At 45.2% G+C, this 70,338-nt stretch overlaps 6 protein-coding genes across 6 annotated transcripts; 4 read left to right on the plus strand and 2 right to left on the minus strand.

Moving 5' to 3' along the window:
- Nucleotides 1-14,060: 14,060 nt before the first annotated feature.
- LOC123038253 (protein FAR1-RELATED SEQUENCE 5-like) lies at nt 14,061-16,209 on the plus strand. The gene is made up of 4 exons (XM_044462128.1): nt 14,061-14,192; nt 14,781-14,872; nt 14,963-16,062; nt 16,182-16,209. The coding sequence occupies exons 2-4, from the start codon at nt 14,789-14,791 to the stop codon at nt 16,207-16,209; spliced, it is 1,212 nt and encodes a 403-aa protein (XP_044318063.1). The 5' UTR covers nt 14,061-14,192; nt 14,781-14,788.
- Nucleotides 16,210-16,376: 167 nt separating this feature from the next.
- On the plus strand, nt 16,377-17,327 carry LOC123186576 (protein FAR1-RELATED SEQUENCE 5). Its single transcript, XM_044598315.1, has 2 exons — nt 16,377-16,688; nt 16,758-17,327. The coding sequence occupies exons 1-2, from the start codon at nt 16,549-16,551 to the stop codon at nt 17,185-17,187; spliced, it is 570 nt and encodes a 189-aa protein (XP_044454250.1). The 5' UTR covers nt 16,377-16,548; the 3' UTR covers nt 17,188-17,327.
- A 7,003-nt stretch (nt 17,328-24,330) lies between these two features.
- On the minus strand, nt 24,331-25,589 carry LOC123186577 (DNA topoisomerase 2). Its single transcript, XM_044598316.1, has 2 exons — nt 24,848-25,589; nt 24,331-24,767 (listed from the first exon to the last, which is right to left on the minus strand). The coding sequence occupies exons 1-2, from the start codon at nt 25,557-25,559 to the stop codon at nt 24,571-24,573; spliced, it is 909 nt and encodes a 302-aa protein (XP_044454251.1). The 5' UTR covers nt 25,560-25,589; the 3' UTR covers nt 24,331-24,570.
- A 4,388-nt stretch (nt 25,590-29,977) lies between these two features.
- On the minus strand, nt 29,978-32,819 carry LOC123191048 (beta-glucosidase BoGH3B). The gene is made up of 5 exons (XM_044603805.1): nt 32,540-32,819; nt 32,093-32,388; nt 31,598-31,990; nt 31,014-31,515; nt 29,978-30,623 (listed from the first exon to the last, which is right to left on the minus strand). Exons 1-5 carry the CDS (start codon nt 32,775-32,777, stop codon nt 30,130-30,132), a joined length of 1,923 nt encoding a protein of 640 aa, XP_044459740.1. The 5' UTR covers nt 32,778-32,819; the 3' UTR covers nt 29,978-30,129.
- Nucleotides 32,820-37,991: 5,172 nt separating this feature from the next.
- LOC123038254 (uncharacterized) lies at nt 37,992-38,418 on the plus strand. Its single transcript, XM_044462129.1, has 2 exons — nt 37,992-38,123; nt 38,194-38,418. Exons 1-2 carry the CDS (start codon nt 38,034-38,036, stop codon nt 38,416-38,418), a joined length of 315 nt encoding a protein of 104 aa, XP_044318064.1. The 5' UTR covers nt 37,992-38,033.
- A 15,467-nt stretch (nt 38,419-53,885) lies between these two features.
- On the plus strand, nt 53,886-56,354 carry LOC123191049 (uncharacterized). The gene is made up of 3 exons (XM_044603806.1): nt 53,886-54,394; nt 54,507-54,712; nt 55,837-56,354. The coding sequence occupies exons 1-3, from the start codon at nt 54,305-54,307 to the stop codon at nt 56,078-56,080; spliced, it is 540 nt and encodes a 179-aa protein (XP_044459741.1). The 5' UTR covers nt 53,886-54,304; the 3' UTR covers nt 56,081-56,354.
- Nucleotides 56,355-70,338: the final 13,984 nt, after the last annotated feature.

Raw genomic sequence — 70,338 nt, forward strand, 5'->3', positions numbered from 1 at the left:
CCCTAATCTTTAATAATAAAGTACGGATTGACTTCGTGAGTTCACCGTCACAATACATTTTTTTTTTGTAATTTACGCTTTCAGTTTAAATTTAAAACATATACGCGAGGTGGTACTAATTCGTCGTCGTCTGTTATCGGTTCACGCGGAGTTCATGTACTATTCTATCGCTAATAAAAGTCGATCCCGATCCGATACACCATCCACCGTACCCGGCTTTGTATTGGACCTTGACCCACGCTGCCTCCTCAGCATCGCATCACTTACCAATTCCAAAACTCCAATACATAGTCTCGCCTCGCTGAATTCCATGTATTTTCACCGGTTCATATGTACGTACGAGAGTTATACCGAGGATTAACAAGCCGCATTAGAAGGAAAGTGACAGAAGGAAGGAACGGATCGAAGGAAAAGGAACGGAACGAAGTGCTGCTGGAGGCGGTGGTGACCAGGGCGCTGGTGGCCGGAGGAGGAGGCACAGAGGAGAGGAGGGGGGCGCAAGGGCGAGAGAGGCCATGCAATGAAAGGAAGGGCCGGTCGGCGGGTGAGGAGGCGTGAGATCGGGCGAGGTGGGGGTGCCCTGGCGGCGGCGGGGTGCCTGAGTCGCGTGGGGATGGAGCAGGGAGAGAGCGAGTGGGGATTGAGCAGACTGTTGTGTCGCTAGGATTAGAGGGTGCTGGGCTTGTTCGGCCAGTTTGGCCTTGGAGCCCGCTGGCACTTTTTAGCCTGCTGGGAGGCTGGCTCCGCTGCGCCCATTGGGGCCAGCCCACTGCACATTCCCATTCTTCAAAAAAAAAAGACGATGAGAAAAAATCAAATATTTTCTTTTTAAGGTGATTTTTTTTGCATGTGGCTACTCTGACATATATCAAAGCTCCACAACTTGAATTGGAGTAATGGAGAATAGAGCATAGATTTAAAAATATTTAGAAACAAAAGGTATTTAAATTGGAAGTATTTTTATGTGTAATTTGCAAATAATGGAATACTTTACTTTAGCTCCCAAATAATATTAGGAGGCTATGTTCATAGGTTATAAAGAGAACCACCATGTGAAATCTCTCGATTTAATAGATCAAAGATCCATGCAATTTATTCATTCACATCTTATTTGGGTTAGAAATTTTTAATTCAAGTTTAGGGTTTGAACAACCTGATTACAAATTAAAGCATCATGACATGATGCAATGCAAAATAAAACAAAAGAAATATTGTCATAATTATTATGGAAAGAAATTAGAGAATTGGTCTTGGGTTACAACAAGCGTAAATATGTGAAGATGTTGCACGACGCTCGGAGTGGGGGTATAAGATATGTGTGTACCTTATACACGAAATGCTTGTGTTTGGACCAAGTCCAAATAATGCAAAAGAAATTGCATTATAAATGTATATAAAAAATCTCACTCCGTTTGATAAATAGCGTGAAGCTAGAGGCGTCGTCGGAGGACTTGAATGCGGTAATTGCAGATGCTAGACATTAATAGTGGCATCATAAATGAGTCACTAGAAACATGCGACGATTTTTTTTCTTTCGGTGCAACGCACAAACACATTATTGATGCATGCAAAGATTAAAGAAACCTTTTTTATAAACACTGTACAAAACATAGATGCTCACAAGTCACAAGCACATACATACACTCATTCTATGAGTGCACACACGCATATCATGCCCTTGTGACACCTCCGAGAGACTGAGTTGACGAGTCCTGAGATTGATTAAGTTACCCTATACGATGATTTCATACTAAACCGCGGATACGAGCTTTATGTAACCGGTGGCTTAACCTTGGTTTCCATATTGTTTCAAATTGTGCCTATAAATATTTTTTAAGAATATTGTTTGCTGATGTTGTCGGGTATGTTTATGAGGGATGATTTTTTTTCTCCCATTGCAACGCACGGGCAAGTTTTGCTAGTATGTATATATATATATAGGCGTCGTATCTTATGAATCCGGCATCTTCGTGCACCCCTATATCCTCTCGTTCCCAGTCATTCGATTTAAATCCTGCGTGTCTGCTCAGTCGTAGGAATTTTTGCACTAAGCCGCCCGCCTCCGGTCCTGTACGTCCAGGGGCGGATCTGGAGCTAATCTTACCCTGAAGCACCACTTAACTATGGCATAAATTTTTCAAGCGAGGATGCAATGAATAAAGAAATGTTTCAGATCTTGTAACATGAATTGCAGAACATAATATAAGTCGGTTTATAAAAAACAAAATGTAAGAGGTAAACGGCTTAATAAAACAGTAAAACAAATGACAATTTACTTCAAAAGGATGTCTTGCATTCTCAGATTCCAAAACACCTCATCACACACCAAGACTCAATAACCTACAGTATAAAAACTAGTATTGAAATTTCAAGTAGAAGTGTGGAACATAATAAAATGCACAAATGAAAGTACGTTAATTTGCTTTTTTTATGAATTACCTTCAGTAAACTCTTTTTCTTCTAGCCATGAAATACTCAACCACTTGATCATTGGTGACCTTTTTCATCTCTTCTTTCTCCACATAACAAATAACATCATCACTCAAGCTGTCATCATTGAGGCGACTGCGCAAGTCAGTTTTGACCAATTTCATTGCTAAAAAGCACCTCTCAACTGTAGCAGTAGCAATAGGCAACACAATTACTAGTTTCAACAACCGATAAAACAAAGGATACATAATATGTCTCCTTGTTTGCACCATTTTTTTTGAAAGCTCGGTGATTGTTGCTATGTTGGAAAAGCTATCATCTGTGCGCACATCAGCAATATAGAGACGTAGATCCTTATCAAGATCCCTCAAATCCCCGGAATCAAAATCCTGAGGGTATAGTTTAGCCAAACTCATGAGATTATCCAAATTGAAATCACGAAATGAGTCTCTTGGACTCAAAGCGGCTGACAAAACAAGCAAATTAGAGGATGCCTCACTGAACCTGCAGTCAAGCTCTTGAACTAGCCAATCAAAAACATCGTTGAAGCAATCAACCTGATAGTGATGTTTGTTGGTAATTCCAGTTACCTGCCTTCTCTTTTTTGGATTAACATATGCTTCTTCCATGTCCAACTCTACAATATCATGTTTCTCACAGAACACATGAACATCACCTAGCATAGATTCCCATCCATCTTCTCTAAGTTCATTCAAAACTGTTCTAGTTGACTTGACACATTTCATGGCATTTACTATGTCTTGATCCTTCCGCTGCAATGCTAATGACAATGTGTTGGTAGTACTGAGGATTGTCAACATGAGATGCAAGTAGAAGACAAAGTCAAAAGATTGAAAGTACACTAGAAGACCGATTGCTTGGTCTCTATTTGTTCTGTCAGTGTCTTCTTCTTCAATAAATTCAAGAACTTTAATAACTGACCTGAACATGGCAACCAAACTCTTAAGTGTTTTAGCATGTGAACCCCAACGAGTGTCTCCGGGTCTTTGAAGACACTGCTCTTGATTCTGACCTGTTCCTGTTGTAAGCTGCCCACACCCTAAAGCCTTGCTCACTTCTTCAAGATTTATATCTCTAATCATGTCTCTTCTCTTGGAAGAACCACCCACAACATTTAACAAGGTAGAAATCATACCGAAGAAATTACTAATTCCTTTATGCTTTCTTACAACAGCCACAACAACTAACTGGAGTTGGTGAGCAAAGCAATGAACATAATAAGTTGTGCTACTTTCTCTCATGATTAATGATTTGAGACCATTAAACTCACCTCGCATGTTGCTGGCACCATCGTACCCTTGTCCTCTAACTTGATTGTAGCTCAGCTTATATTTTGCAAAAAGAGAATCAATTGAACTCTTGAGGTACGAAGAAGTTGTTTCTTTCACATGAACAAGACCAACAAAGCTTTCTTTAGAATCTCCGGAACTATGAACATACCGCAAGGCCACAGCCATTTGTTCTTTGCAAGAGGCATCTCTAGACTCATCAACAAGCAAGCAAAACACATTATTCTGAACTTCTTTGAGAATAGATTGGACTATCACATGGGCAAAACCTTCAGCAATATCTTTCTGGACTTGAGGAGCAGCCATAACAACATTCTTTGCAGCATCTTTTCCCATAGCCTTGCCAACAACTGGATCATGCTCAGCTAAGAAATCACGAACTTCCAAGAAATTACCTTTATTGTGCGAGTTCTTTGACTCATCATGGCCCCGGAAAGGCAACCCTTGCTTCAACAATAGTCTAGCCGTGTCAATTGCGGCATTGAGTCGAGTAAAATATGCAACCTTCGAAGCTTCACCTCGAAATTGCATAGCAACATCAATGTGTTCATCTCTTTTTAGTAGAGCGGTACATTTTTTCATTGCTTGATCATGGACACTACCTGGCTCGCCAACATGATCTTTTAGCCTTGATGGAACGCTCCAGGTATCCCAACCATTCAGAACAAATGCCTCATACCCAGCTTCTTTCTTGTGGCCACGATCCCTAAATAAGAAACAACAAAAGCAATATGCTTTTCTCTTCTCTTTGCTGTATTCAAGCCAACTCATGATCATCAAACCATTCAGGATTGAACCTTCTCCTCTTAGTCCCAAAGTTTGAATATGGAAAATCGATATCTTTTGGCTGACAAGGTCCATTAAGCAAATACTTTCTTCTTACCAAGTCTTTCAAATTTGGATGATAATGTTCTATCAATTTCCTCTTGCCTGGATCATATTGAATCTCCTCCTCCCAATTCATGTCTTCTGGAGCATCTTGTGATGGTGCCTTTCTTTTGAGAAGAAACTTGTCCATTGTCTGCATTTAACAAATAAAATTACAACAGAGAACAAAAATTGATCTACCAGCTACAAGTTAAGTTAATACATACAATTGCTTGCAGCTTATAAAAGCATTTATGAAGAACGACACACAAATGGGGTACCAAGCAGAATGCGAATCAAGTATGACTAATTGACTACAATTATGTAAAATACTCAAAGTGATGTTGCTACTTCGCTAAGGCAATAATAAGGCCTAAAACAGAGGGGGTCCGAGGAGGGAAAATTTTACGGCGCGCGGCGTAGTCGGCTAGTCGCGTCTCGCGTTGGAGGAGTTCGGCGTCCGGCGTCGTGCCGTTGATCGGCGGCCTTCTGGTTGCCGGCGCCCGGCTGGCCGCTGCTGCACGAACGCCGGCCGCCCAGCCGCCAGGAACAGATCACGGGAGATGAGAAGACTATAGGATTGGGATCTGGGGTCGCTGTTTTTTTTCTCAAGTAGAAAACTGAAAAGTCACGATCACGTACTAGAAGACCGAACGCCCAGCCACGCAGCCGTACCTGAATCCGCGAGTTGGGCTGCGATAGCGTACGCGTGTGCCTCGGAGCTGGTGCGGCCTGGTTCATTGGTTTCATGGGCTACCCTGATGCATACTCGATGGGCCACCCTGTTGCCTCGGGCCATATACCTTATAATTAGCACTAAATTTTCTTTTGGACCCTGTAGCCTGTGCTACAGGGTTGGCCCATTGGGCTCCGCCCCTGTGTACGTCCGTAAGTTAATCATGCAGATTTGCAAGGGCTGAAGGAAATATGCCCTAGAGGCAATAATAAAGTTATTATTTATTTCCTTATATCATGATAAATGTTTATTATTCATGCTAGAATTGTATTAACCGGAAACATAATACATGTGTAAATACATAGACAAACAGAGTGTCACTAGTATGCCTCTACTTGACTAGCTCGTTAATCAAAGATGGTTATATTTCCTAACCATGGACAAAAGAGTTGTTATTTGATTAACGAGGTCACATCATTAGTTGAATGATCTGATTGACATGACCCATTCCATTAGCTTAGCACCCGATCGTTTAGTATGTTGCTATTGCTTTCTTCATGACTTATACATGTTCCTATGACTATGAGATTATGCAACTCCCGTTTACCGGAGGAACACTTTGGGTGCTACCAAACGTCACAACGTAACTGGGTGATTATAAAGGAGTACTACAGGTGTCTCCAAAGGTAGATGTTGGGTTGGCGTATTTCGAGATTAGGATTTGTCACTCCGATTGTCGGAGAGGTATCTCTGGGCCCTCTCGGTAATACACATCACATAAGCCTTGCAAGCATTGCAACTAATGATGTTAGTTGTGAGATGATGTATTACGGAACGAGTAAAGAGACTTGCCGGTAACGAGATTGAACTAGGTATTGGATACCGACGATCGAATCTCGGGCAAGTAACATACCGATGACAAAGGGAACAACGTATGTTGTTATGCGGTCTGACCGATAAAGATCTTCGTAGAATATGTAGGAGCCAATATGGGCATCCAGGTCCCGCTATTGGTTATTGACCGGAGACGTGTCTCGGTCATGTCTACATTGTTCTTGAACCGTAGGGTCCGCACGCTTAAGGTTTCGATGACAGTTATATTATGAGTTTATGAGTTTTGATGTACCGAAGGAGTTCGGAGTCCCGGATGAGATCGGGGACATGACGAGGAGTCTCGAAATGGTCGAGACGTAAAGATCGATATATTGGACGACTATATTCGGACATCGGAAAGGTTCCGAGTGATTCGGGTATTTTTCGGAGTACCGGGTAGTTACGGGAGAAGTAATGGGCCTTGATGGGCTTTAGTGGGAAGAGGAAAAGGCTGCTGCGCCCCCCCCCTCCCCTTTGGTCCGAATTGGACTAGGGAAAAGGGGGCCGGCCACCTCTCCTTCTCCTCCTATTCCTTCTCCCTTCCTCCCCTTTTGGTGGACTCCTACTAGGACTTGGAGTCCTAGTAGGACTCCCATCCTGGCCGCACCTTATGCCTTGGCCGGCCTCCTCCTCCTCCATCCTTTATATACAGGGCAGGGGGCACCCCATAGACACACAAGTTGATCCATGTGATCGTTCCTTAGCCGTGTGCGGTGCCCCCTGCCACCAAATTCCACCTCGGTCATACGTTGTAGGTGCTTAGGCGAAGCCCTGCGTCGGTAGTACATCAAGATCGTCACCACGCCGTCGTGCTGACGGAACCCTTCCTCGACGCTTTGCTGGATCGGAGCCCGAGGATCGTCATCGAGCTGAACGTGTGCTAAGAACTCGGAGGTGCCGGAGTAACGGTGCTTGGATCGGTCGGATCGGAAAGAAGACGTACGACTACTTCCTCTACGTTGTGTGATCGCTTCCGCAGTCGGTCTGCGTTGGTACGTAGACAACACTCTCCCCCTCGTTGCTATGCATCACCATGATCTTGCGTGTGCGTAGGAAATTTTTGAAATTACTACGTTCCCCAACAGTGGCATCCGAGCCTAGGTTTTATGGTTTGATGTTATTTGCACGAGTAGAACACAAGTGAGTTGTGGGCGATACAAGTCATACTGCCTACCAGCATGTCATACTTTGGTTCGGCGGTATTGTTGGACGAGACGATCCGGACCAACCTTACGCGTACTCTTACGCGAGACCGGTTCCCTCGACGTGCTTTGCACATAGATGGCTTGCGGAAGACTGTCTCTCCAACTTTAGTTGAACCAAGTGTGGCTACGCCCGGTCCTTGAGAAGGTTAAAACGGAGTCTATTTGACGAACTATCGTTGTGGTTTTGATGCGTAGGTGAGATGAGTTCTTACTTAAGCCCGTAGCAGCCACGTAAAACTTGCAACAACAAAGTAGAGGACGTCTAACTTGTTTTTGCAGGGCATGTTGTGATGTGATATGGTCAAGGCATGATGCTGATTTTATTGTATGAGATGATCATGTTTTGTAACCAAGTTATCGGCAACTGGCAGGAGCCATATGGTTGTCGCTTTATTGTATGCAATGCAATCGCGATGTAATGCTTTACTTTATTACTAAGCGGTAGTGATAGTCGTGGAAGCATAAGATTGGCGAGACGACAACGATGCTACGATGGAGATCAAGGTGTCGCGCCGGTGACGATGGTGATCATGACGGTGCTTCGGAGATGGAGATCACAAGCACAAGATGATGATGGCCATATCATATCACTTATATTGATTGCATGTGATGTTTATCCTTTTATGCATCTTATCTTGCTTTGATTGACGGTAGCATTATAAGATGATCTCTCACTAAATTATCAAGAAGTGTTCTCCCTGAGTATGCACCGTTGCCAAAGTTCTTCGTGCCGAGACACCACGTGATGATCGGGTGTGATAGGCTCTACGTTCAAATACAACGGGTGCAAAACAGTTGCACACGCGGAATACTCAGGTTATACTTGACGAGCCAAGCATATACAGATATGGCCTCGGAACACGGAGACCGAAAGGTCGAGCGTGAATCATATAGTAGATATGATCAACATAACGATGTTCACCATTGAAAACTACTCCATCTCACGTGATGATCGGTTATGGTTTAGTTGATTTGGATCACGTGATCACTTAGAGGATTAGAGGGATGTCTATCTAAGTGGGAGTTCTTAAGTAATATGATTAATTGAACTTAAATTTATCATGAACTTAGTCCTGGTAGTATTTTGCAAATATGTTGTAGATCAATAGCTCGCGTTGTTGCTTCCCTGTGTTTATTTTGATATGTTCCTAGAGAAAATTGTGTTGAAAGATGTTAGTAGCAATGATGCGGATTGGATCCGTGATCTGAGGTTTATCCTCATTGCTGCACAGAAGAATTATGTCCTTGATGCACCGCTAGGTGACAGACCTATTGCAGGAGCAGATGCAGACGTTATGAACGTTTGGCTAGCTCAATATGATGACTACTTGATAGTTTAGTGCACCATGCTTAATGGCTTAGAATCGGGACTTCAAAGACGTTTTGAACGTCATGGACCATATGAGATGTTCCAGGAGTTGAAGTTAATATTTCAAGCAAATACCCGAGTTGAGAGATATGAAGTCTCCAACAAGTTCTATAGCTAAAAGATGGAGGAGAATCGCTCAACTAGTGAGCATGTGCTCAGATTGTCTGGGTACTACAATCGCTTGAATCAAGTGGGAGTTAATCTTCCAGATAAGATAGTGATTGACAGAATTCTCTAGTCACCATCACCAAGTTAGTAGAACTTCGTGATGAACTATAATATGCAAGGGATAACGGAAACAACTCCCAAGCTCTTCGTGATGCTGAAATCAACGAAGGTAGAAATCAAGAAAAACATCAAGTGTTGATGGTTGACAAGACCACTAGTTTCAAGAAAAGGGCAAAGGGAAGAAGGGGAACTTCAAGAAGAACGGCAAGCAAGTTGCTGCTCAAGTGAAGAAGCCCAAGTCTGATCCTAAGCCTGAGACTAAGTGCTTCTACTGCAAAGGGACTGGTCACTGGAAGCGGAACTACCCCAAGTGATTGGCGGATAAGAAGGATGGCAAAGTGAACATAAGTATATTTGATATACATGTTATTGATGTGTACTTTACTAGTGTTTATAGCAAACCCTCAGTATTTGATACTAGTTCAGTTGCTAAGATTAGTAACTCGAAACGGGAGTTGCAGAATAAACAGAGACTAGTTAAGGGTGAAGTGACGATGTGTGTTGGAAGTAGTTCCAAGATTGATATGATCATCATCGCACACTCCCCTATACTTTCGGGATTAGTGTTGAACTAAATAAGTGTTATTTGGTGTTTGCGTTGAGCATGAATATGATTTGATCATGTTTATTGTAATACGGTTATTCATTTAAGTAAGAGAATAAATTGTTGTTCTGTTTACATGAATAAAACCTTACATGGTTACACACCCAATGAAAATAGTTCATTGGATCTCGATCTTAATAATACACATATTCATAATATTGAAACCAAAAGATGCAAAGTTAATAATGATAGTGCAACTTGTTTGTGGCACTGCTGTTTAGGTCATATTGGTATAAAGCGCATGAAGAAACTCCATGCTGATGGGCTTTCGGAATCACTTGATTATGAATCACTTGATGCTTGCGAACCATGCCTTTTGGGCAAGATGACTAAAACGCCGTTCTCCGGAACAATGGAGCGAGAAAAGATTTGTTGGAAATCATACATATTGATGTATGTGGTCCAATGAATATTGAGGCTCGCGACAGGTATCATTATTTTCTGATCTTCACAGATGATTTGAGCAGATATGAGTATATCTGCTTGATGAAACATAACTCTGAAACATTTGAAAAGTTCAAAGAATTTCAGAGTGAAGTGAAAAATCATCGTAACAAGAAAATAAAGTTTCTATGATCTGATCGTAGAGAAGAGTATTTGAGTTACGAGTTTGGCCTTCAGTTAAAAACAATGTGAAATAGTTTCACTACTCACGCCACAAGGAACACCATGGTGTAATGGTGTGTCCGAACATCATAACCGTACTTTATTAGATATAGTGTGATCTATGATGTCTCTTACCGATCTACCACTATCGTTTTGGGGTTATGCATTAGAGACAGCTGCATTCACGTTAAAAGGGGGCACCATCTAAGTCCGTTGAGACGACACAATCTGAACTGTGGTTTAGCAAGAAACCAAAGTAGTCATTTCTTAAAGTTTGGGGTTGTGATGCTTATGTGAAAAAGTTTCATCCTGATAAGCTCAAAACCAAATCGGAGAAATATGTCTTCATAGGATACCCAAAAGGAGACTGTTGGGTACACCTTCTATCACAGATCCTAAGGCAAGACATTCATTGCTTATAATGGATACTTTCTAGAGAAGGAGTTTCTCTCGAAAGAAGTGAGTGGGAGGAAAGTAGAACTTGATAAGGTAATTGTACCTTCTCCTTTATTGGAAAGTAGTTCATCACAGAAATTTGTTCTTGTGACTCCTACACTAATTAGTGAGGAAGCTAATGATAATGATCATGAAACTTCGGATCAAGATACTACCGAATCTCGTAGGTAAACCAGAGTGAGATCCGCACCAGAGTGGTACGGTAATCCTGTTCTGGAAGTCATGCTACTAGATCATGATGATCCTACGAACTATGAAGAAGCGATGGTGAGCCCAGATTCCGCAAAGTGGCTTGAAGCCATGAAATCTGAGATATGATCCATGTATGAGAACAAAGTATGGACTTTGGTTGACTTGCCCGATGATCGGCAAGCCATAGAAAATAAATGGATCTTCAAGAGGAAGACGGACGCTGATAGTAGTGTTACTATCTACAAAGCTAGAATTGTCGCAAAAGGTTTTCGACAAGTTCAAGGTGTTGACTACGATGAGATTCTCTCACTCGTATCTATGCTTAAGTCTGTCCGAATCATGTTAGTAATTGCCGCATTTTATGAAATCTGGCAAATGGATAAACAAAACTGCATTCCTTAATAGATATATTAAAGAAGAGTTGTATATGATGCAACCGGAAGGTTTTGTCGATCCAAAGGGAGCTAACAAAGTGTACAAGCTCCAGCGATCCATTTATGGACTGGTGCAAGCATCTCGGAGTTGGAATATACGCTTTGATGAGTTGATCAAAGCATATAGTTTTATACAGACTTGCGGTGAAGCCTGTATTTACAAGAAAGTGAGTGGGAGCACTACAGCATTTCTGATAAGTATATGTGAATGACATATTGTTGATCGGAAATAATGTAGAATTATTCTGTAAAGCATAAAGGAGTGTTTGAAAGGAGTTTTTCAAAGAAAGACTTCGGTGAAGCTGCTTACATATTGAGCTTCAAGATCTATAGAGATAGATCAAGACGTTTGATAAGTTTTTTCAATGAGTACATACCTTGACAAGATTTTGAAGTAGTTCAAAATGGAGCAGTCAAAGAAAGAGTTCTTGCCTGTATTACAAGGTGTGAAGTTGAGTAAGACTCAAAGCCCGACCACGGCAGAAGATAGAAAGAGAATGAAAGTCATTCCCTATGCCTTGGCCATAGGTTCTATAAAGTATGTCATGCTGTATACCAGATCTATTGTATACCCTGCATTGATTTGGCAAGGGAGTACAATAGTGATCTAGGAGTAGATCACTGGACAGCGGTCAGAATTATCCTTAGTGAAATAAGGATATGTTTCTCGATTATGGACGTGACAAAAAGGTTCGTCGTAAAGGGTTACGTCGATGCAAGTTTTTGACACTGATCCAGATGAATCTAAAGTCTCAATCTGGATACATATTGAAAGTGGGAGCAATTAGCTAGAGTAGCTCCATGTAGAGCATTGTAGACATAGAACTTGCAAAATACTTACGGATCTGAATGTGACAGATCCGTTGACTAAAATTATCTCACAAGCAAAACATGATCACACCTTAGTACTCTTTGGGTGTTAATCACATAGATATGTGAACTAGATTACTTACTCTAGTAAACCCTTTGAGTGTTGGTCACATGACGATGTGAACTATGGGTGTTAATCACATGGTGATGTGAACTATTGCTGTTAAATCACATGGCGATGTGAACTAGATTATTGACTCTAGTGCAAGTGGGAGACTGAAGGAAATATGCCCTAGAGGCAATAATAAAGTTATTATTTATTTCCTTATATCATGATAAATGTTTATTATTTATGCTAGAATTGTATTAACCGGAAACATAATACATGTGTGAATACATAGACAAACAGAGTGTCACTAGTATGCCTGTACTTGACTAGCTCGTTAATCAAAGATGGTTATGTTTCCTAACCATGGACAAAAGAGTTGTTATTTGATTAACGAGGTCACATCATTAGTTGAATGATCTGATTGACATGACCCATTCCATTAGCTTAGCACCCGATCGTTTAGTATGTTGCTATTGCTATTCTTCATGACTTATACATGTTCCTATGACTATGAGATTATGCAACTCCCGTTTACCGGAGGAACACTTTGGGTGCTACCAAACGTCACAACGTAACTGGGTGATTATAAAGGAGTACTACAGGTGTCTCCAAAGGTAGATGTTGGGTTGGAGTATTTCGAGATTAGGATTTGTCACTCCGAATGTCGGAGAGGTATCTCTGGGCCCTCTCGGTAATGCACATCACATAAGCCTTGCAAGCACTACAACTAATATGTTAGTTGTGAGATGATGTATTACGGAACGAGTAAAGAGACTTGCCGGTAACGAGATTGAACTAGGTATTGGATACCGACGATCGAATCTCGGGCAAGTAACATACCGATGACAAAGGGAACAACGTATGTTGTTATGCGGTCTGACCGATAAAGATCTTCGTAGAATATGTAGGAGCCAATATGGGCATCCAGGTCCCGCTATTGGTTATTGACCGGAGACGTGTCTCGGTCATGTCTACATTGTTCTCGAACCGTAGGGTCCGCACGCTTAAGGTTTCGATGACAGTTATATTATGAGTTTATGAGTTTTGATGTACCGAAGGAGTTCGGAGTCCCGGATGAGATCGGGGACATGACGAGGAGTCTCGAAATGGTCGAGACGTAAAGATCGATATATTGGACGACTATATTCGGACATCGGAAAGGTTCCGAGTGATTCGGGTATTTTTCGGAGTACCGGGTAGTTACGGGAGAAGTAATGGGCCTTGATGGGCTTTAGTGGAAAGAGGAAAAGGCTGCTGCGCCCCCCCTCCCCTTTGGTCCGAATTGGACTAGGGAAAAGGGGGCCGGCCACCTTTCCTACTCCTCCTATTCCTTCTCCCTTCCTCCCCTTTTGGTGGACTCCTACTAGGACTTGGAGTCCTAGTAGGACTCCCATCCTGGCCGCACCTTATGCCTTGGCCGGCCTCCTCCTCCTCCATCCTTTATATACAAGGGCAGGGGGCACCCCATAGACACACAATTGATCCACGTGATCGTTCCTTAGCCGTGTGCGGTGCCCCCTACCACCATATTCCACCTCGGTCATATTGTAGCGGTGCTTAGGCGAAGCCCTGCGACATTAGAACATCAAGATCGTCACCACGCCGTCGTGCTGACGGAACCCTTCCTCGACGCTTTGCTGGATCGGAGCCCGAGGATTGTCATCGAGCTGAACGTGTGCTAAGAACTCGGAGGTGCCGGAGTAACGGTGCTTGGATCGGTCGGATCGGAAAGAAGACGTACAACTACTTCCTCTACGTTGTGTGATCGCTTCCGCAGTCGGTCTGCGTTGGTACGTAGACAACACTCTCCCCCTCGTTGCTATGCATCACCATGATCTTGCGTGTGCGTAGGAAAATTTTCGAAATTACTACGTTCCCCAACAAGGGCACCCCTCAACAGACCAGACGTGCGAAACCCATGTTCCAGATCACCATGGCGGCAGCCTGCGGCTAGAGACGAAGAACTCTCGTACACCCTAAACTTCCAGAAGACTGGATCCTGGGTGCAGGCGTACACGCAAAGGTTAATACAACATCCCAAATCCATCTCTTCTGCCCCTTGCCTTGCGGTGCCCTGAATCTGCTGAAAGCAGATTGCTTTGCTTCAGGTCTTCAGGAGCATTATATTGGGAAAAACAATGCTCTGTATGAGGGAAAACAATGATCCAGTACTTACTATTGAGAAAAACAATGAACCAAATCACTTTTCAAAACTTAATTCTCGTTAACTTGATGCAAACATAGGTTTCTGTGGTGGATATGTTGTGATTGAACTTAATGGGATGCACGTGATGTAGCTCATATTTACTGTTCGAGATTATGCTAGTTTGGTAGTGAAAATTTATCCTGAATGAAACTCTTCTTGTTGACATCCATTCAAGTGCTGCCAAATTTTATAGTAAAGTTGGGAATCGCTATTCTAGATTTTACCTGCACATACATCTACATTGTCGAGGGTCTATAACTTTGTACACTAATTGTCATTTGAATGACAGTGCCCAGGTCTGTCAGTTAGTGTTGGGGCTAAATCCATATTGGGTTGTATTTCTCTCAAAATGTGTGTTGGTTTTCTGGTTCGTTCTAAAGGCTTATCATGTACCTGTTGGTGCAGGTGCAGCAATGGGATCTACAAATATGTGGCAGATGCACATGAACGAGGAAGGATTTAATACACCCATAGAGAAAGCAAGTGTTCCTCTCTGTGTAAGTCAATTGCTGTTGCCAAATAACAGGCGTACTCATTTTACTTATTTGTATATGAAAGTGCTTATTAATTCATCCTTTATGTTCCAGTGCTCGTCCTTTATACCTGAATGTGAAGATGATTTGAAGCCTAAAGTGGGGATGACATTTGAAGGATTGAAGGCCGTGGAGGAGTTCTACAAATCTTATGGACATCAATCTGGTTTTGGAGTTCGTATGGGGCAACAAAAGAAGTTAGAAAATGAGGTAGTTCGCACTAAACGATACATGTGTAATAGACAAGGATTCAAGTCTGAAAATGGTAACAAGATTGACGATCCATCAAAGAAGAGGCGTAAGAACACAGACACAAGGTGCGGTTGTGATGCACACATCTTTGTGAAGTTATGTGCTAATGATACCTACAAGATAGAATCATGGGTTGAGCACCACAGCCATGGTCTTGTGTCACCGGATAAGCGTCATTTGATCAGATCAAATCGCCGAGTTAGCGAGAGGGCAAAGAACACATTGTACACATGCAGCAAAGCAAGCATAGGCACCTGCCAGGCATACAGGCTCCTACACGTCAGCGAGGGTGGATTTGCGAATGCTGGATGCATGAAAAGGGACTTGCAAAACTACTACCGTGACCTTAGATTAAAAATTAGGAATGTAGATGCTCAAATGTTTGTGGCCCAGCTAGGTAGAAAGCAGGAAGTTAATTCAGCATTTTTCTATGATTTTGTTGTCAGTGCTGAAGGAAAGTTGGTGTATGTGTTCTGGGCAGATGCCACAAGCATGAAGAACTACAAACATTTCAGTAGTGTGGTGTCCTTTGATTCTACATATACTACTAATCAGTATGACATGATCTTTGCACCATTTATAGGAGTTAATCATCATTTACAAAGTGTGTTCTTTGGTGCTGCGTTCTTACTAAATGAGAAGACCGAGTCATATGTCTGGTTCTTTGAGACCTTCCTGAAGGCAATGGGAGGTGTAGCGCCGACACTCATCATAACCGATGAAGCTACTAGCATTAAGAATGGAATTGATGAAGTTTTTCCAACCTCAGTACACAGGCTGTGCATGTGGCATATAATGGAAAAACTTCCTGAGAAGCTTGGACCTGTGATTAGAGAAGAATCTGAATTTTGGAAGAGGATGAATGCATGTGTATGGGGTTCAGAAACCGTGACCGAGTTTGGGTTAGAGTGGAATTCTATAATTTCAGAGTATGGGTTGGAGGATAATGAATGGTTGACTAAAAGGTTTAGCCTCAGAGAGTCATGGATACCAGCCTATTTTATGGATATACCACTGGCAGGCATTCTTCGAACTACTTCAAGGTCTGAAAGTGCAAATTCATTCTTTAACCGATTCATTCATCGCAGGTCACTTTTGTTGAGTTCTGGCTTAGGTTTGAAACGGCTTTAGAATGTCAACGTCAAGAGGAGTTGATTGCCGACAATTCAAGCATCCATAGGATCCCCCAACTAGTGACACCGTGGGTAATGGAGAAACAAGGCAGTCAAGTATTCACACATGAAGTGTTTGGGAAATTTCAGGAACAAGTTATTGCAGCAAGAGATCATTGTTGTGTTCAAGGAATTGCACAAGATGGGGGAATAAAAGTAGTGACCTTCAAAACGGGAGCCAGTAGGGTAAGGGAGGTCCGTTGTGACACGACAACCATGATAGCTAACTGTTCATGCAAGTTATTTGAGTCACATGGAATCCCATGCCGCCATATTGTCCAAGTGATGCGAATTGAAAATCAAAAGGAGCTTCCAACCTTCTATATTATGGAAAGATGGAAGAAACGGTGTAGAAGGTATGAAAGTTATAAAAATCAATGCTCTTCTCTTTTTAAATCATATGATTGACATACAGAAAATTGCAGTGAGAGTGTTTACGATGAGCAAGCGAACCTTCTAGAAGAAAATCCCACCGATTCCTTGGATGCAGCCGCAAGGAAGAAGATTTCAACAGTACGCAACAAGTTGGAAGATCTAATTCAAAGAGCCAAGCAATCAGATGAAGGCATGGACTTTTTAGTATCAAGTGTTCTGAGCATTGAGGAGCCTCTGAACCAAATGGTTCCCAATGCAGTCAAGCACACTAGGCAAGAGGAATATGAGGCGTTTATCGGTTGCAACATTCCTACTCAAGTTGACATACACCCGCCAAATGATGGCCATTCGATAGGGAGATGTAAAAGAATAAAAAGAGCAAAGGAAATGAATGGGGAAGAACAAAAGGAGAAGAAAAAAGAAGCCAAGGCCAAGGTCGCACGCTTGTGCAAGACGTGCAACCAAATAAGGGTTTCATGACAGTCGCAATTGTCCTAGCAAAAAAGGTCATGGAAAAGAAGCCATGAATGTGCAACAAATGCTTCCAGATGGTGCATGATGATAGCTACAAGTCTTCGAAAAATAGATGATGTTTAATCCCATTTATTCAGTTTATTGAATGTTTGAATTTATGCACTGGATTCGAACTTGTGTTTTGTCCAACTGTTTATGTTATTTGTATCAAATTTGATTCATGCTTAATTAAGTGTGAGTGGTGAGCAGATGCATGAGTTTTGATTCATGTATCAAAGTTTGGAAGCTTGTTCTTGTTTATGAGTAGTTGAAGAAAAAAATTGAATGCATAAGATGTTCGACGGAGCAGCCATATACTAATTGCGGCTAGCATGTATCAGGTGTTTCTGTTTGAATTTTAATTCAAAACAACTTAGAAGCACTTGTTTATGAGCTTTATCCATCAATGGCAGTCACCCAGGAGAACTAGATGTACAAGAATCATGGCTAGGTGATGATCTGATCTATTTGTGTTGTTACCTACTTACTACTCGAAGTACTAGTTATACTGTAATAATTTTTCAGTGTAAAATGAGACTTGTAAGCCAGACTGCAGCATGAATCTTGTACGAACAGCCCAGATTACAAACTGCCAGTAAGCATGAACAATAGCATTCATCAAAATAAAGTAAACCAGCCATTTCTCTCAAAAGAATGAGTGACCAATAAGTGGACATTCACTTGTTTCTGAATTTCTTTGCAAGAACAAGCAATCCCTGTCATACTCATTACGTACAAGAGAGAGTTTAGTTACAAGTACTTGGGGTCACAAGAACATGCTCTTGTTCCCAACCGAACCCAAAGGAATTGGTCCAAACCACCAACGCACGTTGTTGCTACTCCTACCTAGAGCCTGCCCTGTACTCACACTGCTTCTATATTTTATATTCACTTATTTCTGAAGTATGATGCCCGATTGGCACCAACAGCAACTCGTATGATATTCTTACAGAAATCACCAATAGCAACTCGTATGTATACAGCTTTGCGCTGGCGTTGTACCTATTTCCAGCTTTTGACACATTCGTCATGGATGGGGGTAACACCACCTTCCTGAGGTTGAGGAGGTCGATCTGGGGGTGGAAGTTGGTGGTGGAGTTGTGGCCGCCAGGCTTGATCTCCCCTCCTGTCGGCGCTGGTGCTCGAGGTGAGCAGCTTTGTCAATGGAAGTGCATCCCGTAGTCTGCGGTGAGGACGCTCGCCGTGGAGTTGCTGGGTGATGGGAGGTCTCGCGCTCCTATGCTTGCCGGACACAACGACCAATGTATGCGGAGAGGTCCGGTCTGTGATGCTTGAGGCGAAAGCCTTGTGCCGGCCTTGTCGGCATCGATGATGGCGACGCGTTCCGGCGACGTTTTTCTCCTTGGAGGCGTCATTGTCAAGCTCCTGCATTATGTCCTCTAATGTGCTCCGGGTGAAAGCCTAGATGCATCCGTGGATCAGACATCGATGAGGTCTTTGACATCGTTACCCCCTTGGCGGCGTTGTCTTTGGAGCCATTGAGCTGCTATGGTTTGTTTGTCGTCTCGGCTCGAGTGCGGCTGGTCTGTTGGTGTGTGGCTGGGCTGATGGATTGTTTGGTGGTGGTTGTGGAAGTGAATTGTGGTGGCGTTCTTTGCCTTGGTCATCCTGGTGCTATTGGTTGATCTCTCTCTTGGGGGCTTGTGGCGGCGGTGAGGTCTCGGATTCTGGTGCCCTTCGACGACGCGTAAGGTTTGGTTACCTCGCACATTGCTTCGGTTCCCTCTATTTGTGATGGTGGCCGTGGTGTGGCCCAGAGGAGGTGCGGGGCTGTCTTGGCGGAACATTGCCCTTCGTCATGGTCTGTGGCTCTCTCCGTCGCGTCGTGGCTAGGAATTGGGAAGCCCTTTGATGGTGGTTGCGACTCTCCTAGTTCTTCAAGGTGCTGAGTGATCGCAGGGTAGCAGGCGACTTCTTCTCTTCGTCTTCTCGGTGTTGATTCTCCCTTCGACTGATCCAACAATGCTAGTTTCCGCTCTTCTTGGTCTGCTTAGTGGTGATGGGTGCTAAGTTCTTGGTTTTGGCTGCTTATCGTAGCTCATTTTCTGGTTCTCCTCTGTTGTACCTCGGTCCTTCTTGTGTGTGTTGGGTGCTGCAGTTGTGTAGCCGTTGTGTTGTACCTCACTCTTACTTACTTATGATAATGAAAATGGTTCAGGCCGGCTTAAGCCCGCCGTAGCTCCATAAAAAAACACCACCTTCCTGATGTTTGGGCCAAAACACTTTGGTCCCATGTATTGGTCGTTGTTTCGATCTTTTCAAGCCGATTCCGGGCATCATGGGCTTGGTTCGCTGCGTGTTGCGCATCGTGGTCTCTGCTTGGGGGGTGAGCATCGTGCCTGGGCTCGACTTGTCCCTCATCCTTGTTTCCGCCATTATGTCTGGAAGGCTGTGAATTCACCGATCTTTTGCATTGTGCTGGAGGCACGTATCTGCCCCTATGTCCGCCTCCTTGACTAGGGGGAGGGGGTGGCATATCGCAATTCCAACGTGGATCATTTTCATGGCTCCACCTTGGCCGCTTGTTATGGCTACGGTCTCAACGTGGCTTTTCATAGTTCTGCCTTTGCTGCTCATGTCAGTTGTGCTCTTCGACGCGGCTCATTATCGCAGTTCCGTCATGGTTCTGGATCATGGCTACGGTCCCTATTGTGGTTAGCTCCATCGTTGTGCTTCCTGCATGGTGCCACGTCATTTTTGCGGTGTTCCCTCTTTTCTCTGTCATGGTCGCGTTTTCGATTACCCTATCCTAGACTTGTCTTGTCCCTTGGGAGACGGTTTTTGCATTGGGCCTTGATACGTCTCAAACATATCTATAATTTTTTTAATTCTTCCATGCTTGCTTTATATCATTGTTATATGTTTCTACTAAATTTTTATATCATTTTAGGGTATTTTTGAGAGACTAACCTATTAACAAGATGCCCAGTGTCAGTTCCTATTTTTGGTTTTAGAAAAGTTGTTCTGCGAAAGTCCGCGAAAAGACCTGAAAATTAACGGGAGCCAGTTTTCACCGACAGAAGACGCTGTCCAAAGGAGAGTCGAAGGGGAGGCCCACAGGGAGCGACCAGGGGGCGTGGGTTCACCTCCAGGCACGCCCTCCACCTGCCTCCTTGACTGGGGCACCACCTCGGGTCGCCTCTTCACCTATTTAAAGCTCCATGAACTAATTTTGACGGGGACCAAAGGATTTTCCCAAAAACACGATAGAACTCCGCCGCCATCAAAACCTAGTTTCGGGGGTCAAAAGGCTCTATTTCGGCACCCTGTCGAACAGGGATCGACCCCTGGAGCCATCTCCATCGATCGTGCTGCCTCCATGATGGTTCGTGAGTAGTTCCCCCATGGACTATGGGTTCATAGCAGTAGCTAGTTGGTACTCTCTATCGCTTGATGTTCAATACAATGTTCTCATGAGCTGCTCTAGATGATTGAGATGTATCTGATGTAATCAATGTTGTGTTTGTTGGGATCCGATGAATTGTTACATTATGATCAGTCACTTATGTTTGTGAGTTATTGTTGTTGCAATCTTGTTATGCTTAATGCTTACCAGTAGGGCCCGAGTGCAGGTAATAAATACCTCCTGCACAAGATGCTTACTGTCACTCTCACTACATAGGTTTTCGAAGCTTATCGTTCCCACAAAAGAATACTTGGCACTAGTTTCTTTTTCTTTTTTTGATTCTTCTTTCTTTTGGTAGTACCAAGCTTCTACTCGATGCTTTGCTCACGTGTATGCAAACACTCACTCATGGTGATACAAGTGCAATTCCCGCATGAAATGAGCTAGTCCTAATAGGATACAGTACTCAAAAGGAAGTAGGGGTTGTCGAGCAGAAGCAAGTTATACCTAAGTTGATGATGAACTCGGACTTGCGGCCGAAAGGCTTGATGTCGAGTTGCGCTGTCGAGTGGTTGATGTAGATGATGTCTCTAGCTTGTTGTAGGCTTTGGATCACTCAAACTTGGGCAAGAAGACGAATGGAAACTTCCAAGAACAATTCAGGGAAAGTTGCAAAGTTGTAGAAAATTATATCAGTCTGGGCCGGAGGTTCTGGTCTCCCAGGGCCGGAGACTTCAAGGTCAAGGCCAGAGACTCGAGTCTATCTCTGGCAGGTGGCCAAAAAATCCTCAAATCGGTGGAAAATTGGACGAATTCGGGAAAAGTGGCATAATAGAAACGTGTCAATGGTCCTTAGGCAGCAAATCCATGGAACAAAACTACTCAAAACTCAACGATTCGAGATATCGATCAAATTCCCTTCTGAGGCTAATTTTGTGGATTTTTGAAATTGGCTTAGGAGAGAAAATTTGGGGGAAAAGAAGCAAATCTGTGGCAACCTAAAGCTATGGTACCAAATCAGTCCACATTTTCTACTGGCGGCCATTCACTCTTCAGCCATAGATAATTGTAGAAGTAGAAATTTGGGAGTAATTGTCTAGGAGTATAAGGAAATCTTCTGGGAAATAAAATGAGTACATCTAAATTTCTAGGAATTGAAGGTGATGGAAATTATTTGGGAGTAATTGTCAGGAGATATTTGCAAAAACTTGCCATGTGCATTTCTCAATATGTCAAGCGCATTTCTCACTAGGAATAGCTTGAGGTAAGAAAATTAATCAAGCAATACACTAGGTGGGAGTACATTATAGTGGAGTTAAATTCAAGCTCTACAAGCTCTCATGCGTTTGGTACTACGCATTCAGGTTTAGAATTCATTTCCTCCGTCTCTTCTTGTTCATGCAACTTCAGTTCGAATGCTAGTTCGATTCTTTGCATATGATTTGGCAAATAAGAAAAGTTCCCATGATTGTCATGGGCCATGCATAAATAGGTGTCTTTAAGTTTGGAATTGTTGGCCTGAAATTGGAAAATGGCTTTCAACTAGTTAGTTTGAAATGTGCCAATGATACAGAGCTTTTTCTGCATATGAGGTGGGAAACAGTAGTGTTAGAGTATATTACGGCTAGGTTATGTTTGTTTGATTAGGATTATAATCTGAACCTACCTCTACTAGAATTCTTGGACTTCAAGTTTTGTCTACTATATAAACACCCCAAGAGGCACATTGTAATCAATCAATCAATACAACCAATATTTCCACATATCATCTATCATGGTATCAGAGGGTTTCCTTCCTCAACCTAGGGCCCAACAATGAAATGTGACAATGATACAGAGTTTTTTTTCCAGAGTGTGATGGAAGATAGTAGACTGAAGATTTTGGACAAATTTGAAATAATGCACTCTTATTGGTTTATTATGATGTTTCCCTGAAATCTTCTTAGGCACGTAAAATTTTCTTTACCCTTCTTATGCTATTCCAAACCTTGAGTACAGGTCACAAGCCTTGTGTGCATATTCTCGCTAACAAGCTCTGTCTTTTTCGCGCGCTAGTATTTCATGATAGAGGGAGTATGTACTTTCTAGCTATGTTGGTTGTATATTGCTCTAGTGGTTGTATATTTCGTAAAATGGACGTAATTTGGCTGCAGGACCCGGTGAGGAACTGGCGGAAGAGCTGGAGCTCTCCTGGTCAGCCTGATGGTTGGCGAGAATATGAGAAGAGATGGAGCTAGACCTAAGAAGAGGTTAGACGAGCTGTCGGCACTGCCGGCAAGACGGGGAGACAGGACGAGCTGCTGACAGCGGGAACTGCCGGCAATCTGTGTCTCCAGCGGTGGAGGCATGGTGCAGGCCTGGGGGCGTGATCTGCTCTCCGGCGATGGAGCAGCTAGCTCGACCTGGGGGAGACGCGGTGGAGCGATCTGCTTTCTAGCTCCTCCGCCGATCACTTCCCAACGTCTGCAGATGGGCCTAGGGCTGCTTTCCTAGAGCAGTTTCCCTGGCCCGAGGAAAGCTTCGAGAGCCGTGGATTGCGTGTTAGCACTAGCGTGGGAGCAGCTACCTCAGCCAGCGATATGATGTCTGGCTGCTCCGTCGCTCACGGCCAGGGCAGAGATTGTATGGAATAAGGTTCTTTCCTCTTAGTCCCGTTTTGGTGGTGCGTCTAGCATTATCAGAAGGTGTGTGAAGGTGTCTCTTCGGCGGATCTCGGGAGATTCGGTCGGTGTTTGCATCCGGTGTCGATCTGCTCAGATCCGATCTTTATTCGTCTTTGTTCACGTGTCTTCGGGTTGGATTCTCTCGTCTAATATTATCTTCATCGGCAGCGGTTGCTCTTCTGGTGCGTTGGTCCTATTGGGCCTTAGCACGATGACTTTCCGACTGTCTATCACAACAAGTTATGCTTGGCTCCAGCGAGGGAGGGACGATGATGGCAGCGTGCCTTCGGCTCGCTTTAGTGCTTGTAGTTGTCGTTAGGTGGTTTACGAATCTGGATTTAATTTTTTATTTCCGGTGTTCGATGTATTTCCATGATTGAAGATGAATAAACTAAAAGTTTCTCGAAAAAATAATCAATCACACAACAGAGTACACGTCCGAGCAATACAAAGTGATGGGTAACCCTCATACAGCACCGTTCCAAGAATAACCGTGTCACGCAAGATGCACGCTACTACGCTATTGAAATAGACTGCAGGAAGAACTGAGTACAACACCTACACCACCTACACTCCACACTAACACCTCCAAGACGCGATGTGTCACCTCTGCCGACAATGGCAGAGACAGGGGTGCCAGCCAAGGCCCTGGCCCCCCTTATGGAGTCCCGAACTAGGGGGTACCCACCACGTGATCTCCCGATCAGGTAGGTCGGGCCGAGGATCCTATGGCGGTTCATTAATGGCCTTCTTCAGGCAGCCCATGACGTATACAAGGGAGATTTCACCAGACTTGACACACAAGCCGAAGACTCCTTTCCACCGATGTATTCGACTAGGACTCTTTTATACTAAGCCTCTGGTGCATTATATAAGCCTACGCTAGGCTAGTCAGAGATAACTATCACAAGGGAGTTTTTATTTGATCTACATCCATTTTTACAATTTGCTCCTCTACATTTAAAATTCTACATATTTTGAACCCTCCATGTGATGCACACACGAGATCCAACATCAGGGAGCCGTGCTTATAGATAAAGCAGAGCGGCAGCTTGTTTCAAGTTGGTTAATAATTTAATGAAAGCTTCGATCACAATATCTATTGTATCATCCCATGACACTGAAATTTCTCATGCATGCTCACCTTTCAAACACTGAACTTAACTTACCTTTTAGCATGTGTGTCCATACAATCTAACACCGAACTCAACTTTCAAACACTCATATATGTCTGTGACGCACAACAAAAGAATGATTCAGCTTCTACATGAACATGAGTGATGTAAATGATCTTATATTAGTTTACATACAGAGGGAGTATCAAATACTCCTTGCGAAGCCGAGCGTCGACAGCGAATAAGGCACTGCAGGTCGGCTCGTCCAAGCATCATCGGTGCCGGTCGAAGCCGAAGCGGCTATGTTGATGTCCTCGAGAGGTAGTAGCGCGCCAACTACGCTTGATTTCATCCTCCGCTTCTTCTTCGTTGGTCGCCTCTGTATGCTCACAGTCCCGGGTTCTATGCATGCAAAAAGTATTTACTCCTACCACCAATCAGCTTAAACTTTTTTGCAAGAGACGAAGATGAGTAGGCGTTACCAGCACGTTGTTGGGGGCCAAGCCCGACAATTGCGGCCAGATAATCGTACAGTTGGGCGGCGGCTTCCTCATCGTTGGCATCGTCATCTATGGGCACCGATTCTGCTGCACTCCTCTTACACCGTCTCGTGGGCGTTGTTGCTGCTGCTTGAGGCACACAATCGTTTCCGGTAGCCTCTCGATCCGATTGAGCATCCATATGTTTAGTGTGAGACGAGCGCGTCATCGCCTCCTTGATCTCGGATATCCTCTTGAGAAGATGCTGCTGCAGGTACTCGTCATTGAAGAAACGCATTGGCATAGAGGTGAGGTACTCATAGTAGCAGCTGCTGGGGTCTTGTTCATCCGGGCTTTCTCCTGCTGCCGCAGCTTCACCTTCGTCATCGGGCACGGGCAGCGACCCCTCTCTGACTATGAGGATGGGATCGAACCCCTTGTCCATTATGTCCTGCAGCAGCTCCTTCATCTTCCTCTGGATGTACTTGATTTCGCCGCTGATGATGGCGGAGATGAACCTGGCCTGGTTGCTGAGTAGCTTTAGCTCCTTCTCCATCTGCATCCGCGTCGATCGGTTTGTACGGGTAAAAGATCGACCGGGTTCGCTCAGATCCATGGTCCCGATCGAGCGAGGTGATGGAAATTTGCGTTGGCCATCCACCGTCGTGCGTCTCGTCTCGTCGTGCTCAGATCTGGCCGCCGTCGCGCGTCTCATCGCTAGCCTTGCTGCAGTCGTGCAGGGCCGCCGTTGTGTTTTGGTGTGCTCTGCTCCGATCAGGCGGAGAGATATAACCAAGGTCAGGCCGGTTCCGAGTCGTAGCCGAGTTGGAGTCAAAAGATTGGCGAGTGTTGCCTTGCCATACATAGTACGTGAGTCCGAGTCCGACTAGCTAAAGTTTAGGCTGCTACGGGCCCCTTCATGTGATGATTTTGCAAAAAAAAGTATTTAGATCATTAAAATAGTGATATAAATGCTTTTATATTTTTTTTACGAAGGAAGTAATTGGTAATGCACAATGACAATCCCGGCCAAGCTTCTTCAAGAAGACAAATGGGCAACGCTACCCAGACGGCTGAAAACGTAAAAAGATCACCCGCCTCGCTGACAGTAGCCGACTCCACGTCAGATGATGGATCCACACGAATAGTCATTCGTTCTACTCCACGTGAGAAGCACCATCCTTTGCACCAAGGGTAGTATTGTAGATGGCCAACATAATGGAAAAAGCTTGGGAACAGCCGGCTGGTCTAGCACTTGCATCCACCACCTCCAGCGTGCAGTGGCGGAGCTAGACAAGATTGATTGAAAGGGCCAATGAGAAAATACAGTTTCTAACAAGGGCAAAAGCTCTATTTTTTCTAATATAAAATTCATTATATAATTTTCTTCACTAAAGTCGTCCAGGCTGGAGGGGCCACGGCCCCTGCAGCCATGCACGTAGCTCCGCCACTGCCAGCGTGTGACGCATGTCCCGTGTCTGGCCTGCGCTACACTATTCTTCCTTATCTTGATGGTCATCCATTTTCTACAACTACATTTTTGTTATACTTTTTTCTATAACATTTTTTTAAAAGTACATCTAGACGTATCATATTTTTATAAAAGGCAAAAATTAAATACAATAGGCTACAATTTGCTGCGGACAACAATTGTAGCAAGAACTCCACACCAAGCTAATCAAAAGATTAGCCACCACAACTAATACAGACACCGTACAAAGGGGCCTGCCCTAAACAGATCTACAAGCCGCGTCTCAACTACCACCAGTTTTCCAAAGAGCAACAGCTTCCATCGAACTAACCTCATCGACGCACCAACTATCCTTAAATGCCTAAGAAAAGACGGCGAGTGGGTAGCAGGATTTGGTTGGACCTGAGAAAACAATCATCTTGGGCTCACTGGCAGCCGTGTACATAGCGCCCGTGGAGATCCGCTCTGACCAGCAACAAGCATCGGAGAACCACATCACAAAACCTCAAACCATGAGTCCACCCATGATGTTCTCAACAGAGTAACGACGCCATGATACCGCCATCGTCGGTCCACCAATGGACCAAGGCTTTCGCCCGGAGACAACACACCAAACAAGAGGGGATAGATGCCGACACACCACCGCAGCGCCTCCAAGGAGGAAAACGATACCCACAGGCGGCGGTGCCGCCAGCCCGTCCAAAGAAAGGCAGGATTTTCATCCGCAATGTCGCACACCTCCCACCCATCCCGTCGGAGTACGGCCTTACTGTCCATGCATTACTAGGGAAAATCTTATACACAGAATCTTAGCAGCAGCGTGGTTTAAAAACAAACGCTACTGCTAATTAGCAGTAGCGAGCTCCAGGAAAACACGCTACTAACATCCCGATAGCAGTAGCGCTCTAGGTGAAACAAGCGCTACTACTATAATTGTCACGGCGTTGCCTCCGGGCTAGATATAGTAGTAGCGCCTTTCTACTGGACACGCTATTGCTAAAGTACTCAGTAGCAGCATTTTTCTTCAAAACTCGCTGCTACTAAGTATCACCGCAACTAATTAAGTTTAATCCCACACTGCTAAGCGAACAAGGTGTTTACCACCTTAAATATGTTACTTCTCAAACTATCTCGAGCACTTGGTCTTCATTGAACTATATGTGTATGATTTGTGGCTGCAATATGAATCTTCGCCTGTGCCTATACAGGTACGGTGAAGATTCATGTTGACTATTTAGATTCTACACAAAAAGATCAATGATGACCAATGTATATTTTTGATATTTTTACATGCTTAGACTTATAGTGTTTTTTCAGGACAAAGCGCTACTGATATTGGGATAAACAAAAGAAATAACTGCTTCATTTAGAAGTACGCCATGCCGCGCGCGGCGGCAACCACGACTGGCACCGTGGCCCAGCCGTAGCAGAGGAAGCCCAGGGCGCCGCCATCGAAACCACCGGGCATGTCGAGCACCGAGTTGAGGGTGGAAGTTTGGCGACGCGACGCAGTCACCACCGACCGGCGGAACAGGGCCATTGCCAAGAAGGCCCGCGACAACGCGGCGCGTGCGGCGGCGTCTTCCTCATCGGTCGACCACGCGGGGATGATGAATCCACCCGTCGTCAGCCACGCCCAGTACGCGCCCTGGGGACAGCAAGGCGTCGGATCTCCATGGGGATCGTCGTCCCCCGGCTACGCCGACGGCGACGCGCACGGGGGGTTCAACCCAAACGTGACCTTCCCCCATGGCCACCCCGTGACGCGCACACCTCGCCCGCCTTCATCGGCATGCAGTACCCTCCATACAACTACTCGCCGCCCGCGGCCTACGCGTCCACACCGACGCCCCATCTCCGCCGTGGACCGCTGCCCTTCTCGCACCTCGGCGACACCGACGACACAGGAGCCAACATGGACGACATCATCGCGACAGGATCGACCGCAGCCGCCGCGTCTCCCTGGTTCGCCACCCAGGACGAGGTAGTGGATCTCAGCGGCGACATGGAGGCCGAGCTCGGCTACGTCTATGGCGAGGATGCGCACGAAGCGCGGGAACCCGAGGAGGAGGAGGAGCCGGCTCCTGTTCCGACGAAGGGGCGCCAGAAGAAGAAGAAGAAGCGGGCGGCTAGGTCAAGCGAACCGCGCATCAAGTGGACGTCCAAGGAGGAGGAATGCCTCGCCGAAGCATGGAAAATCGTCTGCCTCGACCCGACCACCGGCGCGAACCAGAGCTTGGAGATGTACTGGGACCGCATCAAGGCCGAGTTCGACGAGCGGAAGCTCGTCGACCCGTACTTCAAAGGCGTCTACATGCAGCGCGGCTCCAAGGCGATGGCGAACCATTGGGGGCGTATCCAGTTGGCGTGCAACAAATGGCATGGAATCGTCGAGGAGGTCGCGGCTCGCCCGGAGAGCGGCGCCAGCGTTGAGGATCAGGTACGCACGCCGCTCGCCCGCATCTCTTCGTCGTCTACGCCCGCCGCCCGCCAACTGTTTGTTCCTCCGCGCAGCTGCTGCGTATGTTCACCATGTATCGGCGCGACAACCAAGATGCCGACTTCAAGCACCTCCACGTCTACAAGCGCATTGACAAGTGCGAGAAGTGGGCGAAAGTCCGACGTGCCCTCGACAAGGCCAAGGAGACATACAAGTCGGACGCGACGACTCCGGGCGCGTCAGAGGGGCGGCCGGACGGCCACAAATTGGCAAAGAAGGGGAAAAACGCCGACGCGGCAACCGCGCGAGTCCAGGAGTCCATCGAGCATTGCCTCGCCGACGCCCAGGCCCGGGCCGTCCTACATGAAGAGAAGACCGAGGCGCGGTGGTCGTCGCTGATGAAGAACAGTGCCATCAAGCTCGACCTGCTCCGGACGAACGTCGCCGCGAAGAAAAGGAACACCGACATGGTTTTTCTGATGAGCGGGGCGGACATGCTCCAGAGCAACGACGAGCAGCTCAGAGCGTGGTACATGGCAGAGCGCGGCCTCATCCTGAACCAGATGCAGACGGCAACGCCGACGACGCCGACGACGCAAGCTCCCGCACCCACGACCACACGGACGCCAAGCCCGAACGACGCCTCTACATCACCGCCTAGCAGTGCCGAAGCCGCGCCGACACAGGCCAGCACCGAAGCAGCTCCGACACCGCCGAGCCCGCGCACGCCGACTCCGCCAACGTCTGGAGCCGACCCCGCCGAGTGAATCATTGCGCACGTCCGATCGCCGGATTTGTGGCGTCTTTTGAAAGCGGACACGACCAAGTTTAAATTTCCCGCATTCTGGGGCCGGCGCTTGGGGGCGTGACTGGGAGCTAGGTCGCCCCCCGCCGGCACGCCCCCAGGCCGCTTTATTTAAGCGCCCTGGGGGCCGAACGGCTGGAGATGCCCTTATAAGTTGAAACTAAAAAAAGTCTTAGAACTTATGAGCCAAACAAGGCCTTAGTTTCTCGTGTACTCGGCAAAGGTTGCCCCACCATTACGGAGCCGTCACATGCTGACGAGAGGTAGTATAAAATTGTGTCATCTGTTTTAGAACGGAGGGAGTAATTGTGAAGAACCCGAGAAGTTGAGAATTCGGGATGGACAAAACTGTGGCGTCACTAGAGATTTAGAGTTCATGGGACGTTGACAACGAACTCACACACACGGCGACGTATATGCGATCAAAACCTTGTTCATTTATTTTCGATCGATCGATTTCTCACTCAGGGACATGCAGGGGCTAATTAACTAAGGGATTAATCTGAGGCTAATGCTATGGGAAAAGATGAAATCCAAACTCGATCTGATGAGGGGCGGGCTAAGCTAAGCTAGCTGCGATCCGCTGGCTTGGTGGTGAGTCCGAACCCGAAGGGGAAGAGCGGGTCGTAGAGCTTGTCGCCGTAGTTCATGGGCAGCTGGTCGACGGACCTGACCCACGTCCGGGGCAGCTTGCCAGAGAATCCGTGGTCTCCGAAGAGCACGTCGGCGACGCCGTGGCCCTCGGTGCCCGGCAGCCAGGCGGCGACGAGCGCGTCCATGGTGTCCAGGTACGGCTCGACGACGAGCGGACGGCCCGAGACGAGGACGACGACGCACTTGACGAGCTCGCACACCTTCCTGATGACCTCCGGCCCGGGTCCCGGGATGGTGAGGTTCAGGTTGTCGCCGGCCGTGGCGGCGTACGGGTTCTCGCCCACCACCACCACAGCGTAGTCGTACTCGTCCTCGTTCTTGGAGACGGAGCCCTTGTCCGGGTGCTCCGTGTAGTCGATGACCGTCTTCTTGTCCACGGCCGACTTGATGGCCTCAAGGATGGTGGTGCCTGCATCGTAACGTACGTAGTCAACAGCTGACATACTTCCTCCGTTCTTCAAAAAATGTACTTCCAACTTTTTTAGAAAGTCAAATTTTTTTATGTTTGACTATATTTATATAATAATACATCAATATTTATGCCATCAAATTAGTAGCATTCAATACATGATATAATATATTTTTATCATATATCTATTTGGTTTCATAAATATTGATATATTTTTGCACAAACTCGGTAGCTTTTAAATAGTTTAACTCTTCAACAAAGTTAAAAATACACTCTTTCAAGGATGGAGGAAGTATAATATAAACATCAACAGGTACAAGAGGAGCGGTCTCGATTGATGAGAGAGAGAGATGTGTGAAAGAAAGATGGCAAGGCGAGGTAGGTACGTACCTTGGCCGGTGATGCCGTTGCCGGACTGACCCTGCCACGACTTGGTCCAGCCGCCGCACTGGAGGCCGAGGTCGTGGGCGTGGGTGCCGACCACGAGGATCTTCTTGGCCTTCTTGGAGAGCGGGAGGACGGGCTTGCCGTCTTTCCTGCCTTTGCCGTTCTTGAGCAGCACGAGGGACTTCCTGACGGCCTCCCTGGCGAGCTCCCGGTGCTCCTTGGTGCCGAGCTGGGCGGTGAGGCTGTGTTCGGGGAAGGGGTTCTCGAAGAGGCCCATGGTGAACTTGACCCTGAGGATGCGGGAGACGGCGTCGTTGATGCGGTCCATCTTGATAGCGCCGCGCATGACCTGGGCCTGGACGTCGGCGACGAACTCGGGGTAGTCGAATGGGATCATGACCATGTCGATGCCGGCGTGGATGGTCTCCTGGATGGAGTGGTAGTAGTGCTTGTGCGGCGGGGTGGTGATCTTGTCCACCGCCTGCCAGTCCGTGATCACAAAACCCTGCGCCACCGTACGTGTCAAGCGATGGACGTACGAAATGACAATGACAATGACAATGTATGCAAATTGACGCCGTACGTACCCTGAAGTGCATCTTCTCCTTGAGGATTTGGGTGATGAGGTACTTGTTCTCGTGCATCTTGACGCCGTTCCAGCTTGAGTAGGAGATCATGACGGAGGCGACGCCCTTGATGACGGCGTCGTAGTAGGGCGGCATGTGGATCCGCATCAGGTCGTGGAAGCTGAGCACCGTGTTGTTGCCGCTGATCCCGTGGTGCGTCCCGCCGTCGCCGACGAAGTGCTTGGCGCAGGCGGCCACGTGCTTGGGCCCGCCCACGAAGGGGACGCCCCTGGGGTGCTTGGTGGAGACGTCGCCCTGCAGGCCGGGGATGATGGCCGACGTCATCAGCTGCACCAGCTTCGTGTCCTCGCTGAAGCTCTCGTAGCACCCGCCCCACCTCGGATCACGGCAAACCTGCATGCCCCGTCCCAGCCGGATGCATGTGTTAACGATGGCCGACGACGTTGACACATATGTATATGCAGCCATTGATTGATATTATAAGAGGTTATGCACCGCGACGCATGGCGCGAAGGTGTAGGGGATGCCGGTGGCCCTGGCCTCGAGCGCCGTGGCGCGGCCGATGCGCTTGACAAGGTCGGGGTCCCTGGTGGCGCCAAGGCCGACGTTGTGGGGGAAGATGGTGGCATTGTAGGCGTTGTTGTTGCCATGCACGGCGTCGATGCCGTAGATGATGGGGATGCCGAGGCGGGTGCTGAGCGCCGCCTTCTGCATCTTGGTGATCATCTCCTGCCACGTCGCCGCCGACGCCTTCTCCGACGGCACGCTGCCGCCACCGCTCAGCACGCTCCCTGCATGCACATCCATCGATCGATCAATTGAACCCACATGCAATACAGAGATGACACGCACACGTACGCTGGCTTCGAGAATCGATCGACCGATTCGGCTCGCCGGTGAAGGAGGGAAGGAAGAGAGCAAATTAAGGGAGGGAGTACGTACCGACGAAGTACTTCTCGATGACGGCGGAGGAGGCGTTGTGGCGCTCGATCTGCGTCATCTGCCCGATCTTCTCCTCGATCCTCATCCGGCTGAGGAGATCCTCCACGCGCGCCTGGATCGGCTGCTTGGGGTCTTTGTACCTGACATACGTCGCCCCCGCGACCGACGCACCGGCCGCGGCAACCACCAGGAAGAGGAGGACCGCCGCCGCCGAGCAGCAGCCCGTCTGCATTGCCATTTCTGATCTAAGTCGAGCAAAGTAGTGGGTGTGATGAGAGTGTAGATATATTCGGTTGACATCATGCGGTTTAAATAGAGAGGAGAGGAGAGGAGAGGCAGCCCCAGTACTCAACTGAACTCCTACAGTCTAGCTAAGGCACTACCGAAAGGATGAACGAGCCGGTACAGATCCTGGAGAACCGGTCATAAAACATAACGTGTGCAACGGTGAACACTTCAACAGAGAGGAGTGATCAATTTACAGCAGTGGAGGTCGATGGACTGATTCCAGTGTCAACCTCTCGCTCGGTCTTGCGGTTGCAACTATAATCGAGCGAGAAAGGGCCGGGTGGCAAAGACATTTTTAGCGGCAACGTTACCCACCGGCAACACACGAGCCAAGGCTCAGTGCTGCCACATGGTGAAGTATATCAAGATATTTATTCCTTTCCGGAAACGGCATTTCGGCTCTCGGGTGCAACTGCACACACGAACGTTGGATTTTAAATATGTCACCATTTTTTTTCATGGCAACTTTAGTTGTTAAAACATGACAACTTTGTCCCGGTTCCTTTTTTGTTAGAAAACTGCCATGTTTGCCAACCTTGCATGAAGTAAAGTTGTCATGAAAAACGTTCTGATTACCATGTTTAAAATCCGTGCCAAATTCTGTACAGGTTGGACATTTCAGTAGCTCTCGGCAAAAATAATAATTTTTGAACATGTGAGAAGCTTTTGAAAACAACACTATTTGGAGTTCATTTTGTCTTTTTTTGTTGCGAGCTCCTCAAATGTCCTTTAGCCACGAAATTTTGCGCGCGCCTCGCGCACTGAATCATCTTTCCTCCAAAAAAAATTCCAGATTTTTGGAAATTTTCTGCTATTTTTTGTTTTACTGTTCATCGAATGTAGATGAGCCCGAGCACTGAATTAAATATTGGTTCCGTTCCTGGCTTTTACTGTTGATATTTCTTTCTTTTGGGTCCCACCATAGATAGATATGAGCATCTATAACCAGACTCCTCAAACCCCCCCCCCCCTCCGCCGCCTCCCTACTATGTTGTGCTAGAAAACATGACCCAGCTAGGCGCCTTAAACCGGGCCTATATGTATGGGCTGACCGGAACCCCTCATATCCAGACCAAACCTGAGGGGCAATATGGGGAGGTCCAGGCGCGCCTGGGCATGTCTGTCACGCCGAATCCGGCCCACGCCGACCCATCTCGTCGTGCTAGACGCATGGCGTGAGAGTCGGTTGCAGCCCTCGCGGCCAAGGCCATGTAGGCGGAGTCGCACGCCGCTATGGCCTACGGGTGACCGGCACCCCTTGGTGCCTCAACGACCAAGTCATTGGAGCTATCTAGGTCAGATCACAAGTGGTTTATCATGGACCTCACCTCAACCGGCGACGTCGAGGCCATAAGCTCTGACGAAAAGACTAGGACATGGGAGATGGCAGAGCCTTGTATCCATCTGAGCTAGTCCATTTCCCATGTCATACTTTACCTCGCCGACGATTGGACATGGACATGGACGGGAACAAGGACTTGAAGGCGGACGAGCGTGGGCGAAGATTTAGACTAGGTTTACGCTTGCATGTAATTATATGGATTTGGTGTTTTGCTAATGAGATATCCCGTTATGGACAAGGAAATTTAAAGGTCGACCGGTCACTATCCGCAGACGCGTCCGTGAATGTTTAGAGTGCCAGATTTGCTGAGTCCAGCTTTAGATTCTCTAAAGGTAGCATTCATGGTCCCATCATTTTATCCCTAAAAAACCCACCATTTTATTCCACCTTTGTAATTTTAAATCACTCATATATTTTAAACCATATATTAGTATATGTTTTCTACATATTTAAACTCTTGATGCCAAGACCTTTAGAATAAGAACAATCTTGGACCCAATTTTAAAAAGTTTAATTTTCAACGTTTTGATTCACCTATTCACTAAATCTATTTAAGTGCGTGAAATAGATTATTTCTGTAGTTAGTTACATAAGTGAAATAATCAGTTTCATTCTTTTGAATTAAATTTCCAAAACTTTAAAATCAACTCTTTGAAAATAATTGAATTTCGCGTATTTCACTCCCACTACTGTAAACTTAAAAAATACTTCAAAAGAATAAAAAAAATAATGACTGAAATCTTAAAATGAGTGAAAGCAGGTTTTGTAAATGAGTGAAATTATTTATATAAATTCCATGAAATCAATGTGTTTGCTACCAGTGAGTTTTTTTGTTTGAATTTACTTCAATATGTTTTTTAAATGACTGAAAATAAATAGTGAAACCTCATATTTGAAATAAGTGATATAAATGACTAATGCGAGTTCTTTAAAATGAATGAAACTAATTCTTTGATATATGTGTAATGAATAAATGAAAACTATTTTCCAGGACGAGTGAAATCAGTTTCAAGTAAAGAGTGAAATTAGTTTTTGAATTGAGTGAAACCATTTTTGAAAATAATAAAAATCAGTTTTATGGAATGAGTCAAATTAGTTTACTCAAATGTGTAAAATCAATTTTCTGAATTGACAGAAAACTGTTTTGAAAAGGAGTGAAACCTCTTATTTTAAATATAATTGAAACTGAAACATGATTGAAAAATCAAACTGGTGAAAATATATCCTAGTTAGTCTTGTTTTAAAGTTCATGTCGACCTGAACTGAAATATTTAAACAAGTTCAAAATAAGAAAATCTGACGTTATGAGCAATTCAAAATGTCATAATGAATATTAAAGGTAAGTCTTTAGTTTAGAGAGGGTGTATTTGTTGGTAATAGTATCTTTCTTGTATAGTGTACTAATAATTACTTATTATACTCTGAGCATGGCACACATCTTATAACTTGATGGTTGTTTCTTTGCCGGTAGGTACTGCAATTGTTAAAAACTTCACTTTGGGCCGGTCGCCTACGGATCTCAATTCATTCCACTAGACCTTGAGTGCTATATCTCGCTTATCGAGACGGTAGCATCCGTCTCGTCTAAAAGGTTCGCGCATATGGACCAGCCCATTAGCTTGATCGCTTCCTCGCTAGTTTGCTGAGTCCTTCGCTCGCTAAATATATGTGTTAGTTTCGTCTATTTTTTCTTTTGGTTTCCTTTCATTTCTTCACTGGTTTTCAATTTTCTCATCGTTTTTCCTCGTTTCTTTCACACTTTTTATCTGCTTGTTCTTTTTATTTTTCCTTTTTGTTTCTTTTATTATTTTACTTTGTTTTTTTCTTTTCTTTCTTTCTTTTTTCTTTGTCTTCTGTTTATTTTTAAGTTTTTTTTTCTTTACTTTGTTTTCTTTATACATTTTTCATATACCTCAGGAACATTTTTATATACATGATTAACAGTTTTGACAACACCTATTTTTTGGTGCCTCTATTTTCCATACAAATTTTACATTTTTTGTATACACCAGGAATATTTTCTATAGACACATTTGAACATTTTAAAAATACAGTATTAATACTTTTTTAAACATATATGTTTTATGTTTTTTTCATTAACATTGTATCTTTTTTGTGTACAGCAGAAACATTTTATATGTACATGTTTACATTTTACAAAAACAAGATTAACATTTTTGAAAACATATAGTTTTTTATGTCTACTTTTTCCATGTCAATTAATTTTTTTTGTATACATCAGGAAAAATTTTATGTACATGTTTAATAGTGTTCAAATACATGATTAACATTTGTAAAACAAATATTTTTTTCATGTTTTTTTTTTCATACGCATTGTACATTTTTTGCATGGATTTTGTATACACTGAAAATATTTTTTCTATACATGATTAACATTTTTAAAATGCATTATTAACATTTTCCAAACATTATGAAAATTATTTTATTCCAACTCCGGGCCTCTTTGATTCATAGGATTTTGAAAACGTAGGAATAGGAAAAGTATAGCATTGGAGTGGCATGCCCACTTGAATCCTATAGGATTAGCAATGAGTGTTTGATGGCACAGGAAAAACTAAGGAATTGTAAAAGAAGGTTGGAGTGGATGTTAGATTTCCTATGAAATGTAGTACAAAAGATTCCATAGAAAAATTCCTATGGGATTCAATCGTATGAATCAAACGACCAACATAGGAAAAAATCCTAAGGATTTCAATCCTCCAGAAATCCTATAAAATTCCTTTGAATCAAATGAGCCCTCATATGGACCCCTCTAGTGATTTGACAATATTAACAGATCAACTATTGTCTTAATTCTTCCGTATGTGGGCCCTGACATAGTACAGATTGAACCCCACATGGGTCCCAAGGTGCCTCGGGCCTGCACGAAAAATTTGACAGTGGTGAATGTTCGATTTCCCATGAAAACGCAGGGAGGAGAACCTATCCAGAGGATTGGAAAGTGTAGATTCCTTCATACCGAACAGCCTAACATGCAACGATTCCTTAGGAACAAGTTTCCTTTGATTTTCCTTCGTTTTTCCTCCATCCCGAATAGGGCCTCACTATTCATATTGATTGTTTTCAGTGCTTCAAACTATGGATGGGGGTTTCTCTACTACTTCAGCGGCAGCTGTGTATGCTGATTGCAATATCCTTATTTTTGGATTTGACCATGTGCTTGTTGATTATTGTAATAGGAAGAGTGACTATATACTTATATAGTGACTCATGAGCTTGCTAGGAATGCTTCGATTTCGACTAATATCTGTATGTGGACGATGACCCCTCTAGTTTTATTCCAGACTCTCTAGAATGATGTAACCATTCTATCCTGATTCTACACCCAAAAAAAGCCCCCCATCATGATGACTTTCCCTAAAAACACACACACACAGTGCATCCATATGCCTGACCTATCAATTTATGGATTTGTTTCTAGCATGTAGCCTCTAGGCTGAACGTGCCTTGATGCCCACAAGGCATACGCCCCCTTGATGGCCACACTAGCCTATGAGGGATTTAATGTCACCCCGCAAAAAAAGGCCACTTCTGAACTGGGCACGAGACAGTTTCTGGCTTCGCTGCAGGAATTTCTTGAGCCCCTGATTATCGGCGTCATTTTGAACCGCGCACCTGCAAGTTTTAGGAGCTAACCGCTGCTAACAAAAAAGCAAACTGTGCATCAGGGTACGTACGCACAAGTAGCTCCGCCCCCGGCGCATCGGTTCGTCGTTTTGCTAGAGAAGAAAACGGCAAAGGCCGTCCATCCCTGGCTCGAACCATTCGCCCACGAGCAAATGGAAGTTGTTTAATCCAGCCACTACGGGCGCGTCTCCATCGGCCGGCTGTGCGAGCGGAGCCATGGCGCCCTTCATCGTGATCGGCCTGGTGCTCGGCCTGGACCTGCTCGCCTTCGTCCTCGCCATCGGCGGAGAGCTGCCCCGGAGAGCGGTAAGCAAGCAGTAGTAGATATGCACATATGCTCACAGGCGTCAGGATTTTCTGATCGGGGAAAGTGCAGGATTACGTGAACGTGTTGGTGTTCGACGACGACCCCGAGAGGCCCTTCTGCCTGTACGGGCTCGGCACGGAGGCGTCGACGTGGTATGGCCCCGGCGCGATCGTCCTGCTGATGGCGGGGCAGGCCGTGGCCATGGCGGCCACCCGGTGCTTCTGCTGCGGCCGCCCGCTCTCGCCCGGCCGCTGGCGCTCCTTCTCCGGTCTCTTCTTCATCCTCTCCTGGTAATTAACCAACCAGTTTTTTTCATTCACCGCTTCGTTGTTCTTCTATTTTCTTTTTACTGGCTTCTATCTATTATTCACTTGCATTCGCTACAATCGAAGTTTGACGGCCTCATCACGGCCCGATACTAGCCACACCGCCGCACACTGGTAGAAAAAAGGCCTTTAGTCCCGGTTCGCAACAGCCTTTAGTCCCGGCTGTGCAACCGGGACTAAATAAGCGCGACTAAAGACCCCCCTTTAGCCGCGGCTCTTACGGACCGCGACAAAAGCCTTTAGTCCCGGTTCTTGTGGCTGACCGGGCCAAAGGCCCGCCACGTGGGCGCCCGTGGTCCATCGGGGCCGAGGACCTTTAGTCCCGGCTCTCGTGGCCAACCGGGACTAAAGGCCTCCTCCGCAGGTTTAGGGTTTTAGCCCCCCTAAACCTGGTTTCTTTTTAATTTGTAGTGTTTTATTTGTTTTATATTTTATTTTGTGTTTTATTTTATTTTGGATGAAGTTTCAGTACACATATTCTACGCTTCTATATACATGCATATGAAATTTCAAACAAGAAGAATTCAAGAGGAATATATAATATATATTCAATCTCGGGTGACCATATACAACTTCGAACAAGTTTTCATACACAATTAGGATGGATGACCATATACAACTTCGAACAAGTTTCAACCTCGGGTATGCATATAAATTTCTTCGTCCTCGGTATAGTGTTGTCCTTTAGGATTGATGACTTCCCTCATGAAAAATCCTGCTAATTCTTCTTGAATTGGTCGGAAGCGAGCTTCTGGACTAAGCCTCCTCCGCAAGTTATCCGTCGCGTTCCGCACGCTAGCTGATGCCTTCCGCTCAGTGGTTTGTCTCCGGATGTTCTCACAAACATAGTATCCACATAGATCGGTCCCCGATGGCTGCTTATCCACATTAACTAACTTTCTGAAATCTAGCTCATGTTTGAATTCACCGACAGTTTCTTCTGAGAACCGTCTCCAAACCCTACAGGGCAAAGAAAATTAAATGAATAAGGGATTTATTAGTTAGTTGATATTAGGAAATGAAGAGACCGATCGATATAGAGCTCAAATGATTGAAAATAATTACTTTTGCAGCATTTTTCTCATGTCGGCCCAACGCTTTGGATCCGAATCCTTAGAGTCCATGATTAGAACTGTGGAGGTGTGAAGTTCAATATTTAGCAGAATCCAGTGGAACCTGCGGACACGTTACATGCACAGTCATGCATAACTCATCGATTAGACATACCATGCATGGAGTAAACAAAATAGAATGGGCACAAGAGAGAAACACTCACCCAAAATGGTAAGGAAATAGAATATGACTTTTGAGTTGATGCTTTTTAAGAAACTTGTACAGGTCTTTCTCCATGTCTTTGGGGTGATGTTCTAACACATGTCCATTAACGATATGTGGGTCAATGAACCCAACATCATGGATGTTTCTTATTTTGCATTCCCAAATCTTCAATCTGCATAATAGCGTACGCAACAATATAGTTAGGACAATATATATATATAGTGCAGGCAATGAAGAACGAGATGAGGTAGAAATAAATCACTTACAGAACGTAGCAACTCAGCATAGATTTGTCGAGGGCGCGCAGATTGAACAGCTGGAATAATTCACTCATATGAACTTCTACAGAGTACCGTTTGATGTGATGCTCATGTGTAACATCCGCATAAACATATTCTTTGTCGGCCCATGTTATGAATTGCTTGTACCAACGTAGCAGATTTCGCATTTGTGTTGGTAGACTATTTTCCTTCTCAGGCTCGACGAGAGGCCCCTTCCGCACATATTGTAATGTTATCTCACCTGCAGGCGCATCCTCAAGGTCTAAGAAGGCACGAACAGTCAAACCCATCTCGGACGCTTGTTTCATGGCAGCCGCTACAGTCAATCCAAGTGCTGCCGCAGCTGCTATGATCTCGGGGTCCTCTTCCGGACCGGCTTTCACTATGAGCGGGGGGATCGATTGTTTCTTCTGCATCCCGAGCTGGTCAACTTGTTTCCCGCTTTTTTTACTTTCTTCCTCCTTCAATATTTTTGCTTGCCTACGAAGTTCATGTCCATAGTCGTCAGGCATATTCAGCTCGGCTTGGGACGGTGTCGTCAAAAAATCCTTAGCCCACTTCTTTTGCTTCTCAGTGAATACTTGCTTGGGCTCAGGCACTTTTTTCGCCTTCATATCCGCCTTCCATTTCTCATAATCAGTAGACGCGGCCAATGTGAGGTCAGCTTCACTAAGTTCCCCAGGCCTTGGGAGGAGAGGCTTCAGCGATGGCTCCGGTACCCTTGTGGTCTTAGGTACATAAGGGTCCGGGTTAATAGTCCAGGAGCAGGTTTCCTTGCTGTCCGCCTGCTTCTGCTTCTTTGCCGGAGGTGGATTGGGGGGCGTCGTACCCGCCGAAGGAGGATTGGGGGGCGTCGTACCCGCCGGAGGTTGTGGATCGGGGGACGGCGTCGAATGGCGTGAAGGAGGTGTAGGTGAACCACCACGACCACCACCACCGCCACCACCGCCACCACCACCACCACCATCGGAGGGGGGTGGACTTGCTAGCCTTGGCGCCTCGTCTGGAAACACTATGTACTTCTTTTTCCATAGAATGAACTGGCGCTTGACATCTCCAAGTCTGCTATCCCCTTCGGGTGTAGGTTTGTCAATCTCCAGGTCCTCAAACCCTTGGACTATGTCTTCCACCGTGACACAAGCATAGCCATATGGAATGGGGTTGTTGTGGTGGAGTGCTCCAGGTTTACAGGGTAAAGCACTGCCGCTAGCTACCTTCATGGAAACGTTCCCCACGGGATAATGCAGATCACAGTCTTTCATCTTCTTTACATCATCCACGGGGTAGTGAGGCTCCGGTGCACGAATCTCGATCATCGGTGCACTAGCACCAGGCGGGGCATCCGTGGAAGCCACGCTGCTTCTCCGCTGCTGGCTTCCGCAATCCGCTTCATGATCTTCATGCGGCCCTGCAGCCGATTTTTCTTTCAATAGTTCATGCACGGTCTGCTTCAACTCATGGAGTTCCGATGCAAACTTCGTCATAAGATCTGCATCCCGGTCCGTCTTTCTCTTACGGCTTCTGTAACCGTACGGGTCATTGTCCTGGGAAAACCCTACTTTCCACGAAACTTTGCCTTTGCCTCGTACACGTCCTCCGTGTTCATCATTCCCGAGGGCTAAAGTCAGTGCGTCTTTCTCTCTGTTGAACTTGATCAAGCCCGCTTGAGCTTGGGTCATTGCGTCAATAAGGGCTTGGGTCGGAGCAAAGCGTCGATGCCGGTGAACACACACCCCTGTCTCCGGGTCTAGCGATCCCCCATGCCCGTACCACCAGCTTTTGGCCCTTGGGTCCCATCCCTCTGTACCTAGAGGGATTCCTCGCACCCTCAGGTCCTCCTCCATCTTCTGCCACCTAGGGTCCGCAAGGCGGTATCCTCCTGGCCCCATAATATGATGGTACTTTTTCTTAGCCGCATTATCCTTATTTTTTTCGATATTTCCTTGAAATGGTCCGATTGCTTTTGCCTCACAAATTCTGGCCAATCATCTTTCAGTTTCTCATATTGTCCATTGAAATCCGGAGTCTTGCCCTTGTTGACATAGTCACGGGTTAAATTTTTCTTGAAGTTCCGGAATGCATCGGCCATCTTCTGAAGAGCGAACTCTTTAACTAGCCTCCTCCTCTGACGTCCACCCGGAACCTCGTTACCGAATTCATCGACTTTGTTGTATTCCGGAGGTAGAATGAAATGTTCCATAAGCTTTCTCCAGCAATCCTTTTTCGTTCTCTTGTCGACAAAACTGAAACCAAGACGTGCCTTCTTTGGCTCTTTCCATTCCTGGACGGTGATCGGGACGTTGTCTCTAACAACGACTCCGCATTGGTTGACAAACTTTGAGGTGTGCTGTAGGGGCTTGCCGGTTTCACTGACAGACTCAATGGCATATGTTTCTCCTGTTTTCATCGCCTTGGATTTGCCACGCTGCTTTGTCGTACTCGATCCGGAGGGCTAAAAAAAGAAAGAGAGTCGCGCGCGTTAATACATATGTATTCACATTTCAGTAAGTTTGTATCACGAGAGGCTCTCAATGTATATATATACCTCGCCGGAGGTGGTTGCTACTTGCAATTGGAGATCGTCGGTTGTTGACGGTTGACCTCCGTCGACAATGTCCGTTCCTTCACCTTCTCGATCATCGTCACCGTCAAGGTTCATATAAGAAGAGACTACATCCTCTTGTTGCTCATATTCTGAGCCCGGCACATAAGGAATCTCGTTGTTGATGATGTCCATTAAATAACGTTCAGCCTCCGGATCCCTAAGCGGCTCGGTTCTATCGTCCGCCATATGTCACTCCTGCATGTAGTAAAAATTCTTTAAGTATAAAGGAATTAAAAAATAAGATTAAGGGGACATAGAGGAGGAGGAATTAAAAAATAAGATTAAGGGGACATAGAGGAGGAGGAATTAAAAAATAAGATTCTTTAAGTAAAAATTCTTTTTTTCTTCTTCTTCCTTTCTTCTTCCTCTTTCTTCTTCTTCCTTTCTTCTTCTTCCTTTCTTCTTCTTCCTTTCTTCTTCTTCCTTTTTCCTTTTATTTGGTTTTCATTTTTTTCTTCTTCCTTTTTCTTTCTTGTTTTTTCTTCTTCCTTTTTTTCTTCTTTCTTTTCTTCTTCCTCCTTTTTATTGTTTTTTTCTTCTGTTTGTTTTTTTGTTTTCTTTTGTTTTCTTCTTCTTCCTTTGTTTTTCTTCTGTTTTTTGTTTTCTTTTGTTTTCTTCTTCTTCCTTTTTCTTTTTTATTTCTTTCTTCTTCTTTCTTCTTCTTCTTCCTTTCTTCTCTTCTTCCTTTCTTCCTTCCTGCGGAGGACGGCAGGCAGGGCGGCGGGCGGCGGGCGGAGGGCGGCAGGGCGGCGGCGGCGGGCGGAGGGCGGCGGGCGGAGGGCGTCGGGCGGCGGGCGGCAGGGCGTCAGGCAAGGGCAGGGCGGCGGGCAAGGGCGGCGAGCAAGGGCGGCGAGCAAGGGCGGCGCTCACTGGGGACGGGGGCGGCGGCGCGCAGGGCTTCGGCGGCGTCGGCGTCGGGGCAGGGCTTCGGCGGCGGCGTCGGCGTCAGGGCAGGGCGGCAGGGCGTCGGCGTCGATCGGCGTTTGGGGAGACAGAGGAGATCGATCGGCTAAGTGTATATATAGACGCACCTTTAGTCGCGGTTGGGGAGGAGGACCGCGACTAAAGGTACCCTTTAGTCGCGGTTGGGGAGGCGGACCGCGACTAAAGGGTACCCTTTAGTCGCGGTCCCCCTCCCCAACCGCGACTAAAGGGTTTTGGCGCCGCTTCCTTTCCCGCGTAGAAAGACCCTTTAGTCGCGGTTGGGGACAACAACCGCGACTAAAGGGTACCCTTTAGTCGCGGTCCGCCTCCCCAGCCGGGACTAAAGAGTCTCGCTGCACTGCCGCGGTGCGGTGGGATGTTTAGTCCCACCTCGCTAGCCGAGAGGCTTCGACAGTGGTTTATAAGCGCGGCTGCGCTCACCACTTCGAGCTCCTCTCGAATGCAGACTTACGGGCCTATTCTGTTACTATGTGCCTGTGGGCCTACTGGGCCTTCTGCGGGCCTGAATCCTGGCCCATTAATGGGTTTCTAGTCGTATTCAGGCCGTGGTGGCCCAGTAGGTGGCATATTCTTTTTTTTTGCCTGTTTTTTGTTTTCATTTTTGCTTTATTTTTTTTGTTTTGTTTCTACTTACAACAAAAAACTTATTTATTTTATTTTGTTTCTAATTACTTATTTATTTTTACTTTATGATAATTACTTATTTATTTTACTTTATGATAATTACTTATTTTTTTTGTTTTGTTTTTTCTTCTTCCTTTTTTTCTTCTTTCTTTCTTCTTCTTCCTTTTTCTTTTTTCTTTCTTTCTTCTTCTTTCTTTCTTCTTCTTCCTTTCTTCTTCTTTCTTTCTTTCTTTCTTCTTCTTTCTTTCTTCTTCTTTCTTTCTTTCTTCTTCTTTCTTTCTTTTTCTTCCTTTCTTCTTCCTTTTTCTTTTTTTTCTTCTTTTTTTTCTTCCTTTCTTCCTTTTTCCTTTTTTAAAATCTTCTGACATTTTAAAATCTTAAAAATACAATTATATATCAAAAAAATCAGAAAAATAAAACTAATTCATTTTAAAATCCCTTGAAGGTTCGACCAAATACAAAGTTTGGTACAATAAATTATTACACATCAATTCTTCCTTTGTACGTCCCTGCTTGCTTACGATTGTGCCGTATCCATGGAGCATCCTCATCATTTAACTTAATGCTTGGGTCAGTGTTCACTTTGAAGGGCGGAATTTCACCAAACATATTATAATCTTCTGACATGTCTGTCTTGTCCTCCACTCCCACGATGTTTCTTTTCCCTGAAAGAACAATGTGGCGCTTTGGATCATCGCATGATGTACTGATCGTTTTCTTATCTTTCCGTTTCCTCGGTTTGCTACTCATGTCCTTCAAATAAAAAACCTGAGCGACATCTTTGGCAAGGACGAATGGTTCGTCAAGGTAACCAAGATTGTTGAAATCCACCATTGTCATTCCGTATTGCTCGTCCACCTTTACCCCACCTCCTGTTAGCTTGAACCATTTGCACCGGAACAAAGGGACCTTAAAGGAGGGTCCATAGTCAAGTTCCCATATCTCCTCTATGTAACCATAATATGTGACCTTTTGCCCATTCTCGGTTGCTGCATCAAAGCGGACACCACTGTTTTGGTTGGTGCTCTTTTTATCTTGGGCGATGGTGTAAAATGTATTCCCATTTATCTCGTACCCTTGGAAAGTCGTTATAGTCGAAGATGGTTTCTTGGCCAACATGTACAGCTGATCTCCAACATCATTGTCATTCATTAAATGTTTTCGCAACCAACTGCCGAAAGTCTCCATGTGGGCCTTTCTAATCCAGGATTCAGGCTTCCCCGGGTTGTCCGAGCGTAAAATATTCTTGTATTGCTCGAAGTACGGAGCCACCAAGCTGGAATTTTGCAGAACTGTGTGGTGTGCTTCAGTCATAGAATGACCGTCCATACATATCGTGGTATCCCTTCCGATCTTGCCTTTTCCACTTAGTCTCCCCTCGTGCCGCGATTGAGGAATACCAATCGGCTTAAGGTCAGGAACATAGTCAATACAGAACTCAATTACCTCCTCATTTTGATGGCCCTTGGAGATGCTTCCTTCTGGCCTAGCACGGTTACGAACATATTTCTTTAATACTCCCATGAACCTCTCAAAGGGGAACATATTGTGTAGAAATACAGGACCGAGAATGGAAATCTCTTCGACTAGGTGGACCAGGAGGTGCGTCATAATATTGAAGAAGGATGGTGGGAACACCAACTCGAAACTGACAAGGCATTGGACCACATCGTTCTGTAACCGTGGTAGATCTTCTGGATTGATTACCTTCTGAGAGATTGCATTGAGGAATGCACATAGCTTCACAATGGCTACTCGAACATTTTCCGGTAGGAGCCCCCCCAAAGCAATCGGAAGCAATTGCGTCATAATCACGTGGCAGTCGTGAGACTTCAGGTTTTGGAACTTTTTCTCCGGCATGTTTATTATTCCCTTTATATTCGACGAGAAGCCAGACGGGACCTTCATACTGCTCAGGCATTCAAAAAAATGACCTTCTCTTCTTTGGTAAGAGCGTAGCTGGCACGACCTTGAAACCATTCCGGATGCCGGTCATCTGGGTCTTTCAAAAGTTGCTGGTCCTGCCGTGCTTCCTTTGTATCATTTGTCTTCCCATACACGCCCAAGAAGCTTAGCAGGTTCACGCAAATATTCTTCGTAACATGCATCACGTCGATTGCAGAGCGGACATCTAGGACTTTCCAATATTCTAGCTCCCAAAATATAGATTTCTTCTTCCACATGGGTGCGTGCCCGTCAACTCCCCGCGGAACTGATTGTCCGCCAGGACCCTTTCCAAAGATGACTTTCAAATCCTTGACCATATCAAATATCTCAGCACCAGTACGTTCCGCAGGCTTCGGCCGGTGATCTGCCTTCCCGTTGAAATGCTTGCCTTTCTTTCTTACGTTATGATTTCGGGGAAGAAATCGACGATGACCCAGGTACACGTTCTTCTTACAATTAACCAAACGTACACTTTCAGTCTCATGTAAGCAGTGCGTGCATGCATTGTATCCCTTATTTTTCTGTCCCGAAAGGTTACTGAGAGCAGGCCAATCGTTGATGGTTACAAAAAGCAACGCTCGTAGGTCAAATTCCTCTCCTTTGTGCTCATCCCAGACACGTACACCAGGTTTCGCCCACAACTGTAAAAGTTCTTCAACTAATGGCCTTAGGTACACATCGATGTCGTTACCGGGTTGCTTAGGGCCTTGGATGAGAATTGGCATCATAATGAACTTCCGCTTCATGCACAACCAAGGAGGAAGGTTGTAGATGCATAGAGTCACGGGCCAGGTGCTATGGTTGGAGCTCTGCTCGCCAAAAGGATTAATGCCATCAGTATTTAGACCAAATCTTAAGTTCCTTGCGTCAGCTGCAAAATCTTTGAAAACTCTGTCGATCTTTCTCCATTGCGTTCCATCAGCGGTGTGTCTCGACTGCCCGTCGGACAAACGGTCCTCTTTGTGCCATCGCAACAACTTGGCATGCTTTTCGTTCATGAACAGACGTTTCACCCGTGGTATTATAGGAGCATACCACATCACCTTGGCGGGAACCCTCTTCCTGGGTTTCTCGCCCTCAACATCGTCACCAGGGTCATCGCCTCTGATCTTATAACGCAATGCAGTGCATACAGGGCATTCATTCAAATTCTCGTATTCACCGCGGTAGAGGATGCAGTCATTAATGCATGCATGTATCTTCTGAACCTCTAAACCTAGAGGGCAGACAACCTTCTTTGCTTCGTACGTACTGGCGGGCAACTCATTATTCTTCGGCAACATATTCTTCAATATTTTCAGCAAATTTTCAAATGATGAGTCACCTACACCTTCCTGTGCCTTCCATTTTAGCAAATCCAGTGTGCAGCCCAGCTTTTTCAGACTATTATCGCATCCTGGATACAACGACTTTTTGTGATCCTCTAACATGCGATCCAAATTCTCCCTCTCCTTGTCAGTTTCGCAGCGTCTCCGTGCATCAGCAATGGTCCGACCAAGATCATCAGCGGGCTCATCATGTGCCTCTTCTTCACCTTCACCTAACCCTTCCACACCTTCAGCATCATCCTCCATGAAAGTATCACCGAAAAGATCACGATAGTTGTCATCGATATCATCCCCTTCTTCATCTTCTTCCATTCTAACCCCTCTTTCTCCATGCTTGGTCCAACAATAATAGCTTGGCATGAAACCATGCTTAAGCAGGTCCATGTGAACTCTTCTTGAGGAGGAGTAACCCTTCTCATTCTTACAGACAGCACATGGACAGATAATAAAACCTTGCTGCTTGTTCGCATTTGCCACTACGAGGAAATCTTTCAAACCCGTAGTGAACTCGCCGGAGAGTCGGGAACCGTACATCCATTGCCGATTCATCTGCATTATTATTATATAAAGTATATAATTAACCATCATGCATTTGTTAAACTAACTAGCTAGAAATAATACAAATTAAACAATGAACTACACACATGCGTATTTTATCAATGACACATGAAAGGTTCGAGTTGCTAACCGCGATCGCGGAGGAAAAATAAATGAGAAAGCTCAAGTGTGGCTTGTTTCAGGCTCTCGGGCATTTCATCAAACACCTTGTGTGCATAGGAGAAACCAAAAGCAAACCCACCACCACCCCACCACCACCTTCTGAAAATTGTGAAGTGAGCCGAGTGAAGTGAAGTGAGCTGAGTATATATAGGGGGCCTTTAGTCGCGGTTGGCCAGGCCAACCGGGACTAAAGCCCCTCCCGTCCGCCAGCTGGATGGGCTTTAGTCCCGGTTGGCCTGGCCAACCGCGACTAAAGGCCTTCTGGGACCTTTAGTCCCGGTTGGCCACGCCAACCGGGACTAAAGCCCCTCCCGTCCGCCAGCTGTCGACCGAGCGCGCTGGGCCCAGGTAATTGGTCGCGGGTCTTCTCCCGAACCGCGACTAAAGACCCCTTTGGTCGCAGTTCGATTGTTTTGGGGACTAATAGGGGCGTATGGAAGCCTCTTTTTCTACCAGTGGCAGTGCAACGATGGAGTTTTTTTTATGTGTGGCTAGGTCTCAGTGGACTACTTAATCAAGCCTTAGTCGAGTAACATAACATGTAAGAAAAAAATAAACTCTATCTGTCTCATTATATAATAGTATTTTTTTCATAAATCTTAATATAAGATCTTACGAAATATAACGTTGACTGAGACATAATCAAGTCTCAGTCGACTGAGATTTAGCAAAAAAATTAGGATAACAACGATAGAAATACGTTAGGCAGCACTAGGATTGACGTTTTGTAGTGACTTACCTGTGAAAGATACACTCCTAGAATAATTAGGTGCGGCCGGGAAACAACTCCTTGGTTTGTCGTTCAGATTTAAAAAAATGGGGCAGTCCAGTTCCTTCCACCCGTTAAAGAATAAACACGCCTTCCTTTCTCCGTTTTCTTTCCACCCCGATTTTACAAGTGCCCCCTTTAACACGACTGAAAGCAGTTAGAGCATCTCCAATAGATGGTTTAAATTTTGACGGTCAAAAATCGAAGATGTAAATTTTGGACCGCCAAAACGTGGTTTTTAAAGCTCTGAAAAAAGGCCAACTCCAACAGATGGTCCAAATTCATGATCCAAAAGAGCAACTCCAATAGATGGTCCAAAACCGGCCAGCAGCCGCCCGGCTGCTGTTCAGCCGCTGTCCAGAAGATGGCCGCCAGTTGGATTGGCTGCTGCGGTCGGCTCCGGGCGGTGGCGGTGATAAGAAATGAGGTAGGAGGCAGGCCAAGAGGAGCTCGGTAGGGCGGCGAAGACTAGTTCGGCAGCCGGGCGGAGGGCTTGGTGTGGCGGTTGTGCGGCCGGCGCAACAACCATGGACAGGCTCACAGCTAACGGGAGGAGATCGGCGGTAGCCTATAAGACCCGGCGGAGGCCTGCCGCCGTAGCGGGACCGCCGGAGGGGCCGAATCCTGCCGGCTGCCACCTGATTCGGCGGCATCCGGGCGGCGGTGGGGAGGTGACGGGGGCGACGGCAGCGGAGAGCGGTGGCGGGGATGTGGGGTGGTGGCGGCAGCGGAGGGCGGCGGCGGGGATGTGGGGTGGTGGCGACGCCGACGGCGAGGTTTTGGGCGGTCGCGGCGGCGGATTCCGGCCGGCTGTTCTTCGGGCGGGCGGACGGGCGCGGGCGGGAAAGGAAATGAAGTGACGGTGGGCGTTCGCGGACGGCGGCTGGTTTTGGACCAGATGCATCTCGTGATGTATATTTACACCGTGAGTTGTTGTATTTTACATCACGAAAAGGCCACGGTCTAATTTTTTTTTTTGCATATGAATCATCTGTTGAAGCAGCGTTTTTTTGCCTCATATAGTCCAAAAATTAGGTATTTTTACATTTAAACCGTCTATTGGAGATGCTCTTACATGTGTAGAAAAAATACGTTCACGAAAGATGAAACGGCAATCCAAGCGGGCTCTAGAGGTTCTCGTCAACTACGGCGATACGTTGCTTATAGCGAGTTGTATCGTACGCTCGCTTGAAGAAAATTTGCGTCGTGTTTTAGCCAAGCCAGTATACATATTTAAAATTTAATAAATTCATGTTTAACATTCGTTTAACCATATATTTTATATGTCTACTTTTGCCATAAACATTGGAATTTTTTGTACTACACGAGGAGCATTTTCTATATACAAGTTTAACATTTTGCAAATATATTAGCATTTCTTAAACATATTTTTAAGTCTACTTTTATCGTATACACATTTAATATTTTCCAAATTCATGATTAACATTTTTGAAAACTTATATTTTTATACCTATTTTTCGTATACACTGTATATTTTTTGTATACATCAGGATTTTTTATACACATTTAACATTTTTGAAATACATGATTAACATTTGAAAACTTATATTTTTTATGTAACTTTTTTGCATTCACGTTGTATATTTTTCGTATGCATCGGAAAAATAAATTTCTATACAAAGTTGAGATTTCAATGTTCTTGTGTAAATTGTTTGTTGTATATATTCCAATTGCAAAGTGAAAACAGAAATAAAAAAATATAATTCTTTGAAAAATAGAAAAAAAAAACAGGTTGTGGCTTCCCACTCGCTGGGCCGGCCCAGTTTGGAACTCGCCTGAGCGAGGCTGCCCTATGTAGTAAGCGAGACATAGGAACTCGGGAGCAACTAGCTAAAGAGCGCTCGTTCCAGCCTCCCCAAGTGTCACTTCAGGATGCGCCGCCACATGTTGTGCTCTAGACGATTCCTCTGAATTTTGTTTTTAATTTTTTTTCCGCATGCTTTTTTTGGTTCTTTAGATGGTTTTTTCGGCTCTTCGGTTTTTCACCGATTTTCCTTGGGTTTTTGAAAAAAATTTGTGAAAATGTGTTTTTTCTTCCACAAGAGGCATGATTTGGCATCATGAGAGGCACGAAAAAAATGCATTTTCTTTTTTTTCTTCCGCAAGAGGCACGACCGTGCATCTTAGAAATGGGGAAAAAATACGTTTTCTCTTTTTTTTTTCTTCCGTGAAAGGCATGAACTTGCTTCTGTGAGAGGCATGGTTTTGCTTCCGCGAGGGGCACGACGGTGCCTCTCGGAAATGGAAAAAACTGTTTTTTTTCTTCCGTTAGAGGCATGGCTTTGCTTCCGCGACAGCCGTGTCACATTAAAGTTTGTGTAGGGGGTGTTGGTTATTGTACGCTTTTGGTTTTTTTAAGCTTGCAGCTAGTTTGGAGAAGCTTCTGGAGGCTTGTGAACATATTTGTTTTCTTTTTTGTTGGGTTTTTTGTCTTTTTATTTTCTTCCTTGTTTTTCTTTTTATTTTCTTATATTTTTAAAATTACTGATTTTTTCAATTTTTTAAAAGTTTTATATTATTTAATTTGTGTTTGAGGCCGGTTTGAGGCGTTTGTCTGGGTCAATGTTTTGTGATAGGGCCGTCCGCTCGGGTATTTGAGGCTGGTTTGGGGTGCCTAGCTATAGATGCTCTTATAAGGAGGCGCTTGTGTCAATTACCTTCAAATTATCAGAGTTAATATAGAGACGATTACACCCCGCCCTTTGCGCAAGGGATAGACCGAATCTAAGCGCCAGAGCTTCCACCGTCGGAACATTTGCACATGAAGCCTTTATCATCCCTCAAGACCGCCCCAGCCGTAGCCTTAAGTAATTCATGATCAAAGGATGCGTCAACATTAAGCTTCATAAAACCCACAGGTGGGTGAATCCCCCCTCTCTCCTAATAGAAACATTTGGAGAAGAAGCAGAAACATACTTAGCTGTCGTGAGAGCAAGAATCCCTATAGCAATCTGGATAGCATCTTGAATCTTCTCCTTATGCACCTGCTTACGCCTTTCCCACTACAAATGCCAAGTGGTGACGGCCATTATCTCACATGTATTTTGGAGGCCCATGATAAATAAATCTTGATCTGGCAAGTGAAATAAAAATTCCAGGACAGTATCGCTGGCATGATCAACTTCCCAAGCTCTTTCAATAACTTTTTCCAATACCAGCCTTCTCCAAACCTCCTTAGCCTTTTGTCATTGAAACAACAAATATTTCGTATCTCATAGACCACAAGAACAAGATGGGCAAAGGGGCAAACTTCTCAGATGTTTATTACCAAGCGTAACAGAACATGAAAAAGTGCCATGCAATGTTCGTCAAATAAATATTTCCCTTAATTTGTTAGGACTGAGCCTTATGCGTCGTTGGTTTTGCCACCACTTCAACCAATGGTTATTCAAATCTTTCAAAAAGACCGCTTAGAAATGTGCGATCCTGACCCAGCTAACCCACAATCCACTTACTCCTTTAACATTGATACTGAATAAAAGGCCCAAGGCCTAGGTGGTAAAAGGTAAAATTGTACCATCTTCTTCTCTGAGAACAAGGAGTTCTATTGTTCTAATGCTGTAAAAAAAGAACAAGGATCTCTAATGACGTTTATCAGGAATTTGTGGCAGGGACGATTCTTGTGCATACGTGTGCAGGGGGGCCTAAGTTTGGAGGTCCCGAGGCGGCGGCCCCTACTGCCCCCCTCCCCCTCCTTAGGGCCGGCCCTGTACCGAAGCACACATCTTGGTAAAATGCCTAACCAAAAAAGGGTAAAATGCCTAAAACCCAGCAACATCACAAATGGAATCATGCCTTGCAGTGTTTTTGTTGGATAGTCCTCTAAATCATTACTAAAACACTGGGTGCACAAATAAAGTATACAAGCAATAGCAATAGTTGGTCTTGTTTATTTATTGATTTTTTTTAAAGCCAATTGACGGGTCTTGATGCTTAACACCACTTTAATGAAAGCTATGGCTATGTGCACCCAAGAATGCAGAGGGATTACAAGTTTTCTCGCAGAAAAAGTGTAGAGGCATGATGGCTATGTGCACCCGAGAATGCAGAGGGATTGGAAGTTTTCTCGTAAAAAAACGAGTGCAGGGGCAGGGAGGTTGGCCCTTCCTTTTCAAGAAAAAAGTAGGTGCGAGTTGAATATTTGCGTTTAGGTAAATCCAAAATTGTTACCTGCATTCCATTTTAACCCTAGCAGATCGCTAACGAATTGGAAGGACCATGAAGTAGCTGCTCTGAATTAACGCGGGCCACGGTAATGCAGGAATTACCCACCCCCACGGACCAGAATGAAACGGCGCAGAAAAGTTTCGCACGGGAATGGCATTAGCGTTGAGCGTGGCGGTAGCAGACGGAAACAGAGCCATCGCCCCGCACGAAACGGCGGATCGCCGGCGGCCGAAAGAGACGCGGACGGTTGGCCCGTCCGCCCCGGCCGATCGGCAAGCTGCCCAGCCCTCTAGGCATATACTAGCATCGACCCCGTGTCGCGCACGCCGGAGGCACTGGCAGCTGACTGATCCAGCCGTCGTTTTCCTCCGGTGCGGTATACCCGCAGGGAAAAGGACCGCCCACCTCCACCTCCGGCTCGACCTCCTCCTCCTTTGATTCCTCGGTGCCCACTCTTCGCTTTGCTCGCCAGCTACTCGCCACCGCAAAGCGCACCGGCGCACGAAACGAGTGTCGCCGTCGCCCGGAGAGTAGAACACCCTTCGCCGACGGACATCTGGCGCATCGGTCGCTTCGTCGTCGCTACGTACAGAAAACGGCAAAAAGCACCCGTCAACCGATCGGATCCTTCGCCCGCAAGGAAAGGGAAGCCGTGATCTAAACAAGATGGAGTAAAAAATGAGAAAGTGAAAGGGAAATTGTTTCATCTCCAAGCCAAGCCAGGACACCCGCCAGCTCGCCCCGGCACATCAACCGGCTGGAATCGTATAGGCGTATTCTACGAGTAATTTGTTTCGTAATCGTGTAGGCGGCTGCGCGTCAACCGCGGCCGGCAGAGTAGGCGGCGGCATCGATAGACTACACAGTCTACAGACCACCACGACAGCAAATCAGCAGAGTGGCAAGAGGAAGAATACAAAGCGGGAGGGGACGTCGACCTCAGGAAGACCCACCCAGCAGTAGTGGCGAGCCACATCTCCGATGCGCATCGCCTTTCCTTCCCTCTTTCCCACCCTCCTCCTCTTATCCCCCGAAGCAGAGGAAAGCCGGCGAGCTCTCTGCGTGCTCTGCGCAGCAGGTTCGATCCATCAACCCATCCATCGATCGCCGGTGCGAGGCTAGCTGCCCAGCCAGCGGCGTGATCTGGTTTTGATCGGCCGGCGACCCCCATGGCGTCCATCGTGGTGATCGGCCTGGTGCTGCTCCTCGACATCCTCGCCTTCGTCCTCGCCATCGGCGCCGAGCGCCGCCGGAGCACGGTGAGCCGCACCATCTCGTAGCCAACTCGTTCAAGCATCTATGTATGCGTACGTGCTCAGGCCGGAGGCGTCTGGTTCTTGGATCTTGGTTGATTGGGGAAACTGGGTGCAGGCGCAACTCGGCGAGGCCGAGCCTGGCGGCAGGCGGTACTGCGTGTACGACACGGACGCGTCCACCTGGTACGGCGTCAGCGCGCTCGCCCTGCTGCTGGTCGGGCAGGCCGTGGCCATGGCCGCCAGTCGCTGCTTCTGCTGCGGCCGCGCGCTCTCCCCCGGCCGCTGGCGCTTCTTCTCCGGCCTCTTCTTCGTCCTCTGCTGGTAAGTCAGATGATTCACTAATCCTGATGCCTGATCTCATCGATCCATGGTCGATCGCTAGCCTCCAGCCTGCTGATTAGCATCTGCTGCTGCTGCTTATTTGTTCGTGCGATTGCGCCCTTGTAGTTCAGGCCTTTTGCGGTCGCACACCTGATCGTTGTGCTGATTGAGCGGTGCGCTGGTGTTAGTTAATTATTGCAAGCACCATCTGGATAGTCCATATGTTTAATCTAACGTGTCGGCGCCTTATAGGCACTCGAGCAATATGTTTGATCACACTTGGATGTGATAGACATGGAAAAATATAGAGAGTAGTTGATTCCTAAACATGATAACATATAAACATGTCAAGGCGCACTGTCAGTTACCATGACTGACATTTTTGCCAACAGACGCTACAAACCAGTGACGTGTTGGTCAAATATTAGCACATGGCATGTCCTAGGGCAATAGGACCTGAAGGCTGAAGCTACCAACCGAACGAATTTTTTGCCTCTGCAATCTGTTCATCATCACACGCTATATAATGCAGCCTAGAACTCTGTTCAGCAAAAAACTTGAGAGTATAGTCTACAACTCTGTTCAGCAAAAACTTCAGAGTATAGTCTACAACTCTGTTCAGCAAAAACTACCGAGCAACTCTGTTCGGAATTATCTGTCTCTGAAATGAGTGAATCTACACACTGACACACGTCGACAGTTAGTTTTGAACGGAGGTTGCACGATCTAGACCGGTAATGACCCTGTCGGTGTTGCTTGCTCTGAAACTCTGAACTTGTGGGTGGTAATGTACACCCTCAATTTTAATTTACTTGGTACTTTGACCATGTTATTTGCTCTTAAATACAGTACTTGATACGCTAGGATCATACTACACCACATTTTGGTGGGCTCATGTCACATTGGTTTACAGTAGTAGTTTACAAACGTCATTGTGTCCTTTGATCATATCACACTAAAATCCAAATGAGTCTCTGCACAACAATTTCTTTTTGCTTCCTGATGATTCTTGTCTGCCCAGCACACTTTAAAACAGAGAGACTACAGTTTACACCAGCAACGACTCTGTCGGCAGTTTCTTGCTCTGAAAATCTATCTGAACTTGTGGGTGGTGCATGCTGCAGGCTGACGTTCGTGATCGCGGAGGTGTGCCTGCTGGCGGGGTCGGTGCGGAACGCGTACCACACCAAGTACGTGAGCGGCTACTACAACTGCGCGATGCTGCGCAGGGGCGTCTTCGCCGCCGGCGCCGCCTTCGCCTTCCTAACCACGCTCTTCGTCATGCTCCACTACGTCTTCTACTCCAAGGCCCGCGCCGCGCCCCCGCCCATCATCAACGGCGGCGGCATCGGCATGACCCGCATCTGATCCCTGCGGCTATGATCGTCGAGCGATGTCTGCTCATGTCGTGTGCTGTAGGTTAAGTGTGGGGTGAATGTGTGGCTCTGCTCTGTGTGCCGAGAACAGAGCGTGCGTGGTTGCTAGTGTTAGTGAACAGCTGAATAGATCATGTGGGATTGTGGATTGTGCGTAGAAGAGATCGGTCTGTTTGTCTTGAGTAGTTTACATTCATGCGCCTTATGTTTACTGTATTTGAGTTGTTAAAAGGCAAAGATCATATTAAAACAGAAAATTGAACGCATGTCATGTCCTTAGCGAAGGCAGAAAAACGTTGTTAACACAACGAACGGAAAATTGCTAGCCAGAACCAAAAGACGCCGACGACAGTGATCTTAGAAACAGATTGCCGTCCTGGAGAAATAGTGGCAGAGAGGGCTGGACAATCGCCCTTGATCCGGCAAGAGCTAAACTCACCAACTACTCGAGGAAGCCGAAACCAGCGAAGTTCACCAATCAGACTAGATATGGCGTTCCGTACAGTGCCGTCGCCAGGAAACCTTACCCTAACCTTTAACTCAAAGCTTAAAACGGGTTTAATTGGGCGCTCCCCCGTTTTCCTCTACATACCGGGACGCGTCGGAGCCTCGAGGCTTCCCAAGCTTTCTTCTGGCTTCTTTTATCTGAATCATCACATTACTCCTCTAGTTGCCAAAAATTACAGTTAATTTATCATGACAATCATTCACATTTTTTCTCTTCCTAAATGGCTTTCACCATTTTAATGAAACATTGGCGAGCTAGAGCGATCGAGGGAGAGAGCATGGCTAGGGTTATGGTATCAAAGCATCTTCACTCATTTGGCCCCCCAGTGCACCCGGCGATTGTCGTTTTCCGCTATGCGCCGGCGGTTATTTCGCCCTGGGGGCAATCCAGTTCCCAACCACGCCCCACGTTTCGGCCCCAAGACGCACATAAATTCAAATTTGTCTTTTTCGCTGCCCAAAAAACACCACAAGTTCGGCGATCATCGGCGATCATCCACAGCTCGACGATCAAACTTACACGGAAGTTCGGCGTTCAAAAGGAAGGACGCGTAGACGAAGGGATGCATCAAACGACGGGCTCCTCCAGCATGGGACTGCTCGGCGTCGGTGTGGCTTTTGTGCTCGGGTTGGTCGGCGTCGGCGTCGGCGTGGCTTCTGTGCTCGGCGTCGGCGTGGCTTCTATGCTCAATGTCGGTGTGGCGTCATCGAGCGGGCTGGGTGTCAGCGTCGGGCTCGGCGTCGGCGTAGGTGCGGTGGTCGAAGGCATCTGGTTCAAGATGAGGCTGCGCTCCGCCAGGTACCACGCCTAGACATGCTCATCCATCGCCGACATGTCCACCCCCATCAAGAATGCCAGGTCGATGTTCCTCTTCTTAGCGGCGACGTTCATCCGTAGTAGGTCGAGCTTCACGTCCTGCTTCGTCATCAACACCGACCACCGCGCCGGCGTCGGATTTCTCCTCCCTATTTGCGGCATTGTTCTTGGCATTGGTGATGCACTGCTCGATCGAAGATTGCAGCCGCTCAGCGGCCGGTGTCATGTCATTCGCCGTCTTGGCTCTTTTGTTGCCATCAGGGCAGCCATCCGCCGCCCCCAAGGTGGCCGCGTCCGGCTTGTACGTCTCCTTGGCCTTGGCGAGCGTGAGCCGGACATCCCTCCACTTCTCGCACGACTCGATCCGGGAGAACACGTGAAGGAACTTGAACTCAGTGTCGCTGCTGCCTCCCCCACGCGAGACGCCTCTGCCTGCTCCGCCGCCGCCACTGCCGCTAACACGGCCGCGTCCCTGGCCTTCTTGGCGTTGAGTCTGTTCCGCCGATCGATGGTGACAGCCTCTCGGCACTGAACCTCCGCCCTCCACTCGGCGTTGGACACGCCCGGTGGTTTTGCCATAGGCGCCCTCGGCTTCCTCTGTTTCGGCTGGGCAGAATCGGTAGCGGCAGCAGCGCGAGGGGCCGAATACTTCTTCGGCGGCATGGCGGCCAGATGGCGGGGAGGGGGAGGAGAATGGCAGGAGTGGCGGGGCAGAAAGGGGGAAGCAATGAGGAAATGGAGGGAAAGGGGGCAAAACGGCAGGAAAAGGTCTGTCTGTCGCCGACAGAGAGGGCCCACGCGCCTTTTCGCTTCGGCCGGCGCCCCTAGGCGCCCCGGGGACTGGGTTCGGCTCGTGTTCGCCGGCTGTTATTTCGGTCTAAACCGGCGATAAACAAGGACCTGGGGCGCGACTGGGCCATTTTTTCCCCGTCGGCGCTAAAAAAGGCGCCCTGGGGGCCTGTTGGGGGGCGAGTGGAGATGCTCTCAACACCATACTCTGGCCATCATCCCACCTCCATACCTCTACCGCCCTATTCCCCTACTGCAACCACCACCCTCTCGTTACCTTACCAACTAACGAGCTCGCCACAACTCCGGTCAAGGTTGTCGTTCAGTACCACCCAGTTTTGCTTCCTCCTTTCCAATCCTTCCTGCCGCCCGGTCGTAGTCTAACCATGAGAAGCTCAGATCAAGCTACATGTCATAATCCGTCGATGCGAAGCTTAGATCCAGCAGCCTAGTTCCATCGTACCCCTCTCTTTATTAGCATCTTGAAACTCTTATCTGCGCCGCCATGCACCTCTTTCGCGCATTGTGTGTGTGTGTGTGTGTGTGAGAGAGAGAGAGAGAGAGAGAGAGGGAGGGAGGGAGGGAGAGAGAGAGTTTTCATTCTTCATGTAGTTGGGTTCAACATGTATTCCTGGTGATAGATTTCGTATATATTCAATCCTTCTTGATGATAGAATTTCCATTTTTCACTATCCGAACTGGGTTACACTTCTTTACCTTTAAACAATGTTGTTGTTTGTTGTGTTTATTTAGTTCTTGAAGTCGGTTCCTCACCATATTTTCTTAATCATGATGTCTAATTGTTTATTTGATCTGATATAACACTCCGATCTTATTGAAGGAGATTTTAGGCTTCACGACATTCATAACTAAAAATAAGCTAAAAATAATATTTAAAGGTATTTACAAAACCAATTTAATAAATTTCAGTGACTAATTTTCGCCGGTACCTTATAGATGATTTATTCATAAGCTGGTGCAATTCCGAACATTATTCTACGATTTTACCTCACATCTTCGAGTGAAATATTGTGATGCATATAAATGCCAAAAAAATAAACCAGTGTTATAATTTAGTTATAATATAATCAATATGAATGATTAACTTCCATGTTTACTAGTAAGCGTGCACGCCCAACGTATCATTAAGAAGTTATGAATCGATCTATTCTAACCTCTCCTACTAAACGGATGGAAGCATCGACAATTGTGTCCTAACCTCTCCTACTAAACAGATAAAAGCATCCAATTGGACTGGACAAATATGGCCCACACCCCTATATGTCCGGTGACACATCCAAATAATGTCCGGATGTGTCAACTTTGAACCTCATTTGTCCATCCATGCGGCCAGGTCCCCCAAATTGTCTGTCACATGCATATTATTGATTGGGAGAGAGAGAGAGAATAAAGAAAGAAAGAATAGTCTAGAGTGGGCCACGTTCGATGTAGCTGACTGCCTGAACACCCTCATTTCTTTCTCATATATGGAATGAGTTTGAGGGTTTGCGAACAGCCAGCCTTTTTCTTCTCTCTCTAGGGTCCTGGCAAAGGGCACAAAGTGGGGGAGGGGTTGGGGTCGTAGATGCTTGAGTGCGGCAGTTTGCTCGCCACATCCTTGGTGACAACACCACCTCGGAATAATATGCCCTACTCTCCTCCGACCTCACTCGCGCTTTTGTGAACCAAAAAGTTATGAACATACCGTTCTTGGCATATTTTATCTTTAGATGGAAGGGACAATCTATTGATCATGATTAAAAGATTGTACGATGTTAGTTACAAACAGCAAACTAACACGATCAGGGTATTCATCTAACCAATTTTACAAACACCTAAATTCTTACCGGTTAGTTCGTGCACAAATTTATTGCTCTCTCTCTCTCTCTATATATATATATATACATATATATATATATACATACATACATACATACATACATACATAAACACTATTCTGATCACGAGATCAGAATAATATTCTAATCACAACATGAACTTCTCGAGTAACGCGCCTGACCTTCCCCGAGTACTAGGTTGAACTTCAGCTAAAAGGTGTCCAAATGGGGCTTGCGATATACCGTTGGAAAGCTATGGACATCAGTATCATGACCCAGGTTAATTTTTTGGCAAAATATAAGCGGATTAAGAGCAGTTTTGAAAACCGTTTTTCTTCACGCAAAAAAACGTGAATCGTATTTTCGATCGCATTTTAAAACCATTTATCGGAATGAGGCAAATAATATGGCGTTGGAAAGCTGCTGCAAAACCGCTCCTTCCACATGTTGAAAGTTTTCTCTAATTCCCTACAGTTAAAGAGTAATTTGGAAAATCGTAGAATTTCGCAAATGGAACACCCGAGTTTGTATTTTCGATGTCATTTCTAAACGGCTAATCCAATTGAGGCAAATAATATGGCGTTGGAACGCTTATGAAAATGCGCTACTTTTTCATGTTAAAAGTGTTTTCTAATTTTGAACGGTTTAAAAGTAATTTAGAAAACAATACAAGTTCCATTGAGTTCGTATTTTCGAGCTAATTGTTTAATCGTACGTCCGAATGCAGCAAATGATATGGCGTTGGAAAGCTTGAACAAACGCGAAACTTTTTTGTATATATTGTTTCTCCTAATTCCTTACGGTTTTAAGTCAATTTGGAAAATGGCTAAAAACATATTTTCCCCGTAATTTCTACAAACTTTATCGGAATGAGGCAAATAATATACCTCTGAAAAGCTACGGAAAATGCAAAACTTTTCCATGTTGATGGTTTCTCTGGTTCCTAGCCGTTTTCCTGTAATTTCGAAAACAGAGAGATCATTTGTTCTGCCTTTATCACGAAACAAATTCTTAAAAAATGCACCCCGTGAAGAACTTGAACTTCTCGGCACGTGTACCTGAACCTCACTCTGTTTTCCACGTGATTTTTTTGCTCATAGGTCTCCATCCACTGCTTGTAACTCTCCATCCACTCACCGGAATTGAGCAAGAGATATACCGGTGGAAAGCTGCTATAAGCACTTAACTTTCCCATGTTGATCGTTTTTTCATACTCGCGATGATTTTAAAAGTTTTTCATCTGAAATTCATTCAGCGTAGTAGTTGAACTTCATGTTGTTTTCATGTTGAACTTCTGTGACGTATTTTCGTGTGTAATTTTCTCATCCATTTGTTAGTGTTACACAAATGATACTCCTTTTGTACAAACCCCTCTCACAATATTTTTTTTAACTTTCTTCGACCGAGGAGTTGCCCTTATAACAACAAAACTTTTAGTCCTTTCTTTTTTATTCTTTTTTAATACAAAATGCACACCGTGTAGAACGTGAACTTTTGGCAGTTATCAATCGAACTTCTCTCGGTTACGTGAAAATATCTGAGTTTTTTATAAATATTTATCTGAATTTCTTAATCCTTTTCTATAAAATTTTGAAGCACTCTATTTTTAAAAGTTGAACTTCTTGTTTTTATTTTTGAACTTCTTGTTTCCAATCTTTAATGACGAGGAAAATCTGAGTTTTCTATAATCATCGAACATCTTCATCTTTTTAATATGGACTTCCTGATTTTATTTCTTTAATATTTTTATGAAATTTTGAAGCACTCTATTTTTAAAAGTTGAACTCCTTATTGTTTTATTTTTGAACTTCTTGTTCCCATTCTTTATTAACGAGGAAAATATGAGTTTTCTATAATCATCGAACTTATCCATGTTTTTAATATGGACTTCCTCGTTTTATTTCTTAATCCTTTTTTATGAATAAAAGTATTTTAAGACACCAAAACAACATTTTTGTGTGTGTCTTTGCATTGGTTTGCACATCAAACCTATTCATCTTTAGAAATTGAACTTCTCCTTTTCTTTTTGTTTTATTTCAACATTGTTTAGCACGTTGAGCCGTGTCGTCTTTAGAAATTGAACTTCTCATTTCTTTTTGTCCTATCAGCAGTAGTTGAACTTCCCCCATTGCTAGGTTGAACTTCCGTAAACATTGCCCAAATGGGGCTTGCGATATACCGTTGGAAAGCTATTGACACGAGTAGCATGACCCAAGTTAAATTTTTGGCAAAACCTAAGAGGTTTAGGAGCAGTTTTGAAAACGGTTTTTTCTTCATACAAAAAACGTGAATCATATTTTCGATCACATTTCAAAACTGTTTATCGGAATGAGACAAATAACACGGTGTTGAAAAGCTGTTGCAAATCCGCTCCTTTCCACTTTAATTTTTTATTAGAAACCCAAGCAAAGTTTTTATTGAGAAATGGTGAAAATCCTTTATACTTTACTTGAACTTCATACTTTATTTTTTTCGAGAAATGAGACGAACTGATTTTTTTATACATTAGACCCTCTGTTTTTCAAGTGAACTTCTTGGCTTTATTATTTGGTAACAAAGTAATTCTTTTTTTGTAAATAAACATTGAACCACTTCATTTTATAAATTTGAACTTCCAGGTTTTTCCTAGAAACAGAAAAAAATCTGTTTTTAGTAACTCTTTTTGTACTACTTTGCTATTTTAATTTGACCTTCTCGGTTATTTAAAACCATGAAAAACTATTTTCTATTACAAATATTGAACAACTTTGTTATTCTAATTTGAACTTTTTGGTTATTATTTTTTAATACTGGGAAAATCCATGGGAATTTTTTTAGTACAGTGATAAGTTTTTCTTCGAACTCTCTATTTTATCAAATTTGAACTTCTCAAGTTAACACTTTTATAGTTGAAGCTTTGTTTTTCTTGTTGGTAAATAACCATCGAACTTCCGTGTTATCTTAATTTGAACTTCTTGGTTTTTATTCTTTAGGAACTGGAGAAATCCAAGTTTTCTTTATAAACACTGAATCACTCCGTTATTTTAATTTGAACGTGTAGGTGTTTTAGAAACGAGATCTTTTTTTCAAAAAACATTTTAAACCACACTATATTTTTAGTTTCACCTTTCCGACTTCTTGGTTATCTAAATTTGAACTTCATGTTTTCTTATTTAGATGCATGGAATCCCTTTTTTATGAAATTGTATTTTCATCAAACTTTTTCGGATTGACCGGTTAATCTTACTCAAAAAATATAATCTTGTGTTATTCTCCGAACTAGCTATGTTTCGTGGGGGAACCTTTTTTGATTTTGCACTTCCAATGCTAACATTTTCTACGTGAGGCATGTTTTCTTGTTGGTATATAAACATCAAATTGCTTTTTATTTTAATTCAAAATTCTTGATTCTATTCACTTCAATTTTTTAATTCAAATTTCATGGTTTTATTTCAAAAAAAATTGTGGGAATTATGTCTGGGTTTTGTAAAAAAACCCGCAAAAGGACTTTTTATAATGATGATTTAGTGTTCTATTTTTTGAGCTTCGCAACCCTCGACTACAAATTTTTTGCAACGTCTCTCCCTCCCTCCCTCCCTCCCTCTCTCTCTCTCTCTCTCTCTCTCTCTCTCTTCTTAGTTCACACCACATTTGTCGCTTTTTTTTCTTGAGGAACTTTTTTCATGGTCTCTTTATTTTTTTCGGATGTAACTTCTTTTCCTCTGTACTTATTTTATCTGGTTTATTGTTTTCAAACTTACCAACTTCTGAAACCTGAACTTCACATGTTCATTTGAACCCTTTTCCCCATGTAGTCATGAAAACTTTTTCTCCATGTGTTTTTACTTGTTTTTGTTTCTCCATTTTTCCATGATTTTTTTACCGATGAACATCATAGGTTGCAATCTGAATTTTTTTCCAAAAATTTATAGGTGTTCTAGTATAGACCGATCATACAAAAATGAGACATTATAACGCTATACGTTAGTGCTATATCATTGTTGACCAAGAAATATCACCCTGTAACAAATACAATGCTCACATGAGCATTTGCACGAACACGTTCCATGCAACCCAATGGGGGAAGGAGCATAAGATTTGTACATCTCTACGGCCTCGAGTGGGCAGGTCCCATCCTACTGGAGTGCGGGTCATCTCCATCAGCATGCCAAGTCCAAGTCACCGCAAGAAGCTGAAGCTGCACTGCGCAAGCTGAGGGACCGAAGAAGTGCAAGCCATGGAAATTCGTGTTGAGCGCGTGCGGCCGTGGGAGGTGCAAGCTTGGATGCCGGCCAGAGCTGAACAGGGTCAGGTGAGGAAGTAGGCAGGCAGAGGTGGGAGGTGCGCGTCGCCACAACCCCGCCACAACCTACGTTGCCGCCCTCACCCTACCCTCAACTGAGTTCGGCAACGACGTAGGAGCCGTGCAGTGGCTGGGACAGTAGGTGCCGTTCAGGCGGGTCGTGGGAGACGAGCTCTGGAGAGGATGAGCAGAGCACAGTGTCGGCAGCACCTCATCTCTCGTTGGGCTCGTCACCAGCGTGCCGATGAGCCACGATTGTCGCCGTCGTGCCGAGGAGCTCGCGTGCAACGAGATGGATGCCAGCGCAAGAAGGAAACAAGGGCCGAGCAGGTGCTGGATGCCGGATCCAGAGACGGAGGAGGCGACGGCCGGATCCGGACCGTGGGCGGCGGGGCGGACGGATCCTGTGGCGGGGGAGGAGCGGCGCTAAGACCAGATCCCGGCGAGTGGGGCGGCGCGATGGCTGGATTCGGGCGACTCGCTGTCTCGGGGGGAAGGGGTGGATCCATGCGCTGGGCGGCTACGGCAGTGCCCTGCGATGGAGGACGTGGGCAAGAGATGTAGACACGTGAGAGGCGCGCCAGAGCCAGGGGCGGTTGGAGGCGCGCCGGAGCTAGGGGCGGCGGCCGAAGGCAGTCTGGTGGCACGCCGGAGATTGGGGCGGCGGCGTCTAGAGGTAGGGGAAGCGGGGGGCGGCAGCTCCGGGAGGTAGGGAAAGTGGGGAAGGCGGCGCCGGGAGGTAGGGAAAGTGTTGTCCAAAGTAAGTATGTTAGTAACCTTATAAGATAAATATGAATTACTCCCTTTGTCCCATAATGTAATAACGTTTTTCAAGCTATAAGATAAATATGAATTACTCCCTCCGTTCCATAATATAAAAACATTTTTCAAGCTCCGTCCCTTGATGGAGCTTGTATATTATGGGACGGAGGGAGTACCTATTACCAACAACTTCGAAACCACAATCTCTCCCATGCTTAGTCTTCTCAAGTAGTATAACAGAGGCGGAGCCAGGCTAGCACTGGGCCCCGGGCCTACTTCAGCGCTATAGTGATGAACAGTGTGAAACAATGCAAAACCGCTACAGTGAACGAAGGAACAAATCCTCACGCCCCAGGCCCAGCCCCCCCCCCCCCCCCCCCCCCGCCTGGGGCCTGTCTGCGCCACTGCAGTATAATGATACTTGCACTTGCTACCAAGTGAAACATCAAAAGCTAAGAAATATCAAGATGTCCCACAAGATTACTAATAACAGAGAGATTGTTTGCATATAGATCACTGAATTTCTGCTAACAAATAATGGCTGAAACTTTACTTTAAAATGCAATGCTCAAAATGTAGCAAAAAATCATTTCCTTCTTTTCCAAGAACATGCAGGAGAACTGCGTGTGTAGATATATTAAGAAGAGAATAGTACATCAACCTAATGAAGGCCGACAAGAGCAACGACGCCACAAAGTTTTAAACAACTATGAAACAAAGGAAGACACGACCTGAAACTAAACATTGTTGTCTCTTCAGCAAATTTTTATGGACAAATCGAGCTATAACTTATAGGTAGCAGAACATGACTTTCCATATATTTCAAGTCTTGTCAGAGCACAACAAGAGAGCAATGAGTCTCAGATTGATACTTGGTCAGAAGCAGCAGAGAGGCACTCCAGGAGTGCTATACAGTAACTTCGATATGTTCCTCTCTTACCAACACAAGGTTTAAGCTCAACTCACCCCAAAGAGAAAAGTGAACTATAACCTTTAGGCTACAATATACATGCAAATGTATCTCAGATAAATTGGAATTATGTGCACCGGGAGTAGAAAACTTCATATTGAAGTTGAGCTTATGTTTCTACAGAGAAGAGACACATAAAAAAAGATACATCAGCGTGCATCTCACAATGAGGCAACCACTTACATCACGTTTTTGTTGACAAAAAATTAAGTGTACAAAATCGAGCATTGATAATAGTATCATTTTTACACTTTCACCATTAGTTATGCAACCAAAGAGTGTGTTTGTTCATTTCCGCAAAGAGCATTATAAGGATCACAAATTTGACAAGCATGGGCTGAAGTGTTATAACTGAAAGTAAATAAAAATAATAATGGTGATGTAAAGATTTGCTCTGTGCCCTCAAGAACTTATTTGCTGAAGCAGACATGACTCCTAAAAAAATCTGATTACCTTTAACATTAGTTTCAAAAAAATCAATAGTAAGATGTTTTAAATCGTATAGTCTCAACTAATGCTGGTTTCAAAATGTGATATGGACCGTTAATGAAGCCGCAAGAATATGGAGTAAAATAGATTTACTGGTTTCAGTGAAGCTAAACCTAAAAAGGAAGTCCATTTATTTACTAGAGTTACAAATTGAGCGTGAGGCCTTACCTTGCCGTCGGCTTGGAGGTTGTGACCTCCCACCAATACTTGTTTATTCCTTATTCCACCCCTCTTTGTTTCCTTGAGCTCCTTCCCCCTTTCCCTTTTCCTCTTCATCATCCTGCAACAAAGCAACAGAGTTTGAGATGCATCCGACTTTCACAAATAACAAAGTAACTTTGGAACTTCATATAATATTTCTTCTTTCGATGTAGTAGAGTCCAACATTTATACAGATACAATTAGGATTTGCATAATTACTTTCTTCCATGTAGTAGAGTCAGGCATCTTGCAATCAAACATCTGCATGTTTCAGTGATAAGGTAATAAAAGATTGTTAATTATAATAGTATCGTTTTTATGGGGATTATAAGTGTATTATTGCAAGCAGGAGTGCAGGAATAATTGAAGTTTCAATCACCGGATTTATACATATATTATTCAACCCATATCTTAGTAATAGCATGAGACTTAATATACCAAGTATGCATTACCTTTGTTGACTTTTCAGTCCATTCATGTACTTTCCAACAGAAAAAAGGATCCATCAACTTCAAAGTTCAAGAACTAAGGATCCATCAGTGTACTAGAACATGAAGACCATGATTCTACCTGACTGATCCAACTGATCGAGCACCTCCATCTCAGTGTAGGACATATCTGTTCTCCTTCATATGTTTATACAAAACATTTTTACATTTCATATTATATTTTTATTAGGTCTTAACTAGATTTCATTGGTACCATTTTACTCATTATTTTTCTTATTATTCTCTATTGTACCTTTAGAAAATAGTAATATTGCAAGTTTTTCTTAATATGTCATGTGCAATGCTAATGCACAAAATCTATGTTTATCAAAGGACATTGTGTTATTTTTCATATTTTAATTTGGGAGATTATGTGAACTCAAGTCTGCATTAGACAAAGTATAAAGAAATATGACAAAATCAAATTATCTATAACATATATTTTGAAACTTAGATGTATTTTATATTGTGTATATATATAATTGTGTCTATTTAACTATCTATAAATATCTTGATGTGGGTTCTACAATACACGGCTACCAAATACCAAAATAGAGGATCGTTGAAAGAAATTGTTTATCTTAGTTTTAACAACTAAATTTTCTATGGTGTGTCATTGCAGTACCTCAAATCCTATAATATCTAATTGGAAAAACTTGTGTGGTTTCTTGCATGTTCGTGCACTTGGATGGTAGCACAATAAACTTGATCTATTTGCAATAGCACACCAGTGCAAACACAAAGCATGCTAGAGTTACCAATATGATAGGTGAAGGAAATATGCCCTAGAGGCAATAATAAAGTTATTATTTATTTCCTTACATCATGATAAATGTTTATTATTCATGCTAGAATTGTATTAACCGGAAACATAATACATGTGTGAATACATAAACCAACAGAGTGTCACTAGTATGCCTCTACTTGACTAGCTCGTTAATCAAAGATGGTTATGTTTCCTAACCATGAACAAGGGGTTGTTATTTGATTAACGAGGTCACATCATTAGTAGAATGATCTGATTGACATGACCCATTCCATTAGCTTAGCACCCGATCGTTTAGTATGTTGCTATTGCTTTCTTCATGACTTATACATGTTCCTATAACTATGAGATTATGCAACTCCCGTTTACCGGAGGAACACTTTGGGTACTACCAAACGTCACAACGTAACTGGGTGATTATAAAGGAGTACTATAGGTGTCTCCAATGGTAGATGTTGGGTTGGCGTATTTCGAGATTAGGGTTTGTCACTCTGATTGTCGGAGAGGTATCTCTGGGCCCTCTCGGTAATGCACATCACATAAGCCTTGCAAGCACTGCAACTAATAAGTTAGTTGTGAGATGATGTATTACGGAACGAGTAAAGAGACTTGCCGGTAACGAGATTGAACTAGGTATTGGATACCGACGATCGAATCTCGGGCAAGTAACATACCGATGACAAAGGGAACAACGTATGTTGTTATGCGGTCTGACCGATAAAGATCTTCGTAGAATATGTAGGAGCCAATATGGGCATCCAGGTCCCGCTATTGGTTATTGACCGGGGACGAGTCTCGGTCATGTCTACATTATTCTTGAACCGTAGGGTCCGCACGCTTAACGTTACGATGACAGTTATTATGAGTTTATGCATTTTGATGTACCGAAGGTTGTTCGGAGTCCCGGATGAGATCACGGACATGACGAGGAGTCTCGAAATGGTCGAGACGTAAAGATTGATATATTGGAAGCCTATGTTTGGGCACCGGAAGTGTTCCGGGTAAAATCGGGATTTTACCGGATTACCTGGAGGGTTACCGGAACCCCCCGGGAGGTAAATGGGCCTATTGGGCCTTAGTGGAAAAGAGAGAAGAGGCAGCCCACACCTGGCCGGCGCCCCCCCTTTCCCAAGTCCTAATAGGACTAGGAAAGGTGGGCCGGCCCCCTCTTTCTCCTTCCCCCCAAGAAACCTAGTTGGAATAGGATTGGAGGGGAGGAGTCCTACTCCCGGTGGGAGTAGGACTCCCCCCTGCGCCTCCCTCCTAGCCGGCCGAACCCCCTGCCCCTGGCCTTTATATACGGGGGCAGGGGGCACCACAAGACACACAAGTTTATCGTTCCTTAGCCGTGTGCGGTGCCCCCTGCCACCAAATTCCACCTCGATCATACCGTTACAGTGCTTAGGCGAAGCCCTGCGTCGGTAGTACATCAAGATCGTCACCACGCCGTCGTGCTGACGGAACTCTTCCTCGACGCTTTGCTGGATCGGAGCCCGAGGAACGTCATCGAGCTGAACGTGTGCTAAGAACTCGGAGGTGCCGGAGTAACGGTGCTTGGATCGGTTGGATCGGGAGGAAGACGTACGACTACTTCCTCTACGTTGTGTGATCGCTTCCGCAGTCGGTCTGCGTTGGTACATAGACAACACTCTCCCCTCTCGTTGCTGTGCATCACCATGATCTTGCGTGTGCGTAGGAAAATTTTTGAAATTACTGCGTTCCCCAACAGTGGTATCAGAGCCTAGGTTTTATGGTTTGATGTTATATGCACGAGTAGAACACAAGTGAGTTGTGGGCGATACAAGTCATACTGCCTACCAGCATGTCATACTTTGGTTCGGCGGTATTGTTGGTTGAGACGATCCGGACCAACCTTACGCGTACTCTTACGTGAGACCGGTTCCCTCGACGTGCTTTGCACATAGATGGCTTGCGGAAGACTGTCTCTCCAACTTTAGTTGAACCAAGTGTGACTACTCCCGGTCCTTGAGAAGGTTAAAACGGAGTCTATTTGACGAACTATCGTTGTGGTTTTGATGCGTAGGTGAGATGAGTTCTTACTTAAGCCCGTAGCAGCCACGTAAAACTTGCAACAACAAAGTAGAGGACGTCTAACTTGTTTTTGCAGGGTATGTTGTGATGTGATATGGTCAAAGCATGATACTGATTTTATTGTATGAGATGATCATGTTTTGTAACTAAGTTATCGGCAACTGGCAGGAGCCATATGGTTGTCGCTTTATTGTATGCAATGCAATCGCGATGTAATGCTTTACTAGATTACTAAACGGTAGTAATAGTCGTAGAAGCATAAGATTGGCGAGACGACAACGATGCAACG

The sequence above is a fragment of the Triticum aestivum genome, chromosome 2A, assembly GCF_018294505.1.
Source record: "Triticum aestivum cultivar Chinese Spring chromosome 2A, IWGSC CS RefSeq v2.1, whole genome shotgun sequence".
NCBI classification, from domain to species: Eukaryota; Viridiplantae; Streptophyta; class Magnoliopsida; order Poales; family Poaceae; genus Triticum; species Triticum aestivum.

What these genes read in the sequence shown, in the direction of transcription:
- LOC123186577 (XM_044598316.1), bottom strand. Translation starts at nt 25,559, where the DNA reads ATGAGACGCGCGACGGCGGCCAGATCTGAGCACGACGAGACGAGACGC. An exon ending in TGGCCCCCAACAACGTGCTG is followed by an intron (nt 24,768 to 24,847) that starts GTAACGCCTACT and finishes TTGCATGCATAG; the next exon opens with AACCCGGGACTGTGAGCATA.
- LOC123186576 (XM_044598315.1), top strand. Translation starts at nt 16,549, where the DNA reads ATGATAGCTAACTGTTCATGCAAGTTATTTGAGTCACATGGAATCCCA. An exon ending in TGGAAGAAACGGTGTAGAAG is followed by an intron (nt 16,689 to 16,757) that starts GTATGAAAGTTA and finishes AGAAAATTGCAG; the next exon opens with TGAGAGTGTTTACGATGAGC.
- LOC123191048 (XM_044603805.1), bottom strand. Translation starts at nt 32,777, where the DNA reads ATGGCAATGCAGACGGGCTGCTGCTCGGCGGCGGCGGTCCTCCTCTTC. An exon ending in CATCGAGAAGTACTTCGTCG is followed by an intron (nt 32,389 to 32,539) that starts GTACGTACTCCC and finishes ATGTGCATGCAG; the next exon opens with GGAGCGTGCTGAGCGGTGGC. An exon ending in CAACGGCATCACCGGCCAAG is followed by an intron (nt 30,624 to 31,013) that starts GTACGTACCTAC and finishes GTTACGATGCAG; the next exon opens with GCACCACCATCCTTGAGGCC.
- LOC123191049 (XM_044603806.1), top strand. Translation starts at nt 54,305, where the DNA reads ATGGCGTCCATCGTGGTGATCGGCCTGGTGCTGCTCCTCGACATCCTC. An exon ending in CCGAGCGCCGCCGGAGCACG is followed by an intron (nt 54,395 to 54,506) that starts GTGAGCCGCACC and finishes AACTGGGTGCAG; the next exon opens with GCGCAACTCGGCGAGGCCGA. An exon ending in CTCTTCTTCGTCCTCTGCTG is followed by an intron (nt 54,713 to 55,836) that starts GTAAGTCAGATG and finishes TGCATGCTGCAG; the next exon opens with GCTGACGTTCGTGATCGCGG.
- LOC123038253 (XM_044462128.1), top strand. Translation starts at nt 14,789, where the DNA reads ATGGGATCTACAAATATGTGGCAGATGCACATGAACGAGGAAGGATTT. An exon ending in AAGCAAGTGTTCCTCTCTGT is followed by an intron (nt 14,873 to 14,962) that starts GTAAGTCAATTG and finishes TTTATGTTCCAG; the next exon opens with TGCTCGTCCTTTATACCTGA. An exon ending in GAAACCGTGACCGAGTTTGG is followed by an intron (nt 16,063 to 16,181) that starts GTTAGAGTGGAA and finishes TACCACTGGCAG; the next exon opens with GCATTCTTCGAACTACTTCA.
- LOC123038254 (XM_044462129.1), top strand. Translation starts at nt 38,034, where the DNA reads ATGGCGCCCTTCATCGTGATCGGCCTGGTGCTCGGCCTGGACCTGCTC. An exon ending in GAGAGCTGCCCCGGAGAGCG is followed by an intron (nt 38,124 to 38,193) that starts GTAAGCAAGCAG and finishes GGGAAAGTGCAG; the next exon opens with GATTACGTGAACGTGTTGGT.